This window comes from Ursus maritimus, unplaced genomic scaffold (assembly GCF_017311325.1).
Source record: "Ursus maritimus isolate PB19 unplaced genomic scaffold, ASM1731132v1 scaffold_1, whole genome shotgun sequence".
Taxonomy (NCBI): Eukaryota; Metazoa; Chordata; class Mammalia; order Carnivora; family Ursidae; genus Ursus; species Ursus maritimus.
Window position 1 is genome coordinate 16,565,447 of NW_024423343.1, and position 72,089 is coordinate 16,637,535.

The following is a 72,089-nucleotide window of genomic DNA, read 5'->3' on the forward strand; positions in this document are numbered from 1 at the left end:
GAGAGTTCGGTCAACCCACATTCTGCCACTGCTATGGATCGACACATCATATTTTGTATTGGTCCAGAATAATTGGTATTCTATATTTTAATTGGTCCAGGGAATGCAGATGTAAGATTTGACTTTGGAACCCTAGAACCCACCTCACCCAACTACACTCTGGCAGAAAAAGTAGACCATCTCTGATCCAATCATTAGTAGCAGCCTTTGTGGTTTTGGAGAAAAGATCCCTAGGGAGTGGCACTCGGAAGAGAGTGTCCAGGCTGGACTGGAGGTTCCCAGTGCCGTAAACGTGCCCAGGCAGTGCTCTGAATGGCAAGGAGATGAGACAAAGATGAGAGATGGGGCAGAACATGTCCCTAAGTCCCAAGGATAAAGTGGTTACCATGTCTCAGACTTCACGGACTTCTCACGGTTACCTTTTGTATCATTAGCCATCCGTATAAAAATGCAGTGCCTTGAAATGAATCATTCACTATCGTCCATGAACCCCAGGCTAGTTGAATGGTTCTTCTTGTTCCAACGGACTCAGGCTTGCATCTGTGGTCAACTGCAGTTGGGTGCATGGTTCTGCTGATCTTGATTGGGCTTCTACCAGGTCACATCATTACTCAGAGCATTTCAAAGGCTCCCTTTCACCTCCGTAGGAGTTCTCAAGCCTGTTTGGTCTTGAGATCACTTTACTTTCTTAAAAAATTACTGAGAACCTCAAAGATCTTTTGTTTATGTGGGTTACATGCTTCAATATGTACCATATTTGGAATTAAAACAGAAATCTAAAAATATTTATTAAGTGGTTTAAAAATTCAACTTTTACATATTAACATAAATAATGAAAAATAACTGTATTTTCCAAAACAAACAAACAAATAGTTAATGAGAAGAAGGGTGGTGTTTTACATTTTCACAAACTTCTGTAATGTTTGGCTTAATAGAAGACAGCTGGATTCTCATATCTGCCTCTGTATTTGATCTGTTGTGATGTCACACGTCGGGTAGCCTTTGGAAAACTCCACTGTGAACCTGTGAGAATGTGTAAGTGGAAAAGGTAAATAAAATTTTTGCACTGTATGGTAACTAACATAATATAATAAAAAATCATTAAAAAATAAAATAAAAAAATAAAGCCTTAAACCTAAACACAACATGATGACATCTGTGAACATTATGAATAAAGTGGAAAAAAAAAAAAAAAGAAAAGAATTTTGGTCTCGTGAACAAAGGTTGGTGACAAGAGGGGTTCCTGGACCCAACTTGGACAGCTCTGGTCTACGGTATCAAGTACAAACTTTCAGCTTTCTGTTGTGAAGACTTTCATGATTTTGGCTTACTTTATCCCTAATGTGACTGCATTCAAATATCTCTCTTGCTATTTACTCTCTCTATAACTTGGGCAAGTGATTGAATCCCCCATCTATAAAATGGGCATACTTATCTCACTCAAGGGGTTGTTTTGTAAGTGAATTAGATGTTCCGAATAAAAAAACTCAGCACCATGCCAGCACATTGTAAACTCTCAGTAAAATGCTGTATTATGACTGTTTTTAGTAGTTATATTTCATTTAACACATATTAGTTTAAATGCATTCACTGGAGGAAAAACATTGTTTAGACACTGTAATAAAAGTTGTGTATACTACTGCCAATACCACTCAGAATATTATAATTTTTAGGGGGAATGAAATACTAATTTATTCATTTCATGAATAAATGTGTGTTGAGGAATTATTATATGCCACTGAATGCTACTGAAAGCCTAATGGGAGGAAGTCCTTGTCTCGCTTGAGTGACAGGGAAGACCGCATGAAGGGGCCTTATAGCTGGGTCTTGATCGTTATAAACATCATCCTGGGCAAAGGAAACATGAGGAAAGGTGTTCTAAGAAGGACATTTTGAGTGCAGAGTCAGCAAACATTTTCTAGAAAGAGCCAGATAGGAAATACTTCGGACTTTGTGGGTCATCTGGTCTCAGTAGCAACTTCTCAACATGGCCGCTGTGGCGCAAAAGCAACCACAGACAACACATAAGGGAAAAAGCGTGACAGTGTTCTACTGGAATTTGATTTCATATAATTGTACATGTCCCATAATATTATTTATCTTTTGATATTTTTTCCCCTCGACCATTTAAAAATGCAAAAAGCATCGTTAGCTTGTGAGGCCATGTGACACGGGCGCTGAGAGTTTGTAGACTTCTGCTCTGAACCGAGGGCTTTACGGTTAGAAACCACCCTGTCTGTTTGGGGAAAAATGAGTTATTTGCGTTGATGCTTTTACAGAGCAGTTTGCAAGTGAGCTTTCTAGGCAGGTATTTTGTTATCTTGCAGGAGATAAGGATGAAGATAAGCCTTGAATGCCTGGATAAGAGCAACAACAATGGTAATTATGACCGCCAAATATGGGCATCAGTTTACAATGTTTTTGGCATGTTCTTATTTTGTAGATGAGCGAAATGAAAATGCAGAGAGATGAGCTGACTTGACCAAGATCCCACATCCAGTAAATGGCTGAATGGCAGCTATTTTTTCTGACCTCTCTTCATTTAACTCCCCTTTATTTATATTATTGGACTTTATCCTGTAAGTCACGGATACAATACAACTTTTGGGGGTGGGGACCTGGGTGGCATAGTCAGTTAAGCATCCAACTCTTGGGTTTGGCTCAGGTCATGATCTCGGGGTCATGAGGTTGAGCCCCCACATCGGCTGTATACTCAGTGTGGAGTCTGCTTAAGACATTCTTTCCCTCTCCCTCTGTTCCTTCCTCCCACTCTCTCTCTCTTTCTCTCTCTAAAATAAATAAATAAATCTTTAAAAAAATACTATTTTTAAAAGATTTTTATTGTTTTTAAGTAATCGCTACACCCAGCACGGTGCGAACTCACAAGCGAGAGATCAAGAGTTCCAGGCTCTACTAACTGAGCCAGCCAGATGCTTCTGGATACAATACTGTTAGATAACAGATTCTTGCAAGCTTTATTGTGTTCAAGGAATGGAAACACAATTCATCTTTTGGGGAAACAAGTATTTTCAAAACTGGGGACTTTTATCTATATTAAAACAAGTGCTAGAATCTAGTCCCAAGAGATCAGATAAAGAGGAGTTAAACAGTTGTGTAGAATAAAGGAATAAAGTGCTTTCTTGGGATGGGCACACAGAGTTTTTGCTTCTCGGCCTCGAGGTGGGCCCTTGGGTTCCTAGGGCTGGGCAGAGAAGAGCAAGGGAGCGGGAATTTAGATCCAAGTAGTATCAAGCCCCTATAGAGTGACCTCACATCAGAGAGACCCAGTAGGGACTGGTGGACCAGGTATGGTTCTAGCTCTAAACTTGCCTTTTCTGCATTGCTTCTTTCTTGCATGATCTTTGGACAATTAGAAAAAAGAGTAAAGCATTAAACCTGGTTGTAGTTTAGAGTATCAGTGTTTTCAGAATTAAGTAAAGGAACTTGTTCTTGCTTGAGGCAAGGTGGTGCTGGAGATGGCATCAGCCTCGAGAAAATACTTAGCAGATACCAAAAGGGGACCAACAGAGGACACTTGAGTGACTGATTAGAATAAGAGAGAGCAAGTGGTTCTCAGGATGTATATTCACACCCAGGAATTCTCAGCAATATTTGGGATATTGCAAAACTTTAGGCAGTGATATAAAATAAGAACATATGTTTTGGGTTTTTTTAAAAATAAAAATATAGATATCAACAGGAAAGAGATGAGAATCTGGACCTTGAGGACTCTGGGGATAACAATTGTGTGCTATGGAGAAAGTTGTCATCAAATGTATATTTTCAGAAGAAATTCTACGAGCAGGACGAGAGGCTCTTACAGAGAGAATCGAGGTAAGAAAACCAATTAGGAGACTCTTAGAGAAGAGAGAAGAGAACATGAGTGAGGGCAGGGCTATGAGATTGGAGAAAAGTAGAGAGGCATCAAACATTCCAGAGGGCCCTGGAACCTCCTGGATGTAGAGAATCAGCGAGGGTGCTATTTCTGTAACCCCCGGCTGAAGCAGCTGAGGCAGTTTCTCATGTCACTGAGGATGTTTACGTTTCTGTCCCTCTGTCTTCGACCTGCTCAGTTTCCTCAAACCCTCTTTAAAACTGGGTGAGAATGTGTATACAAGATATGTGTATTTTACCTACCCCTGGGGAATTGGGGAGGTCACTCTGCCAGCGTTTTTCCTCCAGCTTTACCAAGATATAGTTGACACGTGACATTATATTAGCTTAACGTGTACCACAAAATGATTTGATACATGTACATATTGCAAAACGATCACCACAATAAGTTTAGTTAATATCCTTCATCTCACATAGTTACCTTTTTTTTTTCCTTATGGTGAGAACTTTTAAGAGCTGTTCTCTTCCCAACTTTCAAATATACCAAACAGTATGGTTACCTATAGTCATCGTGCTGTACATTGTATCTCTAGACTTATTTAACTTGTAACTGGAAGTTTGTATCTTTGTGGTCATCTTCACCCAATTCCCCCATCCTCTACCCCTTGCCTATGGCAACCACTAATCTGTGTCCTGTTTCCATGACTTTCTTTTCTTTTTTTTTCATATTCCACATATAAGTGAGATCATAGAGTATTTATCTTTCTCTGACTTCATTTAACTAAGCCTAATACCCTCCATGTCCATGCATGTTGTTGCCAATGGCAAGATTTCCTTCCTTCTCATGACTAAAAAATATTCAATCCTACCCTTGACCTTTCTGTCCTATTCAAGCTGTCTTCCACCTCCTAAGATAGCAATCCTAAAGCTTAACTTTAGAGAAATACCATATGTCTTTCTCTCTAGATACAATGCTATCCAGTAGAACTTCCGGTGATGAAGAAATGGTCTATATCTGTTCTTTCCAATAAGGTAACCACTAGCTACATTTGGCTAGTGGGCACTTGGAAGGTAGCTAGTGAGGCTGTGGAACTGATATTTAATTTAATTTAATTTGATTTAATTTAAATTTACATTAACTAGCTCCATGTGGCAATTGGCCGCCATAATGGATAGTACAACTCTAGATTCCAGTGTCCCGCATCTGACCCAAACTGTGGGCACCTGGAAGTTTTAATTTGGGGCGATTTTTATGTATTTGTCTAGTCCACTTGAATCAGTAGACATGGCAGGCATAAGTGTCAGTCCTCACTGTTACTCTTTCATGAGTTCGTTCTAGGAATCATGCTGGCAGACCAGCCTATAGCATACTGTATATGTGAAAGAGGCTGAATGTAACTAATTATACAAATTGGAGGAGTTCAGGTTTAATTATTTTAAAATTACATAATAAAACTTGGATATTTAGCAAAATTACTGGCAAAAAAAAAATCTAGATTTAACACTCTCCTCTTAACCTTGATTCATCTCTTTAGTATGGACTCTCTTGACTCCTCATTGGTGTCACTGCAATTTTATGATCTGGCAACCATTTTGGCTCTAGGCCTTATGGACAAGTACTGAAAAAGCTTGGGCCCCCTTGTTCTAGACCTTTCCAGTTATTATGCAAAAATGTATCTATCTGACCTTGCAGTTTCTTGAATTCTTGCAGTATGTTTGGCTAGTTGCATTTTAACTTAGCTCGTGCTAAAATGTTAATAGATAATAATTATTAATCACTGGCAGATAATATATAAGCATTCTAGAGAAGCAGCATTCAATGTGTTAGGCCAAAGAAAGGACCAGTAGGCAGTTTCCCAGTTTTCCCTGGGGTGGTACCTGAGCAGTATGAGAGTAGAAGACAAGATGCGTACGTCTAATTCCATAACTGTTTTGGATGTGACAATGACATGTGAATATTTGGGGTCGAGAAAATCAACTACCCCTTTTTTGTGCCAGTAAAGTTACAGGGCAAGCCCCTCTTATATCTGTAAAATTGGGTCTAAAACTATTTGAATTTTATTGGGGTTTCTTGTCTAAAAACTTCAAAGTGTGGTGTAATTAAACCCTGATGTTTTTAGTAAATGTATTTTTTTTTTAATTCTAAACTATTCAAGCAAAGAGATAGAGACATTTGCTAGCCTTATGGTTTGCTAATTAGATACAAAGATATAGATACATAGGTATAGCTATATATATATATATATATGTATACACATGCATATAGACATACATATAGGCACACACACACACACACACGCAAACACACGAACACACATGTATATTCCTCCCACCCCACACTAGATAACTATAGCACATTGTTCTCTTTACTGGGAGTTCAGAAGCTTTGCCATTTACTGGGGCAAATCTCAGGCTCCTTTAGCTTCAATTTCATTACAAAATGGGAGTAACCATATTTGTCTCTGTAGATTATTGAGAAAATTAAATAGAATGATATATATGAAAACAATAAAATAGAAAGCCGCTTAAGGTTAATGTATCTGATGGGGGCAGAGGTGGGAACTGCTTTCTCTAATACGAGTATGAAGACTTGTGCCAAAGTCTGATTGGACACATGTACTAGGAAGCATATGGATACATTTTCTGGACAGATGGCTGATACATTCCACGCTGCACATGCGTGGCTTTCTAAGGAGTTGCCTTAGCATGAAAAGCCTCTTTCAGGGATCTTTATGGGGCTAAACTATGTCAGGTGAACCTCACCAAACGGGGAGCTGGAGACTTGAACCTAATGCAAACAGTTGCAGGGACGTTCAGTACACTGAGTGTAAATAACATCTTGAATGCCACCAAATGTCAATACTGATGCTTAATGGTATTACCTAAATTCAGCTTTAATTGAGCAAAGCTAAATCCAACCAAATGGACCTGTTTATATTCTTAAATACTGAAATGAAGCCTAAATCATGGATATTTTACGCCTTAGGTCTGAGATACCCTCATACATAAGACACACACAGAGATACACACATATATATGTCCATGTCCATGTATATTTCCTCAGCTTGACAATTCTTATCTGCTGGAGAACAAAGTCGAAAGTAAACAGGCACCCTCAGTTACCAGCTGTTGCAAGGGCTACTCTGTGGAACAGAGGAAGAGTGATTTATGCAGGAGCAGAAATTGTTTATACTCTGTGATACAGTGTGTCCCTGCTCCATTAAAAATTAGTAACCAAATCTATCTATAACAACCTTAAAAAATAACATGGGTTCATAAGAGGTTCAGTTTCTGGGTGCTAGCACATTTATGACTTGGAAATAGATAATTCGGAAGATTTAAGCAGACTGGTGAAAAGACTAGATATGAGCTGCTCCTTCTGGGTCCTCTCACTCTGTGAAGTGCGGGAGTCAGACCGGACAACTGTTTCAAATACACAGAGTGCCTGTAGGTTCCCAGGCAGGTGTCTGATATTAGATTAAATGCATATATATATATGTAAAATAGAGAAAAAATTGGAAAGAATATCACAGCTGGTAGACAATAAGGATTTTTGCTTTAAAAGTGAGATATTTGGGAGATGGGTGGCTGCTGTTCTATTAAAAAAAATCTAGATGAGAAATGGCAATTTTTCCTCTAGAAAGACCAAATCCAGTTATTAAAGCTTTGATTTTTAAAGGAAATGTCTGCCTGCCTTGAGCTGAAATTTCTGATTTGCCACTTAGGTGCTTTCCTCCTTGTTCTGTAATCGGCTGAGGTTGGAAAATAGCAGTTTATCATCCTCTGTATAACAGATAGCAGGCAAGTGTGGATTTATTATTATGCTACATTTAACTGCCTCTTCTGTAGGCTGAATAGCCTCGTTCTATGAACCTTTCTTAAGTGTAGATCACTTTTCAACTGTTTAATAGCCATCTTCGTTTATTTCCTCTGAAGGGTTTCCAAATTGTTCTCCCCCTTCTTACGTTTTCATCATCTGTCATACGCATTGTGCCCGCGCACTAAAGGTTCTGCCGGGCGCTGTGCCAAATTTGGTTGCAAATGTCTCCTACCTGCCCACGTTATAGACAGCACAAATAAGATCAATATATTTAATAACACAGCAACAACGTATGGCCTCTGATTTAGGAGGAAAGAAAGGCACAGGCGTGGCCGAGGCCTTTTATCATGTTTTACTTATTTCTGGTGAGGACTTTGGTCATTTGCCAAGCCTCTTCTGATATTGTTAATCTGGAGATTTGTCACTGATTTTTAGATTCAATGTGAGGGTATAGTTGAAATCCACTCAGTTTAAATCATACGGGTTAGGGCAGAAGACTTTGAACCATCCTTGGGGCTATTCTGGAGCAGGTACAAGAAGGATGGACTAGAAGACCAAAGGAAGTGGCAGTGGGTACACATGGGGCTCAAACCCGGGCATCAGTATAGAATCCAAGGCCATGTATAAATCAGGAGGATGACCCCAAAACCAGAAGATCTGGTATAGGGAAAGGCAGCACAGAAACGGAGTAACCCCCAACAACACTGAGGACAACACGGACAAAATAGAGATAATTATGGGATCAACCAGATAGAGCAGCAAACTCCCAAGGCAGCTGTTGAGCAAGGACACTTAACTGTCCCTTTGCTTTTGGGGGCGGCCCTGCTCCTCTGGTGAGGTAGATAGGGACCAGCTGCGGGCTCAGCTGGAGGGGTTTGCACCTGTATTACAGGGAATTAGAGAAAGAACCCCAAGGGGAAGAACTCTGAGTTCAGAGATGTGAAAACTCTGTTTTAAAGAATATTAGTTATTAAAGGGATTGCTTGGCTGACTCCTCTCCCCCAACAACCCTGACTACCAGGAAGTTTAAATTAAAACATATTTGCAAATCAATAATCACAATGAAGGTGACTCCCTTAACCTGTACATTTATACTTTCTTTTTTTCTGACTTATCTTTATTTTCTACTCCTATGGATGCTTTCCCTGGTTCTGGTTTTGCAGCCTTATTTATATTTTTCCATATTTACAGCAAGAGTTCGTATACCTCAGAACTCCTACTGAAAAATAAGGCAGGGCATAAATAAATAAAACTTTGCATCCATAAAATGAAAGCATTGAACGGATCGTAAAGCTTTGCTGTCTTATTCGTGTGCTCTATCTGTTGTTATATTTATTTGCCAAGATCTGTCTAGTTGGGCAAGATTCACAATCTACATAGAAATTGTTTACCTGAAATTTTCTTCCTTCCCAGGAGACATTAAATAGAAATAGACCTTGTTTTCCTTCAGTGAAATCCCTTCTGTAGCCTAGCTATTATCTCTTTGGATGCGCAGGAATCACACGTGCTTCTGCTCAGATGCCTGTCACGTGCATTCTCAAGGATGCCTGGCAACCTTAAGGAACAGAAGCAATTTGAAACTCAGGCCCCTAAACTGAGAGGTCTGGGGACCCTTGGCAGGAGCGGTGCTGCCTCATCATCGCCGGCGTTCATAGGCACCTGTAGCCCAGCCTTGTTCCTCTTTCCTGCTAATTTGTAGGAAAGCATCGATATTTTGTTGCTCTTTTTCTTTTGCTTTTTATGACTCCTCCCAGAGAAGGCATTCTTGAGAGCAGGGAACGAAACGTAGAGTAGGGATGCCAGGAAACATCTCCTTAGAAGACATTCTTGGCTTTGGGTTGCGAGTTCAGGCTTTGAAACCAGAAGACCTGGATTCAGTCCTGGCTTCTGCTGTTATTTACTCTGTGATCTGGCACGAAACGTTGAAATTCTCTGAGCTTCATTTTCCCCATCTGTAGAATGGGGGTGATACTTCCCTATGGCCTCATGGGGGGAACTAGAGATAATTTACGTGAAAGGTCAAAGGTGCAGTCTGCCATCAACCCAAGCTGTGGGCTCTCATGTTCGTACCCTTGACCTCATAAGACACCCTGTCCATTAACCTCACCACTGTCTCTCTCTAGCCATCCAATCCTGGTTCTCTGTCTTTTTTTAACCAAATCAGATCCTATTGTCTACATAACACCACTGTCCTGCATTTATGTCCCTTCTGCAAACGCTCATGGGAAAGTCCCTAGTCTGGTTAAAAAACAAAACAAAACAAAAAACAAAACAAAACAAAGAAAACACAAAACTCCTGCATACTTCATGCTTGTTCTCTGAGTCAAATGTTCCCAGAGAAAAATACACACCCTTGCTGATTATTTGTACTTAATACTTCTGGTCACAGATATCAGATGGGCACTTCATCTGTCCCTACCTTACCTGCTAATGACCTTGCCTCATATTCCTTTGAGAGAATGGAATCATCAGGCAGGAGGCCTCTCATCTGTCCGCCATCAACATTATTAACCTCCTCACATCTCTATTTTGTAAACAGTACCAGAACCTATGAATATTAATTACTATTGTGGTTCTATGATTCTTGGTTGGAGATAGCTCATGCATTTAGAATATTTTCTAAAGAAAAAAAAAAGCTTCTCAAATTTGACCTCTATTAAACTGTTGTATAGAAAAGGGACTACATTAATCATAGTGCACTGTTGTGAAATTTAGCATTATTAAGAAGTGTAGTAGGAACATATGAAACACAAAGGGAGCTGCTTACGTCTGTTCAAGGTAATAAACAGTCTGACAATTTTGTCATTGAATTTTTTTAGGGTATTATATTTGGGAGGATAAAGACCATTCAAATCGAAGCATTATTCCCTGGGTTGCATGCTGAGGGCAGGTGAAGCCTAATTCCCTATGTCCTAGCCTACTCTATGCTTAACAAACCCACGGTGGCCTGTGATTGTGATGCTGAAAACTCAGGTTCCAAATAAATTTTTAAAAAAGCTCCTTTTCCTCTTTGCACCTTGTAACTGGCAAATCCAGAAAAGCCTTATTTGCTCCCCGAGGTCAAACCAATCAGCCCAGAGGACGCCGTGCACGAACTGCTTGGTCCCTTCCTCTGTGCAAGGGCCCTTCCTAAGCTGCTTCTCTGGAAAGCTGTGCGAAGACAAATTAACACCTTGAAAAATAAGGCTGTATTTTCACAATCCGTCATAATCTCTTTGATCTTGTTAGGAAAAAGGCTTGTCAGATTTCTTTTCCTCCTCTTAGTTATGACTCAATCACGATCTGATCTCCATGAAGCTACTGGAGCCCTGAAAATCCAGCCTCGAGCTCCTGCTTTGTTCACCATCTGTAGTCCCGAGCCTGTGGGCAGGGACGGTATCGTAGCTGGGCACAAAGGCTGGGTGGTGAAGGGATGTCTTGGGATTGAAACTCTCTCAAAATGGATGAAACAAGCTATGTCTTCAGTGTGGCTATTAAATACAGCAAAGTAGAATTCGAAATAAAATTGCATTCTTTATTTTCAGTTTGTTCCATAAATTGCCCCGGATATTGCCTTTAAAACGTTGGTCCTATGAAATGCTCCTTGAGAGGGAAAAGAAGTTTCCAGGATCAAAAACATTGGGAAACCTTTGTACTCTCATCTTTAGCAGAAATTCACAAGGCAAAGTAGTGAAACACTCTGCTGTGTGACCTTGAGTAAGCTACTTAACCTCTCTGTCTGCTTGTTTACAAAATGAAGATAATAATAGCAACTACTTCATTAAGTGATCGGAGGATTAACACAGTTAATGCACATAAAACATAGAAGAGTGCCTGGCACATAAAACAGCTATTATTTTTTTAAAGATTTTTTTAAAAAGATTTTATTTATTTACTTGTGAGAGAGAGAGCACAAGCAGGGGGCGTGGGAGGCAGAGGGAGAAGCAGTCTTCCCACTGAGCAAGGAGCCCGATGCAGGACTTGGTCCCAGGACCCCAGGATCATGACCTGAGCTGAATGCAGCCGCTTAACCAACTGAGACACACAGGCGGCCCTTAAGATTGTATTTATGTATTTATTTGAGAGAGCATGAGAGTGAGAGAGCACAAGCAGGGGGGGAGCAGCAGAGGGAGAGGGAGAAGCAAGCTCCTTGCTGAGCAGGGAGCCCGATGAGGGGCTCAATCCCAGAACCCTGGGATCATGACCAGAGCCGAAGGCATATGCTTAACTGACTGAGCCACCCAGGTGCCCAGCTATTATTTTTAATATAGTATATTCCAAACCATTGAGTAGCGTGCCCAATAACATCCCATAAAAGAAATTCCGAAAAACCTGTCTTAGTACACTAAATGCCCCACTGGATGGTGAGCACCTTGCAAACAAGAATCCTGCTCTGTTTATTTTTGCATGTCCTGCTGGTAGCACGGTACCTGACATGTAGTAGGCACTTGGCAGATATTTGGTTACAGGCATGTTCAAGATTGTTCTGAAGGTCACCTCATGCCTCCCAGCTATGCTTAGTTTAGATGGCTGATGATCTGAACCGAGTGTTTGGGTCTCCCCACATTCATATGTTGAAATTTGTACTCTTCATGTGGTGGTACAAGCAGGTGGGGCTTTTGGAAGGTGATGAAGTCATATGGGTGGAGCTCTCACGGATGGGATTAGTGCCCTTACAGTGGAGACCTGAGAGAGTTGTCTCATCCTCTCTTATCAGTGAGGACCCAGCCAGGAGACAGCCACCTACAGACCAGGAAGTGGGCGCTCAACAGACATGGCATCTCCGGCACCTTGATCTTGGATTTCCAAGCCTGCAGAACAGTGAGAAATAAATTTCTGTTGTTTATAAGCTGCCCTGTCTATGGTATTCTTTTTAGCAGCCCCAATTATCTGAGACAGGTGCATGGCTCCTGAGCATGGCTGGATGAACTCCTATTCTTTTCCCTCCCCTTGGTATTAATACTGTTCAGTTGATTAGTACTTTATAAATGGTATTATCTTATTTCATCCCCTAAATGGAATTCAGTTATCAATTAGGTATTCTAGATGACGGGCAGCAAAGCTGGGATTTGAACCTGGAAGGACTCCAGGAACACAACCTTTCCACCATCATTCAGAAGAGACGCCTACTCAGATCTCTGAGGCCAGAAGTGGCTACTTTTCTTAAAGCTTCTGCAGCCTCTTCACAGCTTTTGAGATGGAGAATTTGTCTCAATGCAGAAGAATATTAATGGATTTGATTACTTTTTTGGGTACTTGAAACTACTCTTCAAACTTAAGTTTTGGGCTTTTTTCTAGTTCATGTATTTGGAATGATTGGAACTAATTTCCATTGATAATATATGTGATTTGGTTGCTACTTGGCCTGATTTTTGGTAAGATATATAAGTTCGTGGGAACCTCAAGACACAGAGGATTTGGTAATGAGACCTCTGAGGCTGGCTGGAAACTTGGATTCTTTGGCTTTTGTTTGCTCACTTGCAGACAAACAAGAATTCTCGAGGACCCAGATCTGTGATTCAGTTTACAGCCCTTTGTCTTGTTTATCTGATGAAATGGATTCCACAGCCCAATGATGACCCTCATCAATGTTTTGCTCATCTCAGACATGGGGCTATTATTAGTGGTTCTCAGTGAGAGAAATTTAGCAATGATTTCCTCTGTACATGAAGATTTTGTAGTCTCGTTTTATTCAAATTTCATCTTTATTAAGTTAGTCCTAGAAGCATGTTATTTGATTCCCTAGTAATCTAAGAATGACTCCCCCTTTGTCTCCACCCTTTTGAAGTTTTTAGAATCATCAAGAATATTTCCTTTCTTCTTTACTTCAACCATCTATGGTAATAAAGGCTTTCATCATTGGTCATCGACAGAGACCTTTCTGAATATATTTTTTGAGTCATAAATAGAGGGAATACCAAGGAAAATTTGCATTCCACTTTGGGCTAAAAATCTGAGAGCAAATAGAGCTTGAAATATGTTCTGTGGCACTGTTCTGAAGCTATGCAATATGCCTCTTAAATTACAATTTCAATTTTGCAAGGGCACAGCAGAAAATCAGAGGAATGAATGGGGCCACCCAGCTGGTTCATGTGTGTATATGTGCTACCCAGATAACTTAACACCAGAAAGAGAAAGGAATTTCTTTTTGAGTTTCACCTAGAGTTCTGAATTTGACTGATGACATTCAAAATGCAGGAGGAGGACAGATAGTAAATAAGTAAGATCAAATGAAATAATGGATATGAAAGTGCTCGCATATGAAGAGTGCTTTGTATATAATGTATTCCTAGGAGTCAACTACTGCAAGAGGAAACATTGGAAGATGTTGAGACTATGGCCCCTGTATCCTTTCAGTTCCATCAAGACAACTGAGCAGTCTATCTAACAGTCTTCGAAAGCCAATGCTTGAGAAAGGCTAGGTTGGATTCAAGAAAGACAGAATACTTGTCTGTGTTCTATGTATCTAAATATGGCCATATTAATTTGTAGTTTGCTCTCCATCTTGATTTAGGGGTGTTCATAGAACATAAGGAGCCTTTCTCCTCTGTGTCTTTGATGCTGTAAAACTGAATACAGTGAGATCATTGTTGTATTTAATGCATATGTAAAATTTTACTTTATCAATTGCATTACCTGCTGTGAGATTCTCAAATCCTCCAACACCAAGTGGGTGTCCTACAATTCAACGCTATTCTGACACGATATACTTGGAGTTTGCATCAGACCCACCTCTTCAAGGGCTCAGTCCCACAAGACTGCCTCCACTTCAGATGCCAGTCATAAAATCGGGGCCACTCCTACCATTGACTGACAGGCGATGAATCAGGTGTTCCCACCACTACCTCCTCTTCAGGTCTGATCGTTTGCTAGAATAGCCTACAGAACTCACGAAAAACACTTAGCTGACATTTACGGGTTTATTATAAGGACGCCGCTCTGGAACAGCCAAACAGAAAAGCTGCACAGGACACGGTGTGGGGGCGTGGTGTGGCACAGTTTCTATGCCCTCTGTGGGCCTGCCCCCCAGCCCCCAGCGCTTTGATGTGCTCACCAACTCTCTCAATCTCATTGTTCAAGAGTTTGTAGAACTCAATCTCCAGGCCCCCTCCCTTCCCCAGAGATTGGGAGGGGAGTTAAAGAGAGCTCCCAACCCTCTTCTAATTTGCTCTTTCTGATCTCCAGTCCCATTTTGAAGCTATCAATGGGTCCCACCCTATGTTTTTACATTAAAATATACTCAGGTATAATCAAAAGGGGCCTCATTATCAGTATCAAAAGACACTTCTATTACTTAGGAAATGCTAAGGGTTTTAATAGCTCTGTGTCAGAAACACAGAAAGGGCAGATGCAACCACAGAAACCAGGGAGGGCAGCGTGATCTTAATTATGGGAGACAATTCTAGACTCTCCTTGTCCCAGAGAGGACACCAGACTAATCTACATAACAAATCTTACCCATTAGACCTTATCTCTATTAGTTTCCCCACATATTTACCTTCCCACAGTTTGCTGCCCTTTGAAGCCTAAGAGCTTTTTCTTTGTTCTGTCGCTTCTCCCCAAGTTCTAACCATCCCTTTGAGCCCCTCAAGACTGAGCTCTCCTATGTGTATGCATGACGCATGCATGAATAAACTTCTGTTTGTTTTTCCTGTTAATTTGTCTTTTGTCAGTCTAACGTGCAGGGCCCCAGGTAGAAACCCGGAGTACAGAGGAAAAAGAATCCCCTCTTCCGTATAGCATGGGTCCAGGATTATGGGTGTCTGCAGAATAGTTTCATTGCTCTAGATATCCTCTGTGATGTACGTATTCATTACTCACCTGTTTTTCAATACTGTAGTTTAGGCTACATGATGGTCAAGCACAGCAGAACCCATCTGGGCGTCTAATGTTTCATAAATGGAGGAAGAGCAGTTTTCAGGAGTGCCCAATAAACATTCAGCCAGTTCCCCAGGGATGACGTACCCTACCTGGAAAGACCCTTGTGGGGATCTACAGATACTTTTGGTATGAGTTGTCTTCCCAAGTATGCAGAAAACCCAAGATGACCTGAAATGACTTTATGCCAAAAGCTTATTATACGAGGTGCACTCATTGCTGAAAAGCTAAAAAGGAGGTTCAGCCAAAGCAGAACTCATTCCGAGGAAAGATGATCCGCTTACAGGGCACAGGCTGGTATCCTCAAAAGCAGAGATGGAGTCCTCGGCAGACAGCAGGGCCCCGGGCTCTGGCCCATTTCCATTCTACATATCATGGCCCCAGGATATCTTCAAGATGGGTCACTTTCCTGCAGCACGGTGGTAGGACCACACATTACTAACAATAGAACACAGCATCTGGAGTTAGAAATTTAATCAAATCCATGGCATTCCCAATTAGGATTATAAGGTGTTTTATTTCTTTCCTTAATGGTATTTCAAAAGGGCACAAAAAGTTTTGCTTTACCCTCAGAGAACAAATTATATAGGAATCTTTGCCACTAATATTATATTAGAAATCCTCCTTGAAATGGCCTGTCTGTAAGATTCAGCCCTCTCAGACCAATATGTAATGATTTAGTTTTTCTTTTGGCAGCAGCCAAAGTCCTGCTGAAGAACATAACTCAAAGACTGGAATTGTCTAGAGATCTTAAAAGTTCATAAAACAAAAAGATAACATACAAGACCTTTGCAGAAAGTGCTCAGATGGCTTTGAAATACCAAATCAATTCTTATTTTAAATAGTAAAATAAAAGGTGCACTCAATATTTAAAGAAGCTCAGAGATAACGAGAACAATTTGTTGATGTTTATTTTTCTAGAAGAGTCCTCTGAGGTGGTAAATGCTATTCAAAGGGGGAAAATAAAGATATATAAATACCGTATACTGATGTAGGTTGTTGTGATGCTTTCTAATGGAATAGGGCTGGTAAGAATGATTCCTTCTCAGAGGAGGGCACTCTTTCCCCCACTTTCCTGCAACACCTGGCAGTGTCTGGTTGCACTGGGAAGGGCTTTAAGCACCCAGCTAGGTTGCTTGGTCCTGAGTCACTCATCCCATCAGGGAATGGCTACATAGAACAAAAGCTCTGAGCACCATATTGTCTAAGAGGATTTACGCAGAAATCTCTGGATGAAGCCTGTGCTTCTAGGAAGCAATGTAACTTCAAAGCTGCCTTGCAGCGGGAAAGCCCCTAACTCATTAACAAAAAGAAGCAGGAGGAGGAGACGTGTATAAATGTCAGAAGAACTAAAAGCAAATCTCCCGGGTGCAATGCTTGCAGTACACCAATGTATTGACATAGGCCCAATCTTTTAAACCATTTTCAATTGTAGTTTTAACATTGAAAATGCTTGGCTTTGGGATAGCGGGGTGTTGTTTTTAATGGCGATTCCGATTTTGCTCAATAACTTGCATAGAGCCCTTTATTTACCACGTGCACACCTATTTATTCCAATACCTTATGGCTCAGTCTGGAATTAGATGCTAATTTATCCCACTGACGTATGCCTCAATATGAAATTATCCATTTCCCACTGAAAAACAGAAATACCACTTCTACACTATAATTGGGATAATGGAACCCCACTTTGTATCTCTTTGGATAATATGTTACAGGATTCAACGGGCCCTTTAAGAAGGTAATTAAAGGAGGTCATAAGGGCGGGCCCCTAATCCAATAGGATTAGTGTCCTAAGAAGAAGAAGAGAGAGCAAGAATGTACAGGCACAGAGCAAAGTGAAGATGCAGTGAGGTGACTCTCAGGAAGCCAGGAAGAAAGATCTCACCAGAAACCAACCCTGCCAGCACATTGAGCTTGGACTTCCAGCATCCAGAACTGGAGAAATAAATTTCTATTGTTTAAGCCTCCCAGTTTGGGCTATGTTGTTACAGCAGCTCTAGCAAACTAATCCCTCTTGTATCTAAGGAGACTAGTCATTGGAAACTGCAGGAGCTTTACGTTTTGGAGCAGAAGAGCCATCCTTTGGCCCAAACCCTACCTCGGAAGACATTCTTTCTAGCAAATGGGGCAGAATTCAGTCTCTCTTATCCCTTCGTCAAATGCAGAACCAGAGGGGCCACAACATGACATATGAGAAAAGAAATTCCAACTTGACCAGGACAGAGAAAATTCAAGTCTTCCAACTTTCCAACATATACTCCTGAGGAACGAATAAAAAGCTTAATGCTTTTTGAAAAGTTGCTTATCAATTGTTGTAAGTAAGTATATTTAAGCTAGTCGTGTGCTGAAACAAACCTAGCTCTTGTTATATAATATGAGTTTGGTTATAAAAAATGCCTTTCTGGGGCACCTGGGTAGCACAGTCATTAGGTGTCTGCCTTCGGCTCAGGGCATGATCCTGGCGTTCTGGGATCGAGTCCTGCATCGGGCTCCTCTGCTGGGAGCTTGCTTCTTCCTCTCCCACTCCCCCTGCTTGTGTTCCCTCTCTCACTGGCTGTCTCTCTGTCAAATAAATAAATAAAATCTTAAAAAAAAATGCCTTTCTATTACATTTACTAATAATTTGATAAATCAGTTAAAATTAGTTAAAAAATTGTACGATATTATTTTAGGTAGACAAGTGGATTAGGTGGATAGTACCAAATGATTGAATATAGTATTAGGAAGTCTAAATTCACAATAGAAAAAAAAATGAAAAGATCCTCAATGTCATCAGAAGTCAAAGAACTGTAAGTTTAATCTACTAGCATCTGTAATATTTTACCTACCAAATTAACAATGAGAAGGCCCAATTTTGTACTGGATATGAAAAAAAACAGGAATTTACATGCACATTTTATGGGAGTATAATTTAAAGAGTAACTTATCAATAGGGACTCAAAGAATTAAAAATACTTGCCTTGTAGTTTTACCTAGGGAAACTGACACTAAAGAAATTATGATCTACGTTATCTGCCTAGAGTTCTCGTGGTTATATTTTCCTTTAGGATTCAAATTCCATCCCATCCCATGTTCAGCAGTGGCACTGCTTTTCCAACATTGCTAAGGATTCCCCGAGGCCATTTCTTCTAGTCACTCAGATTTCTGTGTCTGCGGCACTTTTGGGTGCAGCCCCACCATGGTCCTCCCCTGCTTGTTTCTCCATGTTTCCTTATTGTGTGGGACCCTTAGTCCTTCTTTCCCCTAATGTCACAGGGCCACTCACAGTGCAGTAGATTTTCACTGAAGACTGCGGGTGATAAAGGGGAGTCACAGCACAACACAATATAGGTGGCAATGTAAAATACAAGTTGCGAGTCACCCTAGTCCATTGGCTGTCCTCGTCATGAGGAAATGCTCATTGGCCATGATTCCTTCCTTTCCATGCAATCCTGCTGGGACCTGGGATAGCACGAATTTTTATTTTATTTTATTTTATTTTATTTTATTTTATTTTATTTTATTTTATTTTATTTAAAGCTTTTATTTATTTATTTGAGAGAGAGAGGAGGAGGGGGGAGAGAGAGACAGCGGGCATGAGCCCGGGTAGGGGGGAGAGGCAGAGGGAGAAGCAGATTCCCCACTAAGCAGGAAGCCCACATGGGGCTCTATTCCAGGACCCCGGGATCAGGATCTGAGCCAAAGGCAGATGCCCGACTGACTTAGCCACCCAGGCACCCCTATCATGACTTCTTTAGACCAGAGGACACCTGTTTCCTCTCTAGCCGAAAGCCACTAACCCTCCCCCAAATCACCTTTCTCTAAGCAGAGCAACTACCCTCCCTCAATCAATACTAGACATCTGGCTAAACTTTGCATTTTGGAAACTTATTGAAGTGTTTTCTAAAGTAAATGTCCTACCTCCTCTGAAACCCCATTCTTAACTTTAAAAAAAAAATGAGGAAACACACACATATGCACACACCCCCACACATGTAGATAGGCAAACATACCTACCTACATACATAGGACCACATCTTAGCGGAGAAAGGTAAAAATCAGAAAGGGAAGAGGAAGTAGGAAGTCAAAACAATAACAACAAACTGAATTCAAAAATTAGGAGACTTGCAGGGGCACCTGGGTGGCACAGTGGTTAAGCGTCTGCCTTCGGCTCAGGGCGTGATCCTGGCGTTACGGGATCGAGCCCCACATCAGGCTCCTCTGCTAGAAGCCTGCTTCTTCCTGTCCCACTCCCCCTGCTTGTGTTCCCTCTCTCACTGGCTGTCTCTCTCTCTGTCAAATAAATAAATAAAATCTTTAAAAAAAAAATTAAGAGACTTGCATAACAAAACTGGTGGGAATCTTGATGTCTTGTTTACTCATTCGTGCGAACTTGCACGCGTCTGTGCGTAACACGGTGTGTGATCGGCACACTGCAAGGTGGCTACCTCAGGCATGAAAATCTGTGATTTTTTTAAGAAACTGGTTATCTTCTAACTTTATGTATTGTGGTAGTTATTTACAAGGATACTGTATTATTTATATAATCAGAAAAATCTAGCAATGCTATTTTACTGGGGAAACTTTGCAGTTTTTTATTAATCAAATCATACTTAGGCAGGTCTACTGCTTCTGCCCTGATACAGGTGGTTACCAGGCTGACAGAGCGGCATCAATAGGTATTTTCTCTCTCTCCAGAGCAAGGGTTATATGGACTCGTATGTGGTCTCTGTGTGTTTTTCTTCCAGTGGCTATGCAGTAGGCTGGGGACATAAATATGCATATGTTGGGATGTGTTATTATGTATAAGAAGCAAGCCCCAGCTCTCACGGAATCTAACTACACAAAAGCTGTCTTCAGTCTGGTAGGTGTTAGAATTGCACGTTACCCCACTGTAGATGGGCTCCTGGAAACAGCTACATACATACCCAGGCTACACTATGCAGATGTGTGCGAAATGCCCACGCCCTTCTGTATACATTTTCTGGAAGGAAATCTAAACTGGTTGGAAATAGCAAACAGGGTGTGCCAAGGGCAAGGCTGGGTGGGCATAGATGTCACAGTAAGCCAAGCTTGTGGGTGAGGTGGGTAACGCAGATGAAGTGGGAGCCAAGGTGATGGGGTGCAGCCTTCGGCAGGTGACATCAACAACGGGGCATCTGTGGCAGGTGTCATGGTCAACATCAGCCTTAGCCCAGGTGGTACCTGTCTCACTTTACATCATCTGGTTGGAGCAGATCATACAGACTAATTTAGCTGCGATTTTAGGACTGTTCTTTCCATCATATGGAAAATCAGTAAAGGGTACAAGTCAGGACCATGGTTCATCTTTGCCGGCTGACTCATGGTTTTTAGAAGTCTCTTTTACTTCAGGGGGGTATACTTCAAAATGTATAGTAGAAAAACTGAATCAAATGCTATAGTCAACCTCAGGAGGAACAATACGAAGAGCATTTCAAAGTTACTTAATTATGCTTAGTTTTGTTACATTGAGAAATAAAGAATATTCGGAAAGGGCAAGGCTTACAAAAGAGAATCCTATCTCTTTTCTAGCTAAAGAACCAGGAATTTAGGGAAGGAATAAAAACCAAATGTCACAAAAAGTGTGTAAAGCGTCTCTTAAACGGGAAGTAATTTTGATGTATTTTAAAAGTTTGAATATAGTTCAGGTACTGTGGTACTGGTTGGCTGGATTAGTTTTGTACTGCTGCAAGTGGCTTAAAACAACACGCATTCATTATCTTACAGTTTTGGGGCCCAGAAGTCTGGCATGGAGCTTGCTGGGCTAAAGTCAAGGTGTTGGCAGGGCTGCATTTCTTCTGGAAGCTCTAGAGGGAAACCAGTTGCCTTTCCTTTGCCAGATTCTAGAAGCTGTCCACATTGCTTGGCTCAAGGACCCCTTCCTCCACCTTCAAAGCCAGCAAGGTTTTATCTCTTTTAATCCCTCTTCTGTAGGGATCACTCTCTGATCACAACCAGGCAAGATTCTCCGTTTTTAAGGACCCATGTGATTACATTGGGTCCATCCAGATAATCCAGATCATCTCTTCATCTCAAGGTCCTTAATTTATGGCTAAAATCCCTTTCGCCATGTAAAGTAATATGTGCATAGGCTCCAGAGATTAGGTCATAGGCATTTGGGGGCTATTACTCTGCCCACCACACCGACTATGAAGGGCGTGGTGTGAGAGTACAGAATAGTAACACTGAAATGTTTACACAGATATTTCTAAGTCTGCTGACATTTCATTTCTCTTACCATTGCCTGTGTATCCTAAAAATCAGACCTTTGAAAAGTGGTACACTGTCATTTTATGATGTCAAAGCAACAAGTGTCAACCTTGAACAGCAACCACTTATGACATAATGGTACCCACAGTCATATCGCGGACCATCGCGCTGCATGCAGATGGTGTTCGTAAATGTGGTTATTTAAGTCTAAAGCAACAATTTGTCCAAGGTTTAAAGCAGTTAGAAAACATTAATTTGTGAGGATCAAGTAATGGGAAATAATTTGAGATGGGAAAAATCCCTCTGAAATCTGGAATATAAGTATATAAGATTCGTTTCTTTTCCCATTTGCAGAGAGGCTTTTTGTTACTAACTCATCTGTAAGGCTAATGAATTGTCTCCTTAAACACTGTGTACTTAGTTTTGTGGTTTAAAAAATTAGTATTATTAAAACATCTTGAGTAAGAGAAGCTTTTTTAAATTCCATTGCATTTGGCTAGTGAAAGTAAATTGCATAATTATTACTCTGCTGGCTTGAAATGCTGGTTCTGATACTCAAGTTCATTGCCTCAGAATATTAAACACAAAAGAGAGAGCCAATAATCAAGATTACGTGATATTGTTAAAGAAAGGATTCCTAAAGAATGAAGACCGGGATACCCATGTATGAAAAATTTAGCTTATAAATATTTTTGTTTGATGTTTTTATTTTTTAAATATATATTTTTTTTATTTTGCAATCATCTCTACATCCAATGTGGGACTCAAACTTACATCCTTGAGATCAAGAGTCACATGCTCTAGCAACTGAGCCAGCCAGGCGTCCCTTTATTTGGTTTATTTGTTGGTTGGTTGGTTGGTTGATTTGTGTATTTATCTATTTTTTATTATGTTCAGTTAGTCACCATATAGTTCATCATTAGTTTTTGATGCAGTGTTCAATGATTCATTAGTTGCGTATAACACCCAGTGCCCAACACCACACATGCCCTCCTTAACGCCCATCACCCGGCTACCCCATCCCCCTACTCTCCTCCCTTCTGAAACTCTGTTTCCTGCAGTCCAGAGTCTGTCATGGTTTGTCTCCCTCTCTGATTTCTTCCCCTTCAGTTTTCCCTCCCTTCCCCTATGGTCCTCCGTGCTATTCCTTATGTTCCACATATGAGTGAAAAACCATATGGTATTTTTAAAAATAGTTAATTTCCCATTGATTTCTAACCAAGTGCAATGGATCTGTTGGTTCCTTTCCTGGCATGTATTTCCCCTACTCTCGTTCCTAATATATCACCAGCTGTTCATTTGCACGGGCATGCTGCTTTTCATCCAACCCTTGACTCAAGGGATTGATTTAAGCAAATCTAGTATGATTCTCTTCCATTGGCCACAGGAATTGGTGTAAACATGGCCATATATACTACAGAGTCTGTGAATGGTAATTTTTCTGCCAGGGACTTTAGTTTATGGCTCGGGGACTCTTTCTTTTGGATGGCATTGGGTGTGGATGCCAGTCTTGAAACTAAAAAAAAAAAGAATAACTGAACATAAAACTAGCTGTTTTGTAAGGAGTAATTAGGTCACTTAATTAAGTAATTATTTTTTGACCAGTCTGGTGCAGACACCCAATATCAGTGTGAGAAGGTCTATGGAAGTGAAAGACATTGATCTACACTCACAGGCCTTAGAAGAAGGAGGCATAACACACTCAGGTGGCCAAACAGAAGTTGCCTAAAATCTCAAAGAGGTTTCTCCAGTGGAATGCAGAGAAAGAGAGAGCCCAAACAGCTGTGGGTAGCATCCTTTACTGGGAGTTAAGGGTGGTATGGCTCTGGGCATGCAGGGAGCACACTTGTTGGTTAATTTGAATACAGCTGGGTCAACAGGAAGGGGTGAATGATCATGGTGGGGGGGCGAAATGAAGATGCCATCATGAGGCTTATTGCTTGATTGTAAATGTTGACATGGGTGGGTGTGGGGCAGATTCAGGAAAACCGAGTAAAGGGTCAAACAGAAGTGGGCAGAGATGGAACATTGAGGCATTAGACATTTTATCCTTAAATGCCACTAGCTAAACAAAAGGAGAAAGATATCGCTGAAAGAATTGCAGAGACTTGGAGGAGAAATCCAATACACAGAGCCTGAGCCTTAATTGCCACTGGAATTTTCAAGTTATATAAGTTCCACATTGTTTTCCAAGACCTTGTAATTGTACATTCTGTTACTTTCAACCAAAACCATCTTAAAGGATGCATCTAGCAAAATGCATATACATTCTCCTTTCAACAAATACAGGTGCCTCTAAACTCCCTGCCATTCTCAATCCCAGTGATGATTCAAATAAAACTGCCAATAGTTTTAATATCCTCTCTTTGTCATTAAGATCTTAAAAGCAGCATTGGAAAAGTACCGAATTTATGTATTTTTTCTTAATTTAGGTAGGCCCACTGAATTGCGTTAATCATGTTCCTGGTTCATAATCAATCATCACTGAACAGCTTTCTTGTTGGTTTATGTAATTCGTTTCTATATGGACACCCTAACTAACCCAGCTCAAAACTAAAACATAACCAATATCCTTACATCAACCAAGTGTCATCTCTCTGCCTCCTCATGAAGTAACTACTATCCTCACAGTTGTGTTGGTCATTCCCTTCTTCTTCTTTTTTTTTAATAATAATATTTTTTATTATGTTATGTTATTCACCATACAGTACATCCCTAGTTTTTGATGTAAAGTTCCATGATTCATTAGTTGCGTATAACACCCAGTGCACCATGCAATACGTGCCCTCCTTACTACCCATCACTGGCCTATCCCATTCCCCGCCCCCCGAAGCCCTCATTCCCTTCTTTTTTATATTTAGTTGGATTACTGAGATTTCTGTGCCTAACAGCATATCATTTACCTTTGTTTGTTTTGGGGCTTTATTACAAGGATCATGCTTTATGTAGTCTCCTGGGACTTGTGCTTTCCAGTCAACATAATTACTCCAAATCACGCATGTTGTGGCAAGTAACTACTTTTTAATGTACACTGGTGCATAACATTCTTTTGTGTGAATACACAATTTCTTTGTGTGTTTTACTAGTAATAGGCAATTTTGAAATGTTTCCAGGATACTGTTACTGTAAACCCCTTTCCTATTAATAATCTTGTGTATGTATCCTAAAGCACAGATGGAAACATTTCTTTTTGGTCTGTATCAAGGAATAAAATTGCAGTCATAAGAGAAAAAATATAATGCTATATTACCACCCAAGGGGTTAACAAATTTACATTTCCATCAGCAAGTATAAGACATCCAAAACTTGAAATCTTTAGATTTCTTGATATTTGCTAATCAAACATGATTTCCAGTTTTAATCTTGGTATACATTTTCCAGATTATTAATAAGATTAAACATTTTTTCATATTATCTGCCATATAAATCCCCTCTTCTGGAAATACTTGGTTAAGTGTTCTGTCATTTTTTAAAGTATGTTGTTTACTTTAGAAAATGATCATCTTATTATGATTAACACTTTTTAAGGTCTTATTCAAGAAATATTTTCTTAATGTAGGATCATAAAATATTCATCTGTATTTTCTTCTAAAATTGTTAAAATTCATTTAATATTTATGGCCTTTATCATCTTTTTTTGTTTGTTTTTTGTAATTTTTGTTTATTGTATGATATGGGGATGTTTTTTATCTTTTTCCATTTTTTTCATACAGAAGAAACATACATTGTTTCAATGTGTATTATGGCATATCCATGCAGTGTTGTTCTTTTCCTTCCAGTTTTCCAGCATTTAAATTGTCATCCTACGTTTGGAGAATCTCCCCGTGTGGTTTCAACAACAGAAATCTAATTTCTCACCGTTCTGGAGCCTAGAAGTCTGACATCGAAGTGCGGATAGGGCTGGTTTCTTTTGAGGTATCCTTCCTCGGCTTGGAGATGATCTTCTCCCTGTGTCTTCACATTGTCTTTCATTCGTACCTGTTTGTGTCCAAATTTCCTTTCTTTATAAGGACACCAGTCATGTTGGATTAGGGCTCACTCTAACCACCTTGTTTTAATTTGTTTGCTTCCTCAAAGACCCTCTCTCCAAATACAGTCCCATTATGATACGGCTGGGAGTTAGGACTTCAACATACGAACTTTGGAGACACATACCTGAGTCTATAACACTCACTTCCCCAGCTTCTCTTTCTGACAGGATGCCAGCATTTGACTTGGGTTCAGCCAATGGGATTAATTCCTTCTGGAATTTGAATTAGGGAATAGTTACACAAAGAAACCTGGTCAGTAGAAAATACTTTCTGGCAGAGGTAAAAGATAGTGCTGCAAGCACCATCCAGCTTCTAGGTCAGTGGTGTCTATAGTGCGGGGTTGGAAGCTGCAACATCCGGAGTACAGAGTCAAAAGCAGTAATGTCCTCACCACACGTGTTCTGCCTCTTCCACTGCTCATGCTACTTTATGAGCCTACACCTTCAGCCTTCTTGGTGATTTCATTAGATGCTCAATGTCCTTTCAATAAACTTCTCTCTCCTTAAATCAGCCAGAGTAGGTTTCTATGACATAAAACCAACAACACAGACTGATAAATCTCATATGGTGGAATATTATATAGCCATTAATAATAAGATTTTTTAAGACTTTTAATGGCACTGGAAAATATGTAAGATATACTACAAAGTAAAAAAGAAGGTTATTATACTACGGTCTCAATTTTATTTAAACACTGTGTATTATGACCATAGACAATAACTGGATGGAAATATATCAGATGTTTATGGTGATTGTCTCTGCTTGTTGAGATTATATTTGACTTGTGTTTTCTCCCTTAGACTTGCTGAATTTTGCAAATATTCTAAATGCATTACCTTTATTATCATACAACAATTAGAAAAGGGAAATTCAACACAGAATGCCCTTTTTGGAATTTTCCTCACTCCCACATTGTTGGCCTAGATGTATTTATGTGCTTCCATGGAGATCTTCATGACAACTCTTACTACCCCTCATGTTTCTAACATGGTCCTTAGCAGTCTCTGAATTTGCTTGTGAGTACTTACCCCCAATTGTAAGTTTCTTTACGAAGTTACCAAACCTTACGTCCCTATCTGACCAGTGCCGACCACAGTAGCTGGCTTAGAGCCAATGCACAGCAAGTATTTGTTGAGTGAAAGAATAAACCTAATTTAATATAATTTGATAGTTTTCTTCAGTTTTTGAATTTTGTTTTTGCAATAACTACATTTCTAATATAGTATTCTTGAGCTTTCACGTTGTTTGATGATTTATCTAGTGAAGGAAAAATTAATATTCTTATTTTAGAGTTTTCCCCGTTTATGAGGTAGGTGTATTAACAATAGTTTTCTCCCTTAATGGTGAGAAGTGAATAAAGGAATGGGGGAAATAAACCTATTTAATGGGTTGTCTAGTACCTAAAAGAAGTAATCAGTTATGTTAACTATTAATAGTATCATCAAATCATTAAGCCAGACATAGAGCTAGCTATATTTTATTTTGTGTTCAGTTCTAATGTAATTTTTCAGCTCAGTCTCAGGCCAATGATAGGTAATCAAATCCAAGTTTCAGGGTAACACTCTGTGATAAAATACAATTAAGAACATTATTTCATGGACTGTAATTCTATTCAAACTTAGCACATGATTCTATCCTAGCTCAAAACGATTTGTTCAAGTAGGCCAACCAGATTCTTGGTCTAGGGGAGTGGCTGGTGGTTTCTGCCTGGAGGCAACACTCTGGACCCATGCTCATCATAGGCCCCTCTGCAACGAGATAAGGAGCTCATGCCTGAATGTAAATCAACACACTGCCTTCTTTATCAAGAAAGTTTTGCTATGAAAAGACTGTCAGCTGAACTTAACTGTACCTTTAATAACCCCCCACCCGACAGCAGATGTAGAGGATCACAAATTCCCCAAACTGAGGGTCCCACTAATTCTGAAATTTCCCAAGTTTATCCTTTAACACCTTCTGTCTTTCTAAAAATCAATGTATTCCCTTTGCTAGCTCAAGCAACCAAAATAACTAATAAGGTAGGACTATAAAAATGTGCTACTAGTGCCCTTCGATAGCTCAGCCGGTAGAGCGGAGAACTGTAGAGGGAAAATGTGCTACGGGAACCAAGGAGTATGGACTTCGAACTCATGGTCTTAGAGGTGGTGGTCGAAGCTGTGGCAGGAAGACATGAAAAAGGGCATCGGGGAAGAGAGTGTAGTGATAAGAAGGGAAATCTTGAATCAAGAACCAGTTTATCTGAGGGGCTGGGATTGGAAGAGACATAATCAGAGGGGATCAGGAAGGGGTGGGGAAGAGCTGGAAATACATATCGTAAAATCCTGGGGAGGAAAGCGTTTGCCAGAAAAGATGCTAGCCTGCTGCTTCAGTTGGATAGGCTGTGCATGGTCACAAATAAACTCAAGTCTTTCAGTGGCTTAACATAATAGAAGTTTATTTCTTGCACACATAACAGCCAAGATGGATGGCCCTGGTTCCTGGGTGATTCAGGGAAAAAACAGGGCACCAGACTTCATAGGACCTTGCTGTTATTGGCCGAGAGAGAAGGAGAGAGAGATTACTTGAAAAAGTCCTTGATCTGAAAGTGACTTATGTCCTTCTGCTTATATTCCATTGGCAAGAACTAGCCAGAGCTAAATGTAAAGGCAAGAGTCAGTAAATAAATCTGTACTATGGGAGAGTAAATGCATTCTGGAAGACAGGTGGCTTCTCTCCCTCAGGGTTTGATGTCTGAGCAAGGCTAAGAAAATGAGGCCTGAGGAATATCGTGGCTGCATTCGGTGATTTCAAGTCATTTGGTGATGGTCAGTAGAATGAGAGGGACTGAAGCCATATTTCATTTGTTAAAAGAAAAATAGATATTTGAAGAGGTGCAGCTGGAAGAGATAGATTTCTTTTTCAAATAGTCAGCCAGTGCACGAGCAGTAAGAGAAAAAAATAACAGATTGAAAAGGTAGTAGGACAGAAGGGAAGGTATTATTTTTACAATTACGTTGATCTGAGTATGTACATAATAAGTAGAAAGAAATGGAAATGAGACAAGGACAGCAAGAGATGAGAACACAGGTGCAGGGATTAGCAACAGGTGGGAAGAAGACGAGTCTTCCAGAAAGACTAGAGATTGAAAGCAATGATGGACTTAAGTGGTGCATCAATGGAGAAAACAGTTCACTGCCAGCACCGTCCAGAAAAGCAGGAAGAAAGGCCATGTGCTTAGGTTGAGTGATAGAGATATAGGGCCAGGTTTCAGGGGACTGTAACAACTCTGGAATCTCCAACATAAACCTAGGGAGAAATGTCAGGAGATAAATAAAAGAATAGCTAAGTAGAGGAGAGCACAAGCCGGGGTTAGAGAGCTAGAGACATCCTAATCAAACAATAAAGCTCTTAGTCATAGTCTCCTTTACAAGTAATTTTCTTTTTTTTTTTTTAGAAAGTGACTTTTAAGGTCAAACCAGTAAACTCTATGAACAGACTGGAGATCATAATTTCTCTTCTCAGTGCTTGGTACTGTAGGTTGGCAAAGAAACACAGCAAAATGAATAGGAAAAAAAAAAGGTCATGTAAAATTACTGAAATATACAAATTGAGTGTGTTATTTTTGCTTATCATTTTATATTTCAAATGGCTTCTGAGTAACGATCTTTAGAAATGTTTGTTCACAAATAGAGGTATGAATTCTGTGTGGGTGTTAATACCATTTAAAAAGTGGAATTACTTAAGATGCATTATCAGTGCACAGGGTGGTAGTTAGTTTTTCCTTCAAATATGAGAATAAATACAAATAACATTCTTAGAGGAAGTGATTTTTACTCAGCTGAGGGGCAATGTTTTCAATTTTATGACTTTTCTTAGCCTGCAAGTTGTGATTGTGCAAAGTGTCTTTAAGAATAATCTTTTCTTCCTTCCATTCTTCCTGGGAAACACTAAACCTATCCATTATCAAAGACTCCTACCAGTTTAAACACAATTTTAAAACTATAACTTTTTCTAGGCCAAGAAGGAGCCAGCAATCTCCACCCAGAAGGCATTTGATAACCTACCAAACTGACCTCAGCATGAGCCAGGTTATAGAGGCAAAAAAAAAAAAAAAAAATTCATCCCACATCAGCCTTTAGTTGAAAGATTTCTAATTAGATATAGAAATAATTATTTATATACATATTCAGACTCACATGTATACACACAAACACACCCAAAAACCTATCTTTGGCTATTTTTTTAGTCTTTTTAGCATCATTTTCTCAGTCATATCAACATTGAATAAAACTAAGAGCTTATAAGAAAATTAAAAAGGCATATTTTAATATGGAGACATATTTTAAAATAAAAACTCGAAAGTACCCACTATCTTAGAGTTACTTCTTTGGAAAAAATGGGAGTACATGAAAAAGCTTTTAATATCCATACTCATCAACCTATATGATATTTTATTCAAAATAAAGTTGCATTTGCACTTGAGAAAAGGAAATGTAAATGTAACTTAAAATTGAATTTGGTTCTCATTGGTTCTATGATTCTAATATATAAGCATTGTCCCTGAAGACAAACTTTTATAGAAATTTTAAAAAGTATTCATGAGCTAAACTTCAATAAAGGTTCATATTGTTTCCATAAAACAGAATAGCCAACTGGGTTCATTTTATTACATCGAGTCAGAAATAACTGTATGTGGTATGTTTGCACGTGTGTGTATATATCATATATATGTCATGATATATATATATATCTTATATATATATATTATATATGGGTTAAATCACATATCTTTCTATATATAGATATATATAAAATTGTTAAAATGGGTTAAACTCCCATAAGCAATACATGATCCTAAAATACCACAATATAATGAAATCACTACAAGTTGGCTTATTACATTTTTTCCTCATATATCTGATTTTTCTAAAGCTAGAGAAAAAAATTACCAAATGTTTATAGACAGATGGTTTAAACTTAATCAGATTAAGTATCAACATGGAAATCAATTCAAGGTCTGAAAATTCCAAGAATGCTTTAAAAAAATCTATAACAAGGCAACTTCACAAGACAGAATTAGGCAGAGCACTCATATTTCATCTGCCGGATTTATTCTGCAATTGACTTGTTAAGTGTCCCTCAAATAAGCTGTCTTTGTAAATGGTTGCCAAAGTACATTTCTGAATTTAGTATAATTGTATTGTTTGACAGTTGGGATTTGAAAAGTTTAACTAGTTTCTTTTTCTTTAAAAACTAGCTTCAGCACAAGATTGTCTAACCTTAAAAAGCACAATAAGTTCCAGATTTGTAGTATCCATCTTTATTTATTTTTTTAAAGAGTTTATTTATTTATTTGACAGAGAGACAGCCAGCGAGAGAGGGAACACAAGCAGAGGGAGTGGGAGAGGAAGAAGCAGGCTCCCAGTGAGGAGCCTGATGCAGGGCTCAATCCCAGAACTCCGGGATCACGCCCTGAGCCGAAGGCAGACACTTAACGACTGAGCCACCCAGGGACCCCTGTAGTATCCATCTTTAACTTCAACTTTTGTAGAGTACATAATAATCACAATTTTGATGGATATCCATTGCTGTTATGTAAAGTTAATTTATTATTATTTTTTCTGAATCTGTGTTATCTATCATCTATCATCTATCTATACCTTCTTCCAACTTCCTTGAGTAGAATTTAACATAAAAATATATTCATCTTGAAGAGATATGTGTACTCTCAAACTGGTTGCAGTGTTATTCATAATAGCCAAGATTTGGAAACAACCCAAATGTTGATAAACAGATAAATGGATAAGAAAATATGGTATAGCCATACACTGGAATATTACACAGCCTTAAAAAAGAAGGAAATCCTACCATCTGTGACAACATGGATGGACCTAGAAGACCTCATGCCAAGTGAAATAAGTCAATCACAGAAGAGCCAATACTGCATGGTTCCACTTATGTGAGGTATTTAAAATAGTCAAACTCATAGAAGCAGAGAAGAGAATGGTGTTGTCAAGGCATGGGGAGTTGTTCAATGTGGGTAAAATTGCAGTTATATAAGATGAGTAAGTTTTAGAGATCTGTTATAAAGCACAGGGCCTATAGTTTATAGCGTGATGTGCACTTAAAAACTGGTTAAAGGAGATAGATCTCATGCTAAGTGCTTTTACCACAGAAATAAAACAAAGCATAACGAATGAACAACAAAAGTAAGGAGACACACAAAAATTTTTGGAGGTGATAGATGTATTTTTAACTTTGCTTGTGAGGTTGGTATCACAGTATATGCCCTTCCTTGTCCACACTCAACAAGGTATGTACATTAAATATGTTCAGCTTTTTGTGTATGGAGTATATCTCAATAAAGTTAAAAAAAAGAAAGCTATTTGTGGTGGGAAGAAGCTTAGCTCTTCCTTAGTCTAATCATACCTTCACTTTTCAGGTGAGGAAAGAAAAGACAGGTAACATCCTCTACACCAAAGCAAGTTTTCAGTCAAGTCCTTCTTAGTGCCTGGGTCCCTGATTTATAATATAAAGCTCCAAAATTAGGCAAAATGTGAACTTTCCAGATGTTCATTTAGAACTCTTCTGTAGCACCAATTACTTTGTAAGTTAAATTATGGTCATTTATGTACTTTCTGCCCTCTGCTTCTCCCCCCTGCCCCACACTCATAGATATTTCAGGACCTACTCACAAACATTGGGGTCAAGGCCTCAAAGTACAAACCTATAGCAGATTTTGATAGATGACCTCCAATGAATAAATGTTTTTATCTTCACAAATAAATGGCCTTGGCATAATTAATGCCAACTGGCTCTTACCTTTCTACAAAAATGATGATCTACCATCAGTTTTACCTAGCGGAAATATATAGTTAAGCATAGTCACCAGGTAATTCAAGTCCAAGTTCTGCTTTTGCCTGAATTTGCTAGATTGCCGCCTCCACCTTATGGGCCTTATTTAGCTATACTACCAGAATATGACTCAAGAAGTTGGCTCAGGGTTTTAGGAAAATGTGAAAGCTTCGTAGAACCACTAGTTCATCTTTCTCTCCCTATAGTTGTTGGCAGGTTTGTAAGGTTGTTATGGTTGAATAGTAACTTTTCCCAATGGCATAAACAGCATTTCTATCCTGGGCCCCTTCCTCCAACCAACAACCTTTTGCAAGCCCCTCGGCCACCACGTATTTCCATGAGTCTACTTACACATCTTACTCCATTATTTTCATTATTATTTTAAACAAGAAATAGAATTTCTATTTTTACTTTATATTCCTTTTTCCCTGAAGATGAAAGAGATGATTAAGAAATTTATAAAAGTTGAATAGCTCCCACTTCCTCCCACCTCCTACTTTATTGAAGAGTGTAGGGTGTCTGAGACTCTTAAAATACCAAACTCAAGGAACTGCGCTCGTGTTCCAGATCTTAGGACTAATCCATTCAGAGGGTTATATTTTGTTCTTCATTTAAAAGCTCTGGATACCAATCTGTCATATAATCAGTGGTGAACAACGAAGGCAGGGACATGAAAAAGACAGTTCTTGTCATAGGGATAATGTCACATCTACCTATTTAAATTTCCATACTACTTATGTTTTTCTTCCAACTATTTCAGGGTTACAAGCAATTTCTGTCTTGTAAAATGTAACTTTCAGTTTAAGTAACAGCTTCTTAAAAGTTGTTTTGATCACCTCAACTTCAAAATAAGAATCTCAAAGGAGAAAATTGCAAAATAATACTTTTGTTGTAATGCCCTATTTTTCTAGCCATAAATACCTGTTCAATTCAGAGAAACAACGTGAAAAGCAATTCCCTTGGTATATGAATATGTCCAAATCAATTAATTAATAAGAAGAGAGTAGCTATTAAGCTCTGAGTATTGTTTTATGCAGATGTTTAAATTCTCCGAGGAGATTTTTCACATCTGCATATAAAATGGTGACTTATGGAACATGTCATTGAATATATATTACAAACCACCTCAAAATTTAGTGGTTTTAAACAAAAAACATCATTTGTTTTGCCCATGAATTTGTAATTTGAACAGGGTTTGGCAGAGAACGCTGATCTTTGCTCCATTCAGTGTCAGGGGTAGCAGCTCGGCAGTGGGCTGGGGGATCAACTTCCAAAATGGCTGCTGACATGGTGGGTACTGACTGTTAGCTGGGAGTGCAGCAGGGGCTGAAGGTTGGGAGTCCCAGTTCCCTTCCATGTGAGCATTTCCATGTTGTGTGAGTTTCCTCCCCACATGGTGGCTGCATGCCAAGGGCAAGCATCATGACAGAGAGAGCCAGGAAGAAACTCTACAGTGTTTTATGACTTGTCCACTCCATTCTATTCACTAGAAGCAAGTCACTAATTTCAGTTTATACTCAACCCACATTCGAGGGGAAAGGAATTAGGCTTAATGTCTTGAAGAAAGGAAGGTTAGGGAATTTGTGGGCACATTTTTTAAACCACTACAGTATGAAATGAGGAATGCTAAAAATAAATTCTAGATAAGTTCTGAAGAGCTAGAAAGGTCATTTCTTCCTTGAGGTATAATTTTTAAATGCCATTTATTGAACTTCTAGCATATGCTTTGCATCGTTCTTAGCAATCCTTACGCAAATTCTAAGAAAGTATTTTCCATTTTACAGATGAAGAAATTCACAATCAGAGTAGGAAGGGATTTGCCCAAGGTCATACAGACAGTACAGTAAATGGTAGAACCAAGGATTTAAAAATGGATTCTTTCTGCTCCCCCATGCTAAAGTTCTAAGGAGGGGTGAGATTTGACCCAGAATTTGGCAGCTGGAAGGAGATTTAAGTGGTCAGAAAAGAATAGTGATGTTCTCTGTCTGCAAAGCGAGGTGATAAAATATATAGCAATGCACCAAATAATTTTCACAAGAATCATTTGGCTGTACCAGCGTATTTATGTGTACTGTCTTGGTGACCATACCTGAGACAGGTGTGGAATGAAGACAGTCTGCTGGTTCTTGCTTACTGGGAGGTCTGGACAAAGAATATAGCCAAAGCTTTTCCAGTGGTTCTAGTGTATTCTCAGGGGGGTCAGGGCCAATAAAGAGGGGGTCGGGTTGTGGAGGAGCTCGCAGGCTAAAGCCAAGTCAGGCATCTTAGAATAGCCACTAAAGCTCATTTGTAAGATGTCAGCTAAGTCAATACATACATTACAATTTCTAGAATTATTACCCATTTGGAATTCGGTACTACTTTTTTTCCATAAAGAACATCTGGTACTCAGTGTGGCTGTGGGCAGTCAGGCATATAAACCTTTTTTCCCTGTTCTTCTTTAAGAAGTTTTGGGATACTATTGTCTTAAATTTTACATCAATCCATTTTGAGTTGTGAAATGAACAGTTTCATTCTTTTACTCAGGAAAAATTTCTATTCACTTTTGTTTAAAAAGCACGTTTATAGCACATATTATGAGCCAGACACAGTGGCATATGCTTTACAAATATTAAAACATACACACACACAAACACACGCCCATCCACTATAGTTACTATTCCTATAATACTTAACGATTCTTGTAATACAACCATAAAGGCTCACCAATATTGTGCCCCTTTTTTTGTGGGTGAGGAATAGGGAAAGTAAAAGTTGATCTGGGTCCATCTCACAGGCATTTTTTTGTGTAAAAGAAAGGACCGTTGAATGTGAAAATTGCCATTGTCTTGGGAAACTCATTAACTACTCTGACTCTTGTTTTCTTCTGTCTAAAGTTTGCCATGAGAATTAGATGAGTTGCATTTGGGGTGCCTAGGTGGCTTAGTCGGTTGAGCTTCTGACTTTTGATTTCTGCTCAGGTCATGATCCCAGGGTCCTGAGATCGAGCCCTGCATGGGGCTCCACACTCAGCGGGGAGTCTGCTTGAGAATTCTCTCTCCTTCTCCGTCTGTCCCTCTCCCTCGCTCACACATGCTCTCTCTCTCTCTCTAAAATAATTAAATAAATCTTTTAAAAAAAGAATTAGATGAAATAATCTATGAGGAAATGTATGAAAAAGTATTCCATGAAGTAAAGGATTATCAAAATATGGAGTAATACTTTGTTAATGAGGATGAATGATGGGATGTGTCACCAGCCCACAGGGCAGCTTTGGACAAGGGCCATGGGTCTGTAATCACATAAAGCATCTTTCAATTCACAGACCTCTCTTAACCAACAGTTTTCCCTGGGTTGTCTCTAGAGTTACTTCTACTATTGGCTGGACTGATAATTAGAAAACAAATGTGTATTACAAATAATAAAATGTGCTTTTTTGTATGATAAAGGTAAGTATGCGTGGCCATCTTAGGCTCATTGACCCTTCCAGTTTTCCAATTCTTTTTGCTAATAAACATTTTTTTCCTTTTGAACACCGTACTGATTTTTAAGAAAAAATGTTACCTTTAAAAAATCCTTACTTTTTAAAAATTGTGACCTTTACCTTCTTTATCACAGATCTATCTATACTGTTGCACTCTAGTAAAGAGTAAATGGCAAATGTATTTGCTCTTAATTATATATGTACCTTCCCATGAAACTTCAACCAGGACAAAGAAAATATATATATATATATATAATATAATATATATATATAATATATAATTATATATAATAAATATAATAAAATAAATATAAATATATTTGGATTTAGGAAACTCATATATATATATTTATACACACACCATTACGTGTTACATATTATATGCTAAATATATGTAAAATATTTAAAAATACACACTAAATTAAATACACAAGTTTTCTCTTCTCCACATATATGACATACATGTATTTAATTTAATGTGTATTTTATATACTTAACGTGCAAATTTGTATTTGATTTAAACATGTTTTTAATTTGCCCCAAGAATTCGTTACCACCTCTATATACTTTCAACTTCAGACTGCAAATATTATAGTGACAAAATAATGAAATACCATCTGAAGGGGAGAAAAAACCTGAACAGTATGCTAAATTTTAGTCTTTCAAATATTTTAAAATATTTCTAGTACTTCACACTTAAATATTTTGTAAAAGCAGAATTATCTGTCAGACATTCCATGATGTACATATTTTTTTTCTTTACAGAAGCTTTTAAGTTTCCATAAAAAGTCACACTTGCTTAAAATAGAAAATGAGTAGTTTAATCATCATAAATCTAGCCATAATGTAGACTTTGCTCTTTACTTCTAAAAAGAAGTTATGGCTAGAAATAACGATGTTTTGGTTGTAACAGTAACACATGACAATAGCAATGTAGCAGTGGTAGTAATCACAATGACTGTAATAAGGATAGAAACCCTCTATTGGTATCACCATCTATTTTTGGTGGGCCTTTGCAAATATGCTACCATGTAATGCTTACAATAATACACAGGACAAGTGAAATTTGTTCCCATACACAGACAGAGACTGGTTCAGAGAGTTTAAATGACTTTCCCCAGAAATGGTAGAGCCAGAACTCAAATTTATGCTTTTTTTCCCATTAAGTGGTGCTCATAAAGGAAGATCCTAAAACACAGATTGGAAATTTATGGGCTATCCTACAATTTCAGGTTATTGTTGTCAACCTGTGCATTTTGTCAGATTTCCAATTCTTCTACTTTTTAAAAATAACTTAAAATTTATTTTAGTAATCTCTACACCCCACATGGGGCTTGAACTCACAACCCTGAGATCGAGAGTCATGTGCTCCTCGAACTGAGACAGATGGGCACCCCTTCAATTCTTTTAATAATTCTTTGTACTTTGGAATGATAGTTATATTATTTAAGTGCTTTAAAATTACAAAATGTGTGCACATGTATTTTCTCTCATTTTGCTCAACATTTTTAGTCTCAGTTTAAAAACTGGACGCTAGTTTATGTTACAACTAGATCACGGTTTCTTATATGGTGATCATGTCTACAAAGCTCAACTACCTTCTTCCGTGCATACACACAAAAAGAGCTCAATAAACAGTTGAGTAAATGAGTGCGTGCTCTTTAAAAAGACATGTGTCCATGTTGACAGTAGAAGTAACAAACTACTCACACCAAACAAATAAGACCTTTGCCCCAAAACTGAGGAGAAGCACCCCCAAAAAGGTCGGAGAAGATGACCCACAGACCCTTATCTCTAGAGGCCTTGGCCTACCTCATGCATCAAAGACTTAAAAACCACCCACTGGGCTCTTCTCCATGACTATCTATTCTAGAACATTCTTGAGCATATGCAGCCCTTCTGAGCACAATCCCAGATTGCAGAGTTTACCTGGATTTTTTAAGAAATAATAAAGGATAGCGATACAGTTTTCCACATACTCTGTCAGCTCTCTCTCGACCACGAATATGGTGACATTTCTGCCACACAATCTGTCAACCAATCAATTAAAAATGAAATGTAAAAATAAAAAAAAAAAAAAGGAAAAGCACAATCTACTATTTGAGGTTTCCTGACACAGTCAGTCACTTTTCTTCTCCTGTGCACATAATGGAAGCATTCTTAGCAAACCACGCTTTCTGCAGCCTTCCCCATGCTCCACAAAGCAGGAGATGTGCAGACATTTTAGGGGACCGGCATCTAAAGAGGCTTATGGGAAGCAGTCATTGGTTGTTTTGCATTCAGTTTTCATCACAGAACTTTAAAAACAAATGATGCTTTAAATTGACATTTCCATAGAAATTTAGCATTTGCCCTGTTCTTTTTCAGCTATGCGATATGCATTCATGCAGTGTATCCACTGTACACTTGAGATTCAATGACATAAACAAGAGTGACCAATACTATTTGAGAGGCTGTAGCATCCGGAAGAAAAAAACTGATCTGCTATTCAGAAATCAAGAAATGTAATTACAGCTCTACAACAACATTCTGGAATGATAACCATCAGCTTCCCGTGCAATTGTTCACTTTCGTGGTCATGTCCATCTGCAGCGATGCAAATGGCAGTTACTCGTCAGGAAGGTTGAAAGAAAGAAGAAACTATTCCAGGTGAATTGACCAGTCTGTGTTCTTTGAAAGAAAGGTGTTGATTTCATTTGAGATGTAACTGCATTTAAATGGAGTATGAATAAGCTCTGAGTGGCATGTGGAATCTAGAATGGATTCAAAATGAGGCCAATGAAAAATGTGGTTTTATTTTCATTGAAAGCGAAGGAATCATCTTCAATGTAAGTTTTAATGTCATGATACTGACACATAACTTGCACATAGATAATTCCTCCTGGGGTGGAAGGTCAGGCAATTAATCCATTGCGTCACCCATTCACCTATACGTGCCAGCTATTTGGGAGAACTTGAAAAAATGATGGAGAATTCTTAATCATCTTTGACAGTACAATATTTGTACTTAGACTCTGGTTATTCCAGAATGATGCTTCCCTGTTAGAATGGCTAGTCAATCTCACCACGTGATGGAAAACAGATGTAAGATTAGGATGCAAAGTAGTTTTCCAGATTCTTAGTCCCAGCATGCTGCACCGTCCAGGCCCAAAGTTAACCAGCCAAGTGCTGACACATGTCTTACAGCAAAATATCCCTCACAGCCACAGTTCAAAGGCCTCGCTACCCTCCAGGGCAATTAATACAGCATCACATTCAATGGTGCTTGAACCAAATCCATCGAATCCTCAGGGGAGAAATAACGAAGCAATCGCAGAGCTCAGACAAGAGCAGCATGTAGTGGAGGCTAAGGTTTCAGTCCCTGAAAATGTAGCTTTTCCTGAAAGCACGTGTAGGATTACGGATTTACTCGAAGGGAGCTGTGCTCGGATTGTGTAATCTACGTGTAGCACAGTTCCTGTAAGACAGAACGAAAACTAAAGCATGGTTATTTAATAAGAACGAAAGGAAAGAAGACAGGAGAGGAAGAGAAAAGGGGGTAGAAGAAGAAGGGGGAGAAGAAGAAGGAGGAGGAGGAGGTGAAGAAGGAGGAGGGGGAGGAGAAGGAGATGAAGAAGAAGAAGAAGAAGAAGAAGAAGAAGAAGAAGAAGAAGAAGAAGAAGAAGAAGAAGAAGAAGGAGGAGAAGAGGAGGAGGAGGGGGAGGAGGAAAGCAGGGGAGGAAGAGAGTGGGGTGGGGACAAGGAGAAGAGGAAGACTAGGAAGAAAAGAAGGAAAGATGTGAGGAAATCTATAAGATGTTCACTCTGTCATAGTAGAGATTTTCAAGTTTGGCCTATTGGAGATAACCAGAAAAAACAAAATATTGTATTCCTTTAATAAAACTGAAAGTTACTGTTGGTGTGAACTACCAGGAGATGCGAAAGAGCTCCTTTCTGAGACATGAACTAAGCATGGTTTAATTCCATCCAGAGTAGATGAACTCAAGGATTATGTTTTTCTCAGTTGTCTTGAGCATTCCTTAAAGATATTGGATCAAGAAATGGTGGCAAACAAACTGTATTGGTTAAATTTTTAAATAAAATCTAAAATGTGACAAGGTATTTTTCAATTGCTTGTATCTACGTTACAAATAAATATTTTTTATTTTTGGTTGGACCTGGAAGCAACCGCCATGACCAGCAGCTTCTAAAGCTGCCTGGAACCCTGGTTAATGAGTCAAGCACTTTCAGATGCCACATTAGCTCTTGCAGGCCACTGTGACGCCGCTTAGCATTTTGTGAGAAGCAGTAATCCAGCGGCCAGAAAGAACAACTCAATATCCCCGGGTGCTTCTCTTTCACAGAAGCTGAAAAAATAAGATTTCCTCAACTTCCAATTATCCACATGTGGGTTGCACTCTTTGTGGCCCTTGGGAGCTTTTCATTTGCTGTGCCCATCAGCTGGGTCAGGAAGATAGCACTACTATTCCGTGGAGTACACCCAGGCTACAGATGAGCCGGATATATTTGCAGTCCTTGCCATTCTTCCCCTCTCTAAAATGTATACAAGAAATGTATTGTTTGCCAAGGAAAACACAGCTAACCAAAAAATCCCAGCCACTTAAGGATACCATGTTAGATCTTTACAGAACTCATTCTATATTTTATTTTCTGCATATATATATATAAAGATAAGCATAAAAAATATAAAAAATAAAATAGAGGAGTGCTTCTGTATTTTATTTCCTGTATTTATATATATATATATGAATGTATTCATTTATGTATGCGTTCATACAGGCATATATGAATGTATGAACAAAATCCCATTATGTATTTGTAAAAAAATAGGTATTATGTTGGAAAGATGGAGAGTGTGGTCTCTGTAGCTGGACTAAGTGTCCAGGTCACATCTGTCACTTATTAGCTGTTTTATCTTTAGTAAATCACTTCAGGTCTCTAGGCTCGGGTCCTCACTAATAAACCATGGATGATATCATGAGTTGCAAGGAGTTACTATATATAAGGTGCAAGGACATGTGCCTTGCTTGTAGTAAGCACTACGCAAATAATAGCTATTGCTATAACCTTGCTTAGAATCCCCCCTTTCACTTCGCAAAGTATCGTGAACATCTTATCAGGCCAATAAATGCACATTTATGTCTTCATTTTGAATGGCAATACAAAATTAATGCCTTTTATGACTATCCTAGTGTATCGTAACTAGATGGGATCTAATTTTTTTTTCTACTGTAGACCACATTCTATCCTTGTAAATACATCTTTGTATATTGATAAACTCCTTTCGATAAATATCCAGTCATGGAATTAATGGACCAGATGACATTTCTCAGATTTTGGATTTCTACTGCCAAACTGTTCTCCACAAAGTTTTCACTAATTTTATTTCCACCAGAGGTATATGAGAGTACGTATTACCCCACTTTCTTGCTGACATTAAATATTATCTTTGTTTGAAATCTTTATTAAATACAGTAGTCAATAAAGGTAATGAAACAAAAAGAGTTCATTTGAAAATTTTAGAACAGAATAGAATAGAATAGAATAGAATAGAATAGAATAGAATAGAACAGAATAGAAAATAAAGAACTTTAGAGTAGTTCTTTTTCCTCCTTGAAGACTGTGCCAGCTGTATGTGTCATAGCTACCGCTCTGTATGTGTGCATGTGTTCACGTGTTTGTGCGTGTGCATGGATACACACACAAGTGTGTATGTACAAGTTTGTGCATGTACACATATGCAATAGGTATGTTCAAATATTTATAAAGCTTCCTTTCTTTAAATAGGTCCACTAAGATGATGTATTAAAGTTTCCGATGCTTTTTAGAATTATTTTTGTTTCATGGAAAGTGCAAAAAACAGTGTAATATAAAGATGCACATTCAGCAAATATGCTACTACCCAAGGAAAACTGGTTGGTTTCACACAACCGGTTTTTCCTTCTCATTCCTTTTTCAAAACACTCTACCCATTTCATCAGGGTGCACATTATATGAACAATAAAGGAATAGATAAAGGGAGTAGGGTGGAAGGATCGATTAATAGAAGATACTACATTGCAATAATAAAGACTCAGCACAACCAACTATCACTTCTCTAAGTGGCAAGGTTTTTGTTGATAGGGCCCAGGTCTGGAATTAACCGCCAGATTCTTGTAAAAAGAACTCATCCCTTCTGCTTCAGCAGTAATACGTTTTATTCTAGATCCTAAAAATCCATGATAGCAGGAACTGCGCATATTTTAGTCCTTATTGTATTATAGTTTCTTCAGAAACTAATCAGTGATGAAAGGAGTCAATGATACCTTCTCTCTCTACCTCTACTTATTGAGAAATGTCTTTTTCATGCACTGGCGTGGCCATCAAATCAGAATCCAATCTGCCTCACCGATAAACCTGAGTCATTACTCACAACGGGCTCTCGTTAGTTCATGAAATGGGGCATGAGTTCTACTTTCTGAGAGCGCTACAGAACCAGCTTGCTGCATGGCCTTCATGCTGATAGGATTTCTGTCTTCTATCTGGCTTCTTCTTGATTCTCCTTGGCCATGATAATTCCAAGTCTCCTGCCATTCTTTGAAGAAGAGGTATTGGGTCTCTGCAAAGACCTGGGGACCATTTCTTAATTGCTCTCCTCTTTCTTAGGGGGTGATTGAAAGGTAAATATGTAATTTTTTGTAAGTAGTAGAGTTCCTAGATATTTTCTCTACCACATTCTGCTTGTTTTTTAAACGGCTTTGCTTTCAGCCTGATGTTTAACGTTAGTTAAAACAAAACAGAGCAATACAAAAAAACACCTTAACAGTCTAAGGAGTCAGGGAGGAAGGGAACTCCCCAAAATATCATTGAACAAGATTCTGAATAATAATATTGGCATTCTTGTAATTTTTATGAAGAACACTTGGCACATCTAAAGTGCCTCTCAGAAAACATCAGGAAGAGTGATATCTTCAGCAAAGTCTTCGCTCAGTCTGCTGTAAACTGGACCTCAATGGTGTGAACTGTCAGAGGTTGTAGAGAATGACTTTCACATACAGAAATTGGTAACAATTCAAACGACACAGGGTGGGGGGAGCGTGATGCCTGTTCAGAAATGCTGAGCTGACCAGAGTGGAAGGAAAATGGGATTTGTAGGGGCGCCTGGATGGCACAGTCGGTTAAGTGGCCATCTCTTGGTGTCGGCTCATGTCGTGATCTCAGGGTCATGAGATGGAGCCCCATGTCCGGCTCAGCACTGAGTCTGCTTAAGACTCTCTCTCCTTTTCCTTCTGCCTCTCCCCACCGCGCACTCTCTCTCTCTCTCCCTCTCTCTCTAAAATAAATAAATAATTCTTTAAAAAAAAGAGAGAGCATGGGCTTTGTATAAGGAATAGTAGCAGGTAAGGATGGATCTTCGTTGTTAAGCTAAGATTTGGATTTTATTAAATCCATAGATGAGAATCAGGGAAGTTTTTTGAAAAGGGAGAAAGAAGATAAAAAGCACTGTTTAGGGACCTGCTGCCTGTTTCCTAACCATGGTGCATGATGCTAAGTAGATTGATGGTCATGCAGGGGAGCAAGAAACTGTTAGGACCATAGAAACCACGCAGTTGTGAAGTTGCACACTGGGAATGAAAAGAAGGACCTGTGTGGGAGATGCTGGAAAGGAAGTGTGATCAGGACTGTGTGGTCATGAGGGGTGTGTGTAGCCTTTATCATGAAGAGGCAGCGATCCAAGGCAGTCTGCACTGAAACAAGTGCTTCGGAACTTAGGTAAAGCGTCAAGGTCACAGCCATATAGCTATACTACCACAGAACCAAATACGTGTTGGTGGGACAAAGGAAAATGGTGAGTTCTAGACATGGTCTACTCCATTGTTCTTTGTTGAAATATTTCCTTATCTATTGTCAAAGAAATCTTTTTTTGTTTTTAAGATTTATTTATTTATTTATTTCAGAGAGAGTGCACATGAGCACGAGCGAGGGGGGAGGACAGAGGGAGAAGTAGCCTTCCTGCTGAGCAGGCTCGATCCCAGGAGCCTGGGATCATGACCTGAGCCGAAGGCAGACGCTTAACTGACTGAGCCACCCAGGTGCCCCAATAGTCAATTAAATCTATAGGAGGAAGAAGACTGAACATTTCATAGGAAATGTGCCTCCCATACCTGCATGTTCAAAATTGGCCTTTCCCTTCCTTTTCTCCTGCAATGTCAAAGGTGAGATGGTTTCTCTGACCTTCCTGATCGTCCATCAGGGCAGAGGGAGGCTGGGGAGCAGTGTATATGTGTGTGATTGATCTCACAGGAAGACTTTGGATTGGCCCTACAAGCAAAACCTTGCCTGCGGAGCAACTTCTAGAAACTTCTTATCCCTAACCTGTCCATGAGATTCTTACCTTTTGTCCTGGTACTTTTGCCCTGAGTAAAATAAATGAACCCATAAAGGCCATTATGCTTTAGTGAAAAGGAAGATTCTGAGAGTAAGATTCATACAAACATGAGCAGATCTGTGGGACTGAAGCCATGAGCAGTATTATGATAAAGAGGGAAAGGAGAGCCCGGGAGGGAGACTGCAAAATGAATCCCTACTAATCTCATTGAGAAACATTTAGAATCTCATTTCTGTGCGAATTATATTAAGGTTTCTGCAAGATTGTACTTTGTGTGTACGTGAAGATACAGGGGGTGTCAAGGGCCCTAATACAATTTTGGGGAAGACTACATTAGTTTCTTGATTATGGAGTCCATGTCAAGTGAGTAAAAAAATTTAAAAAGAAAACAAGTTGTTCCATATGTATCTATTTAACAGTGCGTTTAAATTTGACAGTGTGTTCACTCCACTTCACAACCAGCCCTTACAGGCAGAGTGAGGAAGAGGGCTGAGGACTTCGTGACATCGTAACTTCACTACTCCGTGGGAACACATGCCTCCAGGCCACACTGTCAGCCTGAATCTATTGCTTTTGTCAGATGTTTTATTAGATTCTTCTAAGCTGTACAACCCTTAACAAGAATGGAATTCCAGAGCCTGCTTATGATAGCATTCGGATTGTATCTCAATTCTTCGGGCTCTTTCCTATAGTTCTAAGAGGGAGTTTTGTGCACCTTTGCCCAATAGCCGGCCAAATTATTCTTGAAACATGTTTAGTAGATTTGTGGATGCCTCATGGGATGTCGGTGGCACTGGGAAGTTCCACAGTGCCATCGTCGTGTCTTCCTGAGGGTCTGTGAGAACAACAGCGTCTTAAGGACAGTCTACACTTTTTCATTTCCTGGAAAACACCTTGTTCAGACAGCATTTAATGATCTTTGGGGACAGTCATTCCCATCAGCTGAGTGCCATTTGGGTATCGATTAGCCTCTCAGTTCTGTAGTGGGGACATTCTTATTCTAGTACCTAAGAGGACACCCACTCAGGCTCACAGTTGTTAAACAGCGATTAGCAGAAGGTCACAGAGCTAAAAGGCGCTAGGACTGTGTCCTCCTAGCCTATGAAATAGGGTAGAAATGGTGTCTGTTCTCGCTCCTCAAGCTCTGTCGGTGCCTAGTCCAAGAACTGGCAGGTACAAATACTCTAACTAAGTAGCTTTAGAGTGGAAGAATTCATGAGTGAATGATCCAGGTGTAGGAATATAAAGCTTGAGTGTACTCACCTAAGTGATTCACTAATGCTGGCAAAGGGATACATGTAATTCCACGATCAAGTTTTCATTCGTTTTTAGCAACATAATTAAAAAAAGAAGTATATGGACTTAAAGGCATGTCCTTGATTATGAAACATTTTAGAAATGATAATGTTAATGGATAGTAGTTCTTAATATCAATGTCTTTAATGCCTGTAATAAAAACTTGGCAACATTATATTAGGCCACACAATTAAAAAAAAAAAAATTCCAGCTCTCCAACATCCAAAGTCTGAGTTACCCCATGCAGCCTCTTGAGAAAGATTTATCTCATTAACCTACAATGGGGAGCAATCCAGGCATTGTTCCTACTTCACTCTTGACTTTGAGAATCCTAAGGAAATCCTGAGGAAGCACAGTCTTCAATACAATTGTCCTTGAGAATTCACACCTTCTAGGAGTCTCCCTGAGCTGCACTTCATATGCTGAATCATTGCTTAAAGCAAAATCATGTCCATCTAGGTAATGCCAGTCTCTTAAGCCCACACAACTTAGAATTCATTCTTGCAATGACATGGTTTAAAATGAAGTAAAGTAAGTTTTTTAAAGTTAAGTTTTACAAAATTGTTTTGTTCTGGGGGTATTGGCATATAAGGTTAATGTGTATTTCTGTTAAGTAATTAACCCCTGAGAGGTTCTGTGTATATATATACACACACACAAATATTCTCTCTAAATATATATACATATTTTTTTCTTCACATATATGGTGATTTCAAGTCTTGGGAAATTATCAAGAATAAAATATTAAGAGTAAATTATGCATTGATCAATTCTTACGAGTTGGTTAGATATCAGTTGTCTGGGGTGTCTGGCTTGCTTCTTTGGTTAAGCATCCAACTCTTGATTTCAGGATCGTGAGATCAACCCCTTTGCATAGAGCCTGCTTAAGACTCTTTCCCTCTGCCCCTCCCCCCACTGCCCATGCTCTCTTTCTCTAAAAACAAAACAAAACAAAAGCTAAGAATATCAGTTGTCAGAACAGAAGTTACATTAGGCTTTAAGATGAAAAAAAGGTAATCAAGCACTATTATTATTTCCGCTGTATAGTACGATATCAGTCTTCGTCACTGGGAGAAAGCAGCTGACTTCAGCCCCTACAGTAGCTAAATCATTTTGAAAGAGAAGACAGGAGATAAGCCAAAAAGGGTTTTCCCCTAGAGACTTGTGTATTTTTAAATAAACAATTGATAAAAGGGGAGCCCTTCGATGTTTTCTCAATGGAAAAAGTATCGGATAGTATAATGGATACTCCACTTGTAATTGTGGGGGAATATTTTATTTTTGTGAGTGTAAGTGCCGATGATTAGATTGCCAAGTGAGGGAGGTTGGAGAATCCACCGTGGTAGAAAAAATAAGCTATTTTCATTCCTTCCTAAACCTCTGCCAAATTATGCTTTAAGTAGTCTTTTGCCATTTTACATGGCGTTGTCTTTTTAAATCTGAAATAATTCTGCACTCAAAACAGCTTAAAGTGTGACCACAGACTCTCGTCTGCAGACAGAACACATCATAAACACTTTTGGGTCCTGAAAGTCTCCAAAGACGTAAGCCTCCGAATGCTCTTGGGTGGATTATGTCTGCGGTCATCTTCAGGAGCCCACCAATTGAGCTTCCACGCCGGGCAATTCAACTTAAATCTCAGCCCACATTTCCAAGATTCCTTTTTCTGGCTTTCCTAAAGTTTTCTGTTGTTCTAATCATTGCATTTGTGGCTTCATATTTGCCTTTTCCATACTTTTAATAAGGCAACAGGATGGCTTCCTTAAGTAATAAGTGTTTTCAGGGCTGCTCTAAACATACCTTTTTAAAGGGCACCCAAAGGACACATCAAATTGATTTTCTACTCTATTACTTCCTTTCCTCTTTCTTGTCTAAGTCTCTAATAATTTGAAATAAAGTGATAAAAGCACATCTAAAATATTACTGTAATGTTTTAAATGTACTATGTTACATGTCTTTTTTTTTTTTTTTTAGGCAGAACATGGACCTTTAAAAAAAGAAGCCACAGTTAGTATGTAGTTATCATAGCATTCTAGAACAACCTTGAGCTCTCATCTGCTTTTTGTTGGTTGATTCAACTTGGATTTTAAAAAAATCTGGAATCTGGGCTGTTTAATCTGTTGTGCTTATTTTTGTATACAACCATACAACAGATAACAATTTTTGTATACAATTTTATCTATCCCCATAGATAGGATATAGAACATTGTGACCAAGAAACTACGGGGTGGCATCACCGGCATTTTCGAAAAATTCAAACATGAGAAAAATGTCAGATTTGGTTGCCTACGCATTATAGAAGTCTAGGTTGTCTGATAACTAGCGTGGACTGCGTTCTTCACTGGCTAGGGCTATTTCTTTCTTTCTGATCCCAGGGATAGGAGGTATGAACCATGGACCTGTAATTATTCCCCCCCCCATTAAAAAAAAATCTGCGCCACTGTTCTCCATGCCTCTAGCACACAGGTTGAGGGTTGATTCTAAGTTGTTTGGGAATTAATCACCCCCAGTCTCATGAAAGCCGCGTCCCTTGTCCTCTGCCCATATAACTTCGATTTCAGCTTAAAACAAATGGGAAATTCTGTTATTTAGACGTTGTGACTGTCTGACCAGGTAGTCCTCTTTGTTTTTGTGTTTGTTTTGTTTTGGTTTTGGTTTTACATCTTTCATTGGCCTCCAGGGAAGAATCCGTGCATTTAAATATCCGGAAGATTTGTTCGAGGTTGTTGATGTCCTAATGATTTGTAGTCCTATTAAAATGACATTTGCTGATGACATGATACAATGCGGTGCATCATTTCATCTCAGCATGAAAACTCACTGATCTTTTCATCACTGCCACACAGGTGATCCACTAACCCGCGGCTCTAATGTGATCAGCCACGCCGCGGCGTCAGCATTTGCATTAAGTGCCGCTTGGAGATGGACTGCGTTTCTAATCCAAAGTCACGTCAAGGAAGAATAGCTGTTGCAGAATGATTTATCCTTTTATTGGCTAAATGAAATTATTCAAATCCTGAAATCTGCTTTCTCCTTCAGCATTAGAATTTCAAGTAGACACACCCTGGTTCTATATCCGTATCTTACACACACACAGTAGAACGTAAGTGGTGTGAGATGCTTGCTCGTTTTCTTAGGCAATCAACTCTTCTGCAGTATTAGTTCAAAAAATGGGCAATTTGTTGGCGCAGAATAATTAAGAAAATCAAATCGCCGTTCCAGGCAAGATCTTTGTGTGAGAGCTTACATACACTCTATTTATACCCAGAACCAGCACAATGGTAACTTTTCTTTCCTCCCTCAACTCCTAGGAGAGAAAAAAAAAAAAATAGAGTAGGCAACAAAGTGAAAAAACAACCTGGATTTCTTTGAGACATACATGACTCTAGGTAGTGTGCTCGTCACAAAAGGAGACAAGGCCATGCAGACAAGAGGCTTGAGAGGTCACCACACTCTCTGAAGTACAGAGCGAATTTCATATTCTCTCTTGAACATCACCAGTGTAGAAAAATATAGGGGGAAAAAAGCATTAAGGAAAACAAAATGAATAAAAAATACTCTCACGTAAATTTTTAAGTGCCAAATACATTTGAAGAAATCTATTCTGTCTCTTGCAGAAGTGTATTGCCTATTCCAAACTAGGTTCTAAAGCCCTGTGCTCACACTTCAAAGAAAGCATGAGTGAAAATATCAAAAGGGCAGTTTTCTCCTGTGCTGTTTTTTCTTTCTTTCTTTTTTTTTAAATCCCATGTGAAAATAGGAGGCTGTGGACATTTCACCAAACGGTCCGTTTTCCTGACTGGTTTTACAGACTTGCGAGATTTGAATATTTTGGGTAAGTTCCAAGTTTCTGAATCCGCCAACGTTTGCCCATCAATATTTGAAACCTGTCAGTTCCTGACATTAAGTCCGTGTGATGACAGACAGCGAACTGGATGTGAGACTGTAAAAATAAGGTCCACCTGGTTCAGCGAACGCCCCGCGTTCAGCTTCTGGCCACGTGACTTGGCCCTGAAGACGAACTGTGAGAAAATCAGACCCCACTTTCATGGGGAAACAACCTCCAATTTTTAAAAGTGCATGCCTCAAACTGCTTATTTGAAGTGAACCCTCGTTTCCTTGAAAAACACATCAACTTTAGATGGCAGGGTTCCTTTTTCAGGCTGAAGCAAGTGTTGTCACTTAAAAATAATTGTACACTGTAACCTCAGACATTCATAGTGCATAAGTCAATCCAAACTTGTAATTTCTGGGACAAAATTTATATGGTATTGTCATTACATATTTTTATTCTAAGTTTTAGTAGTACTGCATGTTGGAAGAGAGGACTTTTGAAATCATACAGCAACAGGAATGCCGCTTGGGTTTCTCATTCGTGCTCATAAATCTCTCACATCTGTAAGTTTTATGAAGCTTGTCACTGTTTATTCAGAAATGCCCCGCTCTTTTGAATAATAAAAGGAAAAACTCCACGAGACCAATAACACTGCAAAACTCATAACTGAACCCTTCCTATTGGCCAGAGTTAATAGTCCAAAACATTGTGTGGAATGGAAAGTTAAGGAACAGAATGTTAAGAGTACAATGACAGTTCAAGAGCGATGTCTCTACTACAATTTATAATATAAATAAGGACAAATGTCTACTCTTCATCATTTGGGGAACTTGGAACTTCTTTTCATTTTAGTCCAGGATTTCATGAGTCACATATTTTGTACCTAGGCAATCATGGTGCACAACATTTTTCTCTGTATTGCTCCATGGATCATACAGCCCTTGAGCACTGAGAAAACTGACCTTAATATCACTTTAAACAATGGCCCAATTCAGTTTGATATTTTAGATGTTTAGGGAAAAAAAAAAATCCCAGCAGCTGAGTTAAAGTAGCTTTCCTTCTTTTCACCAAGCATATGATACCAATCCTCAAACACAAAACATGTCTTGTAAAACTTTACACTTGACAATCTGTTCGGGTTTAGTAAATGGTTGGGAGTATATCTATGGCAGTCTTCATGGAGAAGTACAGTCTTCGGATCATCACCACTTTCACACTAACATTGAAACAAATAACTTTAGATATTAAGAATTCAATTATTGTTTATATGAAAAAAAATTTTTTTTGGTTGTGATTCCCAACCTGTCAAAAAGATAGTAATTTTCTGAAATGTGCTTATTTCACTTCCTCTAAACTAAATTGTTTTTACCCTACATGTATTATATAATTTTTTACCATTACATACAAATAGTTCTTTACTGACAAAGTGGAAATAATACGGGTATTCCAGTAATTAGAATGACTATTTTCATGGTGCTTTGTAGTTTACCAAATATCCAATTTAACCCTCCCAACATCTCGCTGAGGAATGTGGTGCTATCCTCATTTTTACAGATGAGTGCAACAAACTTGTTCAAGGTCACTTAGCAAGGAAGGGGCTCATCAAAGTCTTGTTTTTCTCATGCCCCATTACCATTTTTGTTAAAATAAACACATCGTCTCATTTCAACGATCTAAAGAAAAATATAAATTTAGAATTATCCAGATGCTTTTCCATTCTCTACTGAAGGTGTAGTTCTAGGCTTTTGAGGCATTATAACTGGTATAATTACTGAGTGTCCCTCTCACCTTGCCTGGGTCTTTTCCCTACACAAAAATAGTGCTCATTAATGACATCTAAAAGATAGCAATTGGGTATATGGAATCCTATTTGATTTTGCTATTTTATTAAAAAGGCGGAATTAGAAGTAAAAGAGGTTGAACATATTAGCAAGGCCATGATGGTCCAGGATTCACTCAGATAAAAAGGGAGCATTATCAAGATTCCTGGCTCTGGCCCAAAGGAGAAAGCTTTCTCTAGTGCAAATTGCCTCACACTTCGACACCGTGCCAGCATTGTAAGTGGGGTATATTTCTCCTCTAACAAACGCCAAAGTATCATATTTACGTTTCCTGAAGACAATAATCAAGCCATTAAAGAGGAAGTTTCCAAATTGGACCACGTTTGAAGGCCATTTTGTTTCTGAAACATCACAACCAGTCCACTGTCCGGCCCAATCAGCCACACCGGTCCGTCCTTACCCATCTTCGTGTGGGGGCTGAATTTGCCCATAAATGTCATGATTAAGGAAGGCATGACAAAGAGTTTCATATATTTTCTCTGCAGTCTCTACTAGTAGACTTCGTGGGTTTTTATAAATCAGACTTCAAACTTGTGGACTTCAATCTAGGCTTAAGAGAATCTGGGAACTTAGCAGCGAAACATCGCATCGGTATCTCACTAACCTGTAGTGGGAATTCAGCATCTCCTTCAATGATCCCTCGAAGCAAAACGCCACCAGGGTCTCTGCAGCAACTGTGGATTTGTTGCCGGTGCGCTCCAGTTAGGCTCACATTGTGCTACAGTCGTCGCGATATCTCACCATCTGGTGTAAATTGTATCACTTCTTTGAAATTACAGTAGTTAGAGCTGTTGCTAGGTTTTTGTTATTTAATAGAAAGGATGCACAATATTTCTATGTCACAGATGTACTTTTTGCATATCTCAATGACTGCATTTCAATATAATTGGAATTTTTATAATTAATCCTAAACACATTTCCTTGTATGCCTTTAAAAAAGCTCTTCTGAGAAGGAATTCATGGAGTTTACCACACTGACAAAGAGGTCCATAGGACAAAAGAAAGCATTTGATACCTTTGCGAAGGAGTCCACTGAAGAGATGGGCATTTATATCTGGCTTAGTTTCAACAAGTGTGTGTATACATCTTCAAGCTATTTGCTAGACTCCGTGCTAGGCACAAAAACATAAATCACTATACTGTTGTTGGCGTTACAGGAAGCATATGCATCATATGAATATTTTGAATACGTCTTCTTTTCATCTTTGCTTTATAGATGAGAAGACCATGGCGCAAAGAAGTAAAAACAAACAAGTAAATATATAACAAATAACTACCTTATTTATTTTTTAAAGATTTATTTATTTATTTTAGAGAAAGTGCCCATGCCTGCACACTAGTGGTGGGGAGGAGCAGAGGGAGAGGGAGAAATGCAAACTCCCTGCTGAGCACGGAGCCCGATACGGGGCTTGATCCCATGACCTTAAGATCATGACCTGAGCTGAAATCAAGAGTCAGTCAGTTAGGGGTGCCTGGGTGGCACAGCGGTTAAGCGTCTGCCTTCAGCTCAGGGCATGATCCCGGCGTTCTGGGATCGAGCCCCACATCAGGCTCCTCTGCTATGAGCCTGCTTCTTCCTCTCCCACTCCCCCTGCTTGTGTTCCCTCTCTCGCTGGCTGTCTCTGTCTCTGTCAAATAAATAAATAAAATCTTTAAAAAAAAAAAAAGAGTCAGTTAACTGAGTCACCCAGGTGCCCCTAAATAATTTTTTAAAAAGAAGAAGTGAAATAACTGCTCAAGCAAGTAATTGGTGGCGTTAAATGTGTACCTAGGAAGTTGAACTTCAGGAACCCCACGCTGTACCACTGGGTTCTCCCATGGCTCAGTGTGAAGAGTGCATGTATATCAGTTTTGACAGCGTCTTTTGGAGCAGAGAGGGCATCTAACCAACCCGAGAGTTGTGTGTGTGTTGCGGGGGGTGAAGTGGAGGCTATTGTGGGTGTCATGTCTTTGGGTTATGATGCCTAGATGAGGCTGGCATGATAGCAGCAGCAGTCAGCCAGGTAGAGAAGGGAAGTTGGCATGGAAGTTAGTGATGCTTGCAATAAGGAAGAAGGTTGTAATTTGTTTACGGCTAAATATTGCCAAGTGTGTAATCAAGCCAGAGAGTGGCAGAAGCTGAGACTAGATGGTAGATGGGCAGAGACGGCAGGCCTGACAGTCAGTGCAAAGTTATTTTTTTCTTGATGCGTATTTGTGGTTTTATTCAGTGTATTCCTTAGGTGGCCTCTGAGCGCTACTGCAGCTCTGCCTCACAAGTTCTCGCTCATAGGATATTTTTATTTAGTGACTGTATTCATCAGTTTGGTCGATTGGTGGGCAGACTTGAAGCCCATACATTGAAGTTCATAGCCATTGCCACAGTAATTCTTTTTTAACTAACTTGTTCTATTTCATTCTTCACAAAAAGATGTAAAAACACCCTCTGCCTTTCTATCTTCTTGATTTTTTTCTAAGCCGTAGGACTTAGTCTGGAGCAGTGGTTCTCAAATTTAATGTGTATCAGGATCACCTGGATAGCTTGTTAAATCACGGGTTGATGGATTGCTGGTCTTACCCCCAGAGTTTCAGGTTCAATACTAGATCCAGGGTGTGGCCAGAAAATTTGCGTTTCTAACAAATTCCCGGGTGGTACTGATGCCGCTAAACCACTGGTCCAGCTTAGGACCATGTCAACACTGTAAGACCTTCTCTAGGCCACCTCTGATCTACTTACCCTGCTGGGCTTTCACAGGGTGGCATAACGGGGAGAAATGGGTTGCGAAATCAGGTAGATGTTGGGTCAGATTCAGTTGTGTGATCTTGGCAAACTGCTTTATCTCTTTTGCCTCAGTTTTCTGAGCTCTAAAACGGGGACAAAATACCTACCTACCTAATAGCTTTGTTCTGAGTATTAAATAATCGTTTTATGTATAAACACGGAACAATTGCTAGTCAGTAGTAAGCCATGTTGTTGGGTATTAACTATGTTTCATAGCTGTTCTGTTTTATGTATGATGAAACTGAGGCCTAGGGAGGTTTAGGTCATTTGGATATAAGTGGAAGGGCATATAAATGAAGGGAGCTAAGCAGTGGGTTAGCCCAAAGGGTTTGCCCTTAACCCCTACAGTACACTGCCCTGGCCTTTTGGCTCTTGCCTCTGCCTAACTTCCCACCAAGCAAATGCTCTGGTCTTGGGCTTAATTATGCGCCTTCTTGCCTTCCCTCCTTCCATGCTCATTTCTGACAATGGTCTTCTCACTTAGCTTCTAATGTGTTTCCGCTCATGCCAGCGAGCAAGGGGGACCCGGCCCTCTTCAGCCAAGCCTGCTCAGACAGTGCAGTTCAAAATGATTCAGTTCAGTTATAGTTATAGAACCTTATATGGTTTCCCACCTCTTTCTTACAGAACATTCTCTTTATGATTATGTACAACCCTATTATCTTGCAATTATTTTTCTTTCAACCTTATCTGAAATCTCTTGGAGAAAGACAGTCATCTTCTTTTGGATTTCCCACTGTGCCTAGAATAGGGCTGGATGGACAAGGGTGCTTACAGAGGAGGGATTCATAGACACTACCCACCACCCAGTCCTAGACTACTTCTCTGTAACCCTAGTCAACATTAAAAAGTGCCTGAAATCAGTTTAGGAATTATGTAACACCTGTGAACACTATTATGAAAAGTGACAAACTTTTCAGCTGACAATTTAGTTCAAGACATTAAACTGATTAATAAAATGAACTTACAGGGTTGCTGCATAGACCTCCATGTTTTGCTTAATCAAGCGAACTTCTAAAGAAAGCAAAACATAAAATCTGGTTAAAGATTTCTGGAACAAGCGAGATTCTTGAAGAGATACTTATCAGATACTAAGGTGTTGGAGGCTGAGGACTCTGTAAGTCCTAGTAGACTATTCTTACTAAGCACTTGGGTGGGCCACTGGTGGCCGTAAGGATTCTATGGAGATCACTCATTTTATCATTACAATAACACTGTGAGGGAGGTATTTGTAATTCCCATTTTGCAGATAAGGAAACTGAGTCTTCAGAGAGGTTGAGTAACTAGCCTAAGGCTATTAGTAGGTGGAGGTGGCATCCAAACCCAGTCTGTCTCACAACAAATACACCTGAACCTGACCACAATCCTACTTTTTCCTCTTCACACGTTTCAAAATAATACCAAAACAACTGCTTCACTCAGTGACAAAATCGTTCAAACGAGGTATTTACAGTGTGTAACAAAGAAATACGTCTCCTTAAAATCAAATTTTTATTTTCAGTTGTCTAGGGGGGTCATAACAAGAGCTTAAAGAATATAAAATATAAAAAGTTTCACAATCCAGTGGAAATATTTTGGGATTGTATTCCGGTTGTGAAATTTGACCTAGTCTTAAAGATTCTTATAAATAGTTAGATGATGAGTTCACTAGGATAGGTTCAGAAACCCTCTACATTCATTTTCAGTATTCATCTCATTGTCTCTGAAGGCCTCATTCAGGGTGTTATTTTTTTTTTCTTTTTGAGTTATCTAGAAAATATTTGCGAATACTGAGGGACCAGTCTTGTTACTTTATAAAAAATAATTACCACTATAGGAGGAATAAATCAAAAAGAGGAGGAATGCATTGCTCACAGCCACCTAATTAATGCAGCTGGGGAACCATGTTATTTTAAGTTTACTACCGCTTCTTGTCACCTTTTCAAAATGTTGTTTGATGAATATAATCCCCCCTCAGAGTTCTATAAACCTATTGATTAGGCATCTTAAACTGCACAAACACACAACACAAGAATTTCCAACTGATTCACAACCACAGGCAATGGAGCCTAGCCATCAGTCTTTGCAAGATTGCACAATAGGAAGATGATTTCTTAGATTTCTATAGCTTTAATGTAATTCGGTGTTCTAGAACAGGATCACCCACATACACTGGAGCCTTTTTATATAATTCATGACGGTCAAATTGAGAATAAATAGTCCTATCTTGGATTCTATCAGATTCAGGAATATGTAGAACTGTGTGAGCAACTTGAGCTGATATCATCTCCCCAGTAACAGAGATGCATGGCAAGAATCCGGTTTTGAACTACAGGGATGCAATAACTCTTCTGTATAAGCAGAAATACACCTAAGATGCGGTCATAGAAATGATATGGAAAAATTAGTCAGACTGTTGAGAAACCAAGCGACACTCAGAGAAGTAGAATTCGGCTTTATTTTATGCCAATGGACCCAGACGAGCTCGCACTCGAAATTCTGGGCTCCGGGGAGCAGGGTTACAGAGATTTTATAGGGCAGGGCAGGGGGTCAGGTTCCAAGGGCTGTGCTGACTGCTGGTAGATGGATTTAATTTTGTGGGGAGGGTTGCTTTAGGCAGGAACAGTGGTTAGGGCAGTGGTTAGGGCAATGCAGGAAGCTCCTGGAGGGAAGCCTGTCTACAGAAGCAGAAACGGCTGGTTGCCTCTTGCCCCCAGCGGGGCTTCTGGTTATCTCTTGCTATTGCTAGTAACTTTTCCTCTTCTGGGGCCTGCTGGCCTGGGCCTGCTCTGGGTCATTTTCCTCTTCAGCAAAGCCTTCCATAGCACTTATTCTGTGCCCAACTATCATCTAGTCCCTATGTCAATTAATATACTGCTCATAATAACTGTACAAGGTAGACACAAATCTGCATTCAGATGACGAAACTGAGGAGGTATATTTAAGGAACTTACCCAAGGTCACGTGTAAGTCCCAGGGAACTGAGATATGAAACCAAACAGTTTGCTTCCAGATTACTCATTTCTAACCAGCAAGCTTCACTCCTCTTCAACTTGAATATCTTAAGCACAGAAATAATGCTGAGTTATTTTTAGCCAAGTTGGAGCGATCCAGGAGTTTGCTGAAACTCAAATTGAAATATCGTACAGTAAAGGTATTTGCCAACTCATCTCTAATTAGACCCTTCAGAATGGAGACAACATCTCCCCTAGCATTTCATACGTGAGTTAAAACTTGACACTGAAAGAAAGATGGTGGCTACCTTGAAGCCCTGCTTAAAAGGACTTCTTCCCAATGATGATAAACACATACAATACACCAAGGATAAATTACATTATAAAAATCTACATCAAAAGACCTTCGATCAAAGCTAGTGATAAAATATCCAGGAGTAGAAATTTGTAAAAGAGCCCAGGTTACTGTTGATCAAAAACAGGAGTGAGAGGGGGAATGAAGACAGGAATAAAGCACCAGTTGCTTGGCTGCCACGAATAAATATGAGACACTTAGATTCCGATAGACAAATAAGAGTCTTCAAGTAACAGTAGGCATTTGAGCACTAGGCTTTTTTTTTTAAGGGAGTTTACAAAACAGACAAGGTAAGTAAATGTTACCAGAGAGAAAGTCTGTGCTGTGTGAATGTAGGTCTTGGTTCTTGGATTCCCCAGGAAAGATTTGTGTGAAGATCTGCACTCAAAGCCAGCCAGAAGGAAAGTAGCAAGCATGGAGCAGTTTATTAAGGACAGTACACTCTCAAGGTAGAAGAGTGGGCAGACCCAGAGGGGGCAACTGCCCTGAGGCTACAGGGGTCCTTTCTTTTTCTGTGAGCCAGGGTCTTGAGTCATAGACAGGGTGGGCTCTCATGGAGGCTGCTTCTATCATTTGTGGGACTCCTCCCACAGGTTGGGAGGGGGAGTTTTGGACCCTGCCGGGTTTGTATCAGAACAGTCATGGCAGCCTTCCCCCATGGTGGGAGGGGCTAAAACCGCAATGCAAAGGAATGATAATGAGTCTAGGGGTTACTCTGGGGCAGAGATGGAAGAGGAGAGCGCATCTCCTGTACCTTTGGCTCCAGGTTTGTTAGCCCTGGGGTCTTGGAAGCCACGAGACGAGGCTGTTGAGGGGTCTTGTAAGTTACAAAATCAGGATGTTGTGCCTCCAGGCTTCTAATGTGTAACCTAATTATCCTGGCCTCCAGCTCCTGCTTAACTAACTGCCTACTCTGTCATAAACAAATGACAAACACTTAGCTAAAGAGAAAAAAATCAGAATGTTCAAGAGTTAGCTAAAGAGCTCCGTAGATTTTATTTGGGCTAGTAGCTGCCCTAAAGGACCGCCAGCTTTTTCAGGGAAGAGTAAGGAGTTAACTAAAAGCTGGTGGACGTGGTGAGATAGGAGGAGAGGTGTTTTTTTGTTTTTGTTGATTTTGTTTTGCTTTGTTTTTTGCCAAATAAACTAAGAGATGAGATCTTTTGAATGTAGAGGCTGAGACAATTACTCACCCCAGAAAGAATACCATACAAGGTTCTCCATACAGGAACAGCATACAAGGTTAGGGTGATCTGGCTGAGACATCTGTCTGTCCTCACTGGTCTCAGGGTTGATTAGACTGACCTCACTGGTTGAGCTGCTTCTTTAGGCACAGACTTCCTGAGGCCGCTCAAGGAAAGAAGAACAGAAATGTGTTTTTCCAACCAGTTTTATAAGGCAGTTCTCCTTTGCCAGAACTTAGAAGCCATCTGTTCAAGACATAGTTCTCAACCTCAAGTTAAGGTTAATGTCAAATGATTGTAACAGATGATCATCCTGGGAAAAGTTCCTCATCTAGGAGCCCAAGAATTATGTGGTTTTCAAGACCAACCCCCCTTCTAAAAATCACGGGCACAGTTTTGTGTGGGGGATAATGGTGGAGTAGTTTGCTCGGGCCATAACAAAATAACAACAGGAGTGACTTCAACAACAGAAATTTATGTTGTCACAGTGCTGGAGGCTGGCTGTCCAAGATCAAGGTGTTGGCATGGTATCCTCTGCTTGGCTTGCCTTCCTGCTGCCTCTTCACACACTCTTTTTTCTCTGTGCGTGTCCACCTGGTATATCTTGATATGTCCAAATTTCTTCTTCTTATAATAATAGCCAGTCAGATTAGATTAGGACCCACAAATATGATCTCACTTAACCTTAATTACCTCTTTAAAGTCCCTATCTGCAAATACACTGACATTCTGAGATGCTGGGGATTAGGGCTTTAACATAGGAATTTTAGAGGACACAGTTCATCCCCTAACAGAGCTCATCTCACAAAGATTAAGAACCACTGTTTTGGAGTCAAAGCATCTGTTTCTTCTTTTGGTGTCTGTCCTATGTCAAATGGTATTTTATCATGTTACTATGTCAATATAGATACTTGCTATATAATATCATACAGGTATTAAAGAAGTTCTATTATTATAGATAGGAATACTGGCCTTCCTGGCACTAAGAGCACCTGTCTGACACTCTCTCCCGATGTTCTCCATAGTCCTTTTGTTGGGTCCCCATTAATATTGCAAACATGTTATCTAGGACGGGGGTCCACAAACTTGTTGCAGAAAGGGTCAAATAGTAGACATTTTAGGCTTTCCAGGCCATAGAATCTCTGACTCAACCACTCAGCTCTGCCACTGTAACATGAAAGCAGACACAGATGATATATAAACAAGTGGGTGTGGCCGTGTGCCAATAAAATTTTATTTATGCAGACTGATCATTGAATTTCATTTAATTGTCACATATCACCCTTATTTTGTTTTTTTTTTGACCATTTCAATATGAAAAAAAAAAAATCTTATCTCTTGGGTTGTACCAAAACAGGCAGCCAGACTTAGTTTGCTGATCCCAGCCTAGAGAGAACTAGTCCTAAGGAACCATGCCTGTGATTTTAGAATTACTGCTGAGACAGAATTTATCACAAGGAAGTTTCATATGTTGTCTCCTCTATATTGTCATGCATGATATTACAGAGTAATACAGAATGTATCTTATTAATCATGTGCAGAAAGTTTTCCTCCAAAAACTCACATGCTCTCATTTTTTTAATTCACTAAACAATATTATATCAAGATCTCTTGTTTTGATTTCCCATGTGCCAAATACTAATCTAGATGCTGTAGACATTGGAGGAAAGGAGTGAACAAAATGGAAAAGCTTCCTGCCCCCATAAAGCTTCTGTTACTCATTTCTCTTCAGCAGTTGCAAGAAGGGAAAGTAATTAAAACTTACTGAGCATCCAACTCGTACCAGACCCTCTGCTGTACAAAACATTTAACCCTGTCATCACTGAGATGCACAATCAGAGCTGCCACATCAGACGCAGCTGTGTGTTGCCCAGGTGTCTGAGTCTGATAATAATGGAGCCCCCTGAAGCTATGCTATGGGGTGATCCAGGAAGCAGTCTCTCCTTAAGAAGAGAAATTTATTCTAAGTCACGTTGCTCTTTTCTTTTCTTTCCTTTCCCTTTTCTTTTTTTTTTTTTGAGTATAGTTGACACATAATATTACATTAATTTCAGGTGTACAAGATAGTGGTTCAACCAGTTTATACATTATGCTATGTTCACCACAAGTGTAATTACCCTCTGTCCCAATGCATCCTATTACAATATCATCAAAAGTCACTTTTCTGTTAAATAGCAAGACAAGGTATAGGGCTGTTTGCCTGCAAAGTTCATGTCTTTTATATAATTTTGTCCTTTCAAAGTAATGTTTGCCAATATTCAAAAGCAAAACCCAAAACAACCCTCTGGTATACTGTTCTTTGAAAATATAAAAAAATTTGAGGTCAAATGCAAATCTAGTTTACCCAGGGCTCTTTCCATTGGGGATTCTCTTACAGCACTACTTTCCACATTAATTGGAGGATTTAATTAAATTTAATCAAACTTTTTTTTAATATTATTACAATATTTCCCCCGAGCCTTTTTTCTTAGGTAAATTTCATGCCACGCCTCTCTCAGGTTTTGCTTCTCTTAACTTACTCACTTCCCACAGTTTCCAATATCAATTTTGATAGTTTGTTTAAGACTCTCGTGACCATATGTAATTAATGTCATGGGCCAGTATAGGAAACCCTAAGTCGCTTTTCCATTCAACAAGCAGGTAAGCAAGTTGATGCTCAAGCTGGGGGAAATTTGGTTTTGCCAAGAATAAGAAGATACCTGACCATAAATCGAGATCAGATTGGAAAGCAACATGATGAAATAAGGAAGACTGAGACTAGGGGTCTCAAGTTTTAGATCTACCTAGAGTTACAAATCTGTCCAAGTCACCTCTCTTGCTAGAATTCTCTTTCTCCAATTAAGAAAGTGATGTTTCCTTTAATCTTTTACACGGTATATGTTTTCTACTTTTGTGAGCCAAACAGATCCAGATGGAGAAATCTTAGTAAGGACCTGGATGGAAATGGACTCAGAGTCTATTATCTGGACTAATATTTGGATAGTATGCTAATATAATTTTGAAAGAAAAGTTGTAGCAAAATTAAAGTATCTCCAGGGTTATGGCGAAAATTAAATAAACAAAAGTATAAACTTGTTTAGTTCAGCATCTGGCCCAGAGCAGGTATGTTTAGCACATGACTATGATCAGTATTATACTAATCAACAATTCTTAAGCTATGACAGCTCTTGTGGACACCTAGATACCAATGCAGTAATTCATAATGAGACTTGTAGCTGTTGAATGTGCCCCCTATGGCCATCATTCTGATTATTGCATCACTCCAAGTAGGAAAAGCTCATATCCACAGGAGATTGCCAGGGAGCTTGGACCAGAGTTAGAAGAGATTAATGATGAGGAAAAAACAGCTTGATGTGTTTGTTCCTACAATCAGGTCAAGCCCACTGGGCTGACTGGACCTTCATTTGAGCTGATCTGATTTCATGGAGCTCTGCCAGTGTTCTTCCTTCCTTTTCTTTCATCCTCTTATGACAGGCTGAACAATTGGCCACCAAAGGTGTCCAGGTTTTAATCCTCAGGCTCTGTGAATACCTTACCTGACATGGCAAAAGGTACTTTGCAGATGTGACTAAGTTAAGAATCCTGAGAGGTAGAGATTACCCTTGGACCATCCAAGTGGGTCTAATATACTCACGGGGTCCCTATTAGAGGAAGCAGGAGCATCAGAGCAGAGAAGGTGATATGGGAGCAGAAGCAGAGGGAGAAGAAGAGATGTGAAGATGCTAACAGATGTACTGATTCTGTTGCTGGAAGAAGACAATGAGCCAAGCCAAGCAAAAAGAGACAAGGAAATGGATTTTCACCTAGAGCCTTATTGAAAGGCTTTCAATTGATTTTTCGGGTCTGCACTATGGTCCAATTGGGTGGGGTTTTTACCTAATTCTCAAAGTACAGTCTGATATTCCTGAAGTCCAAATTTCCTTGTGGTAGCTCACACTCACTTTTAGGTACCAGCTCTTAGCCCCAAATATCTACTGGCTTGATAGGCCAATCTTCCTGGTAGAAAATTTCAGGCCCACCTCTGTTATTTTGGGGAGCACTTATATGAATGTCTCACAGGAACCCACAAGACAGTCTGTTAGCAGAAGTTGTCACACAGTTGGACTTGGTGATATTTCCAGCTCAGGCTCCCATGGGTTCATCCTTGTCCATGGTACTTAGGCAACTCTTAGGCAATTGCCATGCCCTGCTAACTCCAATGTCCCTGGATGCCTAGAAAGCTTCCCAGATGCCAGGTATTCTGACGTGAGCGGGGTTGGGGTGGTGTATGCTCTTCCTCACTCTGATAAAATCCTTTGCAGAATCTCACCTTATGCTCCACTCTCATAAAATCTCAACTTTGGCCTCTCATGCTCCTTCACTATAGTGAGTCAAACTGATTCAGCCAGACACAGTGAGGGACAGATCCAGAACCTCTTCTCTCCCCTCCTAACTCCCCATCGCCAATATCTCCCCTCTTCCTTCTGATTTACAGAGCAAAATCTCACACATATGAATGGATAAAGAGACATTTTTATGAATGGGAAGGGGAAGTGTTTTTCTAGTGTGGTACAGGGAGAGGAAAAATTGTTTTACATGAATAGTCAATGGTTACCTGTACCTGCAAACCTCACTGTTTTATTCCATGAATCTGGTTTGCAGCTTCTCATGGCCCTCTCTTCCCTTGTTTGGCCAGTCCTGTTACTACCTGACCCTGTCCCATTACCAAAGAGGACTGCTCTTTCATAGTCTCCAGCCCAATTGGAGGTCATCTGGAAAAGTCCTCAAATTAAGACATGCCACTGATTAAACATTCCATTTCTGGTCTGAGTGTGGGAGAAGACTCCAGGCAGATTATGTTTTAGGGCCCCAGCACTGATTTGTATCATGTATTTAGCTAGTCCAAGCGTTCTGAAGAAAAGTCAGCTGGCCTTTGTATCTGTATTTTTATGATTCCTCAATATGATATCTAGAAGCATAGGAGCTGGGAACTTGACTTTCGGACTCTGCACTTCTCATAGGATCTTGAGATGAGCTTGAGGGTGGTGATGACCTGGGTCCACCACTTATTACAGGTCAGTGATGTATGGGAAGTTTTGATAAAGTGACATTGAGATCCAAGCCAGGGGCCAGAAGGAATCTTACTGCAGTTGGAATCAGGTGACCATATTTTTAATAGGGTAGTCTAGACTGAGGCCAGATAATTCATCATCATGGGAAGACATGAGTATTTTTTCTTTAAATGAACAAAAAGTCTTTTGTATCTCCTCTCCCTTGCACCCCACCAATTGGGAAAAGGGTGGCAGTAGGAAAGAACATTGAATGCAAAGATATTGTAAAAAACAACTACTCAACTTTTGAAAATGATCCTAGAACTGCAACAAATCCATGAAAACAAAACTTGTCTTTAGAGATACAATTTTACGCTCTTCAACCTGGCATTAAAATAGTCATTATCTTGATATATATACATACATATACATTTTTTAAAACACACATGGAAGAACAGAGAAAAGAAAGCCTCACGATATTTCAGACTTACCACACTTGTTGCAAAGACATTTTTAGATACTTCAAAAAATTTTAACATATTCTACAAAAAATATTTGTAAGCTATTATAAGCCTACATATATTTTTGATCTTAAGATTTCTGTCCATCACCTCAAGTTGGACAAAATAATGACTACTATTTTTTTTGAAATGTGTTTATTTTAAATATGCATTAAAAAGAAAAAAAGGACAAATTTGCATGTACTGTTCACATGAGCAATACATATCATATGACTTTGCTGGAATGTAAACTACGTGATGGTAGGAAATTTGGCTGTCTTATGGACCCCTTGTGTCCCAGCGCCTACCATAGTGCATAGGCATATGAGGTGCTCAGGAAATATTGGATCCAGTCAATGAATACTGGTTTCTCTACCTACACTATCATGCTGCTGTAATGCATGATGGGTTATATTCAATTTATCTTCTACCTGAAGACATCATCTTATATTCTAAATAGTATATAAATATATGTATATAATATTTGTATATTATGTATTATGTGTTCATTATATGTATAATATATAAGTAATATATAATGTATGTGTAATATGTGCTCATTACACTAATATTCATATAATGAACACATAATACATCTCTGCCTTTTATTATGTGTTCATTATATATAATATCTCTATATACAATTCCTAAATCATTTTAGTGCTGCTCGTTACTAAATAATATTTGTATATTATGTATTATGTGTTCATTATATGTATAATATATAAGTAATATATAATGTATGTGTAATATGTGCTCATTACACTAATATTCATATAATGAACACATAATACATCTCTGCCTTTTATTATGTGTTCATTATATATAATATCTCTATATACAATTCCTAAATCATTTTAGTGCTGCTCGTTACTAAACTGTTGGCAGAAAGGAATTTTATCATTATTAAATTAATAGAAATTCACAGATAATATGTAAAACCTCCTATTATTAGAAAATGCTTTGAATTTTCTCTTACTGTCTTGATGAATTCATGCCTCCAGTTCCTTTTGCTCTGGGTGTTAAAATGTTCTCTGTAACTCCAGACTGATGTGCAAAACCAAATCTTTGCTATCAACATGGTAAGCATATTCCAGTGATGCATGTCTTATCAGAAAACTGAAAATCATCCTTTCCTAGCAGCGAAGCATTTTAAACACATACATTTTATTTTATGGAAATATTTTCTCTGCTAATATATGTAGTAAAATAAAATACTTTAGATTTTCTAAAGAGATCTTGTTCAGTAATGTGACCCTTGATTCTTAGATAATTGCCGAGTTGTCTTATGACCACAAATATAAGAAGGAAATAAGACATGAACTTATATAACATTTACATTGATCCACAATTTCACTTTTTTAAAAAAACATTTCATTCATTCATTCATTCATTCATTCATTCATTTTAGAGAGAGAGATGGGAGAGGAGGGTCAGAGAAAGAGAGAAAGAATCCCAAGCAGGCTCCATACCCAGCATGGAGCATATCTCGGGGCTCATGTCACAACCCTGAGATCATGACTTGAACCCAGATCAAGAGTTGGGTGTTCAACCAACTGAGCCACCTAGGCACCCCTGCAATTTTACTTCTTAATTTTCCCTATCTGAAAAAACTGAAGGGGAAAGTTACTTTGATAGTCAAAAAGACTTATCATAACAGATGCCATGATTCAAACATCACAACGTTTTATAAAACAAGCAGAGGGATCCCCAGCAGATAGGGGATGAAGGTTAGATTTCATTTTATATCTCAAAATGTGCTGCACAAAAAATCAAGAATTAGTTCATTTAGCAACACCATGGTAGAGGAAAGAACAAGTTGTTTCCTTCTTTAAAAACTTCTATGGGGGGGGTGCCTTGGTGGCTCAGGCAGTTGAGCATCTGCCTTCAGGTTAGGTCATGGTCCCAGGGTCCTGGGATGGAGCCCCTTGAGGGGCTCCCTGCTCAGTGGGGAGTCCACTTCTCCCTCTGCTCCTCCCCCTGCTCTCTCTCTCTCTCACACTCTCTCCTTCAAATAAATAAATAAAATCTATTTAAAAAAAACACTTCCATTGGTTTTCTATTAAAAAAAAGGGGGGGGGGCTGGGTAGCTCAGTCGTTAAGCGTCTGCCTTTGGCTCAGGGCGTGATCCTGGCGTTATGGGATCGAGCCCCACGTTGGGCTCCTCTGCTGAAAGCCTGCTTCTTCCTCTCCCACTCCACCTGCTTGTGTTCCCTCTCTCACTGGCTGTCTCTCTCTCTGTCAAATGAATAAATAAAATCTTTAAAAAAAAAAAAAAAAAAAAGAATCCAGCTCCTTTTTTTTGTGAACGACTAGGTCCTAGCAGACCTAGAGAGTTTCCTAAGCATTTCTGCCATGTTCATGTGTCTCCTTAATATTTCTTGTTCTTCTCACCAGATGTTTTCTGCCCACAAGTCTTCTCATGAACCAGCTAAACTATTATCTTCACCACCCACCTGAAATGCTCCGCTCCTCCTACTAGAATAGAAGTTCTGTAAGAGGAAGGGATTTTCCATCTAGTCTGCTGCTGTCTTCCGAGCAACAGAATGGTGCATAGTAGGAAGGCACCTGTTCAGTATTTGTTGAGTGACTTTTTAAAAATATGCGTCTTGTTTTCACCTTATTTTTACAAATGAACCTAAGCTCAGTGACTCATTCAAGGCTAGTCAGTAGCTGGTGGAAGAGCTTCACTGTTGCCAGGTTGCCTAGCCTGCTGACATTTTTCTCCTCTGCCCTGCAATTAGATTTTTGTCACTTTAGTCTCTGCCTTTTATTATGTGTTCATCCTTCACAGTACTCTTCTTCTCTAAATAATATTCTTATTAAAAATATCTGGAGGAGACTTTTTCAGGCAGCGTGAGCAATATTCACAGGATTTTCTTTGCTACAGATGAGAATGATGACATGGAAGAGTGTGTAGATCTTGGTACTATTTGTGTAAAAAATGCAGAAATCATAATAGTTATTTTGTGTTTGTCTATGCATAAAGAAACTCTGGAAGGATATGTAAGAAATGAATAATAGTGGGTACTGGGAAGGTAGGGAAAATGAATTAGAAAAAGGATAAGAATAAAATGTTTCATTCCACAACTTTTAGTTTTTTTAAAGATTTTATTTATTTATTATTTATTTGAGAGAGAGAGAGAGAGAACACATGTGCCTGTGCAAGAGTTGGGGAGGGCAGAGGGAGAGGGAGAGAATCTCAAGCAAACTCCTAACTGAGCACAGAACCCCCCACAGGACTCGATCTCACCATCCCGGGATCACCAGCTGAGCCAAAACTAAGAGTCGGATGCTTAACCGACTGAGCCACCCAGGTGCCCCTCATTCCACAACTTTTAAAACACATTTTAATTTTTAAATTATGCAATGATATTCATCTTCAACTACAAAATCAATAAAGTGCAAAACTCTTCAAACAAAATAAGTAAATAAATACATTTACATATAAAAGATCATTGTGATCATTTTTGCTTTCAAAGGGAGACTGAAAATGTTGTCCTTCCCACATGTGGTCATTACTTCACACAATTGGGATAGATTTGTGGGTCTTTTGTAGTCAAGTTTGAGCTCTTGAACAATATTCAGAATATCTTACAAATTACAAATGGCAGCACATATTTTTTTCTTTGTGTTAGAAGAGGAAACAAAATTACCAAAACTACCAAGAAGGATGAGAAATCTTTAAAACAACCTTGCATGTCTTTACTGATTCAAATTGGTCAATTCTTTTAGCTGATGACTTTCATGTGGTATTTAAGTGACTATTATTTTCATAACCAGCACAATTCCCCTCATATTGATTTGCAGCAAGTAAGGAAATACCATTTTGGAAACAAGATTACATTTAGGTGGAGAGCATTGATACTGAAGGAAATATGATGATTTTTAGGAGGATTTTCTAATGTGGCTGGAGGAGCTCACGGACGTCATTAAACATAATCAAGGTTTTAGAAGTTGATTGACAGTTATGAATTAGTTTAGGCAGGTAAGAATATGAGAGGCACATCTACGTATATGGTTAAAGATGAATGAGCTAATTTTTCTTGGATTATAGACCCATGAACCTACAGCTTTTGCAATGAATAAAAGAATTCTCTATGTAAGCCTTAAGATATTTCTCTGTATTTTCTCCTTGACTCTATTTTTTTTCAAGTTAGCTGATTTAATTAAATATTCTCTAAGCACTGGATGTTAAGAAATGTACAAAATCTAAGATCCTGAGATCTCCCAACTTAGTGTTGATTAAAATCGATGAGTTTGGAGTTTTCTGTTAAATCAAAAGCTTCTGGCTTTCAGCAACTCTTTATTTTTGGAGAAACAGCTTTTTCTTTGTGTAACAAAAGGGCTTAGGAAAGCTTCTTTAAAAAAAAAAAAGGAAAGACGTATAGGCTGCTGAGTCTTAAAATAGCCCTAAGAACAGCCTCAGAACTAGCAAGGTGTGCAAATGGACCAGGCACAAAACCAGACTAGTATAAAGTCTTTCCAGTGAAGCAGGAGCCCCCACTGGGGTCGCATTCTCCACCTTGGTACCGCCGTTGTGTTGTGTCTTTCTTGGACTCATTAAAGCAGAGGTCATTCCTTTTGTTTCTTTTCCATTTCATCTCATTTCTTAAATAGTCTATATCATTGCTGTGCAGACACGTACACAATATTGGTTGACAAAAGCATAGAAACTTTGAGTTAATATACAAATGTATTTGGGGTGTCTGGGTGGCTCAGTCGGTTGAGCATCTGGTTCTTGGTTTCAGCTCCTGTCAGGCTCTGTACCCAGTGCCGGTCTGCTTCAGATTCTTACTCTCCCTCTCCCCCTCTCTCTCTCAAATAAATAAATACAATCTTTTTAAAAAAAAGTTTAAAAAAATGCACGTCCCATGACTGTTTGTCTAATTGCAAGGAGCTTGATATTTATTGTGTGCCCTCTGTATTCTAGGCACCGTACCATGTGCCGAACATTCATAGATAAGAAACTTTGGCCCTGGGGCGCCTGGGTGGCACAGCGGTTAAGCGTCTGCCTTCGGCTCAGGGCGTGATCCCAGCGTTCTGGGATCGAGCCCCACATCAGGCTCCTCCGCTGGGAGCCTGCTTCTTCCTCTCCCACTCCCCCTGCTTGTGTTCCCTCTCTCGCTGGCTGTCTCTATCTGTCGAATAAATAAATAAAATCTTAAAAAAAAAAAAAAAAGAAACTTTGGCCCTGTCCTCAAGTAATCCATCATATAGAATAAAGGAAGAAAATGCAAGCTTTTCAAATGTGTATTGGATGCAATATTTTTAAAGAAGTAACTTTGTTTTATAATTAAAAGTTGATATTAGAAATGTGGAAATGAATATAAATATCCTTTATTTCAGTATTAGCAAAAGGAATGTTGAGTGCAAGATATATTGAAGCACTATGAAATGTGAGAGAGCAAAACAAACACTGATGGATAATTCCTATGATTAGTCTGAAAATGTTTTAAGGGTAAGGAATTCTAAGATAAAGACAATTTAAAGATTATGTGTATGTTGAGTACCCACTCTGACATTGGTTGATTTTAAAATTCTTTCATTTCTGTAGGGATGATTGATGGGGAAAGGTGGCTTCTTTGCAATGTCTTAACAGAGCAGGATAACTTCTATAACAAACTGACTCCCAAATGTATGATGACTCAATACAACAGTTTGTTTCCTTCTCATTAAACAGGGCAGACAAATGAGTTGGTATAATGGCGCACCTCCATGACGTCATTCAGTAACTCAGGCTTAGAGAAGTACAACCATCTTTGACAAGAAGCTTTTAAGGTCACTCCGGGGTTGTCTCTATTCTAGTAGACAGAAGAAATGAAGTATGGAAAGTGAGTAGTGGGAATTTCCATAGACCACAACTGAAGGGGCTGTACTTCATTTCTCTTCACTCCCCATTGGCTGGAGTTTGGTCGATAACTACTCCTAACTGCAAAAAAATAACTGGGAAATGTAGTCTAGCTATGTGACTGGGAGAAAAAGGTGAACATAAATTTTGAGAAATATTTGTAAGTCTGTGCCATGAACAGTGGGGTTAGAAAGAACGATTGCTTTTGCTAGTTGGTATAATGACCTGCTGTATCAGTTCAGTTTATACAAGTTGTCTTCAGGTATCAAACAACCCCGTAAAATAAGTGATTGTGTTGCATGGTCCCAGATTTATACATTGATTGAAAATCTCATTTTAAGTTAGTAGTGGATTAGATTTGTTTGTTTGTTTGTTTGTTTTTTCCCTCTAAGCCCATCCACCTCTAAAACTCTCCTGGCAATGAATGTGAGTAGAAGTGATGCAGTTTTAAATCATTCACACTAATGAATTTTAGTGCACAGTACTGTTACTATTGTGAGGATTTTGTAAATGGAATGGGTCTGGAACTGGTGGCAAGGGGAAGGCACCTATAGTTCACATTTCATAGGGACTCACTGGCCCATTCATCCACAAATATTTATCGAGTGCTTACTACGTGCTGGGCTAATGCAACAGATGTGTTCTAAGCCATGGGTGTTGACTATGTGTCAGACTCCACGCTGGGTGGCATACATCTGTTTCCTCTTTTAATCCTCCCCGAAAGGCAGAAGTTGAAATCTCTGAAAAATCAAAAGGCCAATGAGATTAAGTCACTCATCCAAGGTCACTTGGACAGTAGTAGAACTACAGTTAGAAACCAAATCTGCATGCCTCTATAATTGGACTCTTTCCAGTATGCCATACTGACTCCTTAGGTAATTGTTTATTTGGCTGATTATCAGCAGGAATGTGAGACCTGGATACACGTTGTACATAAAATGAAGTAATGGGGCAGGAAGGAATTAAGGGGCTTCAGGTGCTGCTGGTTTACATTTCTCCCCACTAATATTGCAGCAGTTTGAATATAAGCCACGGCTTTTGAACATTAAACACATATGTTTTGTCTTACTCTCACCAATGTGGGAAAATTTTTTGAAAGAGGAATTGAGAAAGATGACAAATTAATCTGCTGTTTTCTAAGAAAGTATATCACTGTGATGTTTTCCTCAGAAATCTTTTTGGCCAGTCCAAACCATGAAAAAAAAAATAACAAGCCTCTCACAGAATGCCAAGAATATTCTGAGAGATGTTGGAGCACTAGTGGAAACCACAGAATTGTGGTGGCCATAGGTTGGACCACTTCTGGGCCTGAGCCCAGGTTGACAGGTACAGGGTAGTAGTTCTGACCAAACAAAACGTATATCTATGGGGTCCCCATGGGGTCCCCAAAACCTGACAACCTAGTGTGACCCTGCAATTATAAGACCAGGGCAGATTTCATAGAACCATTGTGATTACCATTAATAAATTTATAGTCCACTAATCAAAACATCTGAGTTCAACAGTGATGGACATAAAAATTGCTTTACTAAAAAAGACATTATATGTTTATTTATAAACCTTCTCTTAGTATATTTACCACTTACAGGAGGCACTAAATGTTGATTTATTTAATAAATCAATTGGGTTCCTGGACCCAATTCTAATGTGCACGTGGTGTGCAGAAGCTTCCCTACACCAGCAAGCAATTCTTAGACACCAGCAGGCTGTTTGAGGGTTCAACTAAATTCCAACACTATCTACTCAGAGACAGCATCAGATTCCATAGGTTAAAGACTCAGTTCCCCCAAACTACTGTCCATTTCAGATGTCAATCACAAGCCCATATTGTTAGATGTGCTTCTGACTGGCTGGTTATAAACTAGAGGTTCCCATGAACCCCACCTAGGTTTCTACTAATTTGCTAGAATGGCTCATAGAATTCAGAAAAACCTGTTTACTCACTAGGTTACTGATTAATTTCAAAGGATATTAAAGGGTAAAAATCAAGAGCCACACAAAGAGATACACAGGGCAAGGTCCTGAACAAAGGAGCGTCTGTCCTCGTGGAGCTTGGGGCCTGGCACACGGGCACCTGGAAGAG